Genomic DNA, 72,089 nt, shown 5'->3' on the forward strand with positions numbered 1-72,089 from the left:
GTGTTCTGTTGTAAGAAACTCTAGGGATTCTAAGTGATAAACCCTACTCCCTAATAGAGATCTAACCCTTTGGTCCAGGCGAAAGACCCCTAGTCACAATTAAGTCGCAGCACTAAGGATTACTTCAACGCTTCACTCTGTTGCTCGCGCAACTAAGCCCCAGCGGAGTTCCTCTCTTAGCACTTCACTCTATTATGACCGCAAAGAACCCTTGGAACATGGAGGTAGGATAAATCACACCGAAGGGGAAAGGGGACGTTTCGCTACCTCTCGACTCACCCTTTTGACCCTCTCCAATCTCGCTTTGTCTAATCCTCATGGTGTGTCACTCACTCACAAGGATTACCAATATAGACTCTCAACCCTAGTGTCACTCTAAAGGAGAAATCATTCAATAAACATTCAAGATTGGAACTCAATTAAAGACATCAATTAAAGAAACATAATAAAAGGTCAATGAAACAATAACATCCTAGGATTTACAAGTCCAAGTACCCTCTAGGGGTTTAGCTCTCTATGGAGCAATATACAATCAGTAATGAAATCGAAAGTAAAAACATGCAATCCATAAGTAAAACCCACTCGGTATTCATGTCGATGGTCTTGTAGAGTAGCCTCATCCTCTTTAAAGGTTCCTTTGTCAAGCCTAGGGCACATATCGCCATATCAGTGCCTACGAAAGCTCCCCCAATAACTCTTTTCCAAAGAAATGCGGTGTCGATGGCAGTAGAACCACTCCAAAAACCTTTCCAAAGCCCCTCTAAACCATAGCTACCAACCTCTCCAAAGTTGGGGAAAAGATGGAGAAAAGATGGAAAGAAAGATTTCCCAATCGGTACAAGTTACGACTTTATATAGGGATGGAATTAGGAATCCACAATGGCGTGTGGAATTTCCACATGCCCATGTGAATCTGTAGGAATCTGATTTTTTGTGGCTTGTGAACAGTAACTTTTATTGTAAATTACTATAGTGATTTGCTACAAGAACTGCTACAATACTCTGCTAAAAACACTCCCGAATCCACACTTTTAATCGAGGCAACATAAACGGGCACAAGTCTATGCCGTAGATCACGTTTCTTCTTCAAGAAGGGATAACATTGACGAAGATCTTTCTATCATTGCACAAGTCGATCGGAATACGCAAATGTGACTACCTTTGTGCCCCTTGAAACCATGTAATTGCTTGAGCACATGGAGGTTGGTACACATTCACGTATCTTCGAGCATAACTTGTGTCTTCACATTTGTTCACTCCAAGATTCCATCAACAAAGTACAATCGTAATCTACTTTGGCTTCCTTCTCTATATTTGGCTCCACAACCCTACATGCACATAATTAACACAAATACAATATATTAGTGCTAAAATCTGATAAAAGTAATGCTCATCATAAGAAAAGAATACTTCGTATTACTAACACACAAACACTTATCAGGCGGCCATATTTCTATAGACTTGAGTAGATGGAGATGAGTTTTATCATTAATATAGTAGATTTTGGTGATTTTCTCAAGAAGGATTCATCATTCATTGATAGTGGAAAGCGTATGAAGAGATTTTGGGTTCCCTTGAAGACCTTGGGATCTTCTCAACCTCAACTATCGGTGACCTATTGGAGTGAGTTATTTTAGGAATCCTTTTACTATTATTTTTCTTTGGATTGTTATTGTTCATTGATTGATACTTGTATACCCATTAGAGGATCCCAATTTGAGGGGAATGACATGCTAATGTACCTCAGCTTTTACTTGTGAATTCTTTATTGGCATTAATATATTCTTTCTAGTTGTCTTGGATTCATTTTCATGATTGTTTTGATGTTATTTTGTTGATGTTATAAGGAAGAGATTCCCCATACAATAGAACACCCATGCCTTGTTAGATTTATGTATGTACTAAGAGATTAGGAATAGCTAGGTTTTTGGATTACTGTTTGATTAGACTTGCAAGAATGTGCAAGTCTATCGACAAAGTGGAAGGGCACAAAAGGCGATCCACAAACTCATGTTCCAGCTTGTGCAGATTTTTTGAGAGCCTCATTTGACATGACCTAGCACATGGGTATATGCCCAACCGTGTGGCCTCAATGGAAGAGAAGATATTCGGGATCACTATAGCAAAGTATTGTTCATGGTACTGTAGATTCTACTGTTCACAAGTAGAGAAATTCAGAAAACCTGAGAAACCACACACCCGTGTGGATATTCCACATTGGTATGTGAAATCCCAATTTTAGCATTATAAATATCCGCCTCGAAGAGTTATTTGGGAGTAATTTTCCTATCTTTTGGACAGAGCTTGGCTAGGGTTTGGAGGAGGTTTTCGGTAGGTTTTGGAGCGTTTGTACTGGGTTCGACAATGATTTTATTTGAAGGAGAGTTATTGGGGAGCTTTCGGCGACATTATTTTGGCGAGGTATGCCCTAGGCTTGACGGAGGAGTCCTTGTTGAAGGAGAAGCGGCTCTTGGAGAATATAATCATGGACAACAAGGGGTTAATCTTATGAATAGTTTGCTTTCTCCTTTGATTTATTCTTTGATCTTGTATTGCTCCATGGAGAGCTAAACCCCTAGTGGGTGCTTAAAATTGTAAACCCTAGGATAATCTTGTTTCATTGACATTTATTATGTTTCTTTTAATTGAGTTTTTAATTGAGTTTCAATCTTGAATGTTTATAGTTTGATTTTTCATTAGAGTGACACTAGGGTTGAGAATCTATCTGGGCACCCTTTTGATGATTGTCCATCACCATTAGGGTTTGACTTAGCAAGATTAAAGAGGGTTAGGAGGGTGAGTTGGGAGGTAGCAGAGCGTCCCCTTTCCCTTCCGATGTGATTTATCCTACCTTCACATTCCAAGAGTTCTTTGCAATCACAATAGAGTGAAGTGTTGATAGATCTCCTCCGTTGGCGCTTAATTGTGCAAGCACAATAGAGTGAAGTGTTGAGAGATCCCTTCCACTGGGGCTTAGTTGTGATTAGGGGTCTTTTACATGGAGCAAAGGGTTAGATCTAGATTTGGAAATAGGGTTTATCACTCAAAGTCCTAAGAACCCCAAGCAGTCCCACGCAGTGTGAGGTGTTGAGAGTATTCCTTTCCGCCGGGGCATAGATAGAGGGCTAGTCACACTTTACCTTAGATTTGGGACTCTGTGCTTTTGGATTTCCATGATTCTTTGAAACTTAATTAGGGAAGCATAATATTAGTCTTGCACTTGAAACAATAATCTTAGGAGAGCACTGTTCAAGTACCTTGCTTTATCATTGATTGTTTCTTTCTCTTTACCTTTAGCTTATTTTCTTGCTATTTTATTTCATTAACATCTCAAACACAATCATCAATTGATTATCTCCTTAGCTAATTGGCAATACTACTTGTTTCCAGATTCTATTCCTTGTGGATTCAACTACTCAACCTTTGGGTACTTTATTTCTTCGACACCACCGCACTTACGGTACATAAGCTGGGTGTGTCAATTGTATTTTCTTAACTAGTTTGTAGGAATAGATTTAAGAACCAACATAGAAGTCAGACAATTGATTAAGTGAAAAGAAAGTAATAGAAGCCTCTCGTCATTCCCTGAGCAATACTTCCCTCAGATGCGCACCCATGAGGTATTACTTGAGGACCCATGCACTTATGGTACATACACATGTAAAAACATGCATCAAGTGTCGATATAGGTTTTGAATGGTTTACAATTGTAAGAAATAAGGCAAATAAATGATTTTTTTGAAATATAAAAAAATCACTCTAACTATCGTGACATACAATTTTGTCTCCTTAAACAAAAATGGCTTACAAACATATGGTCATGCATTTTAAGACACACGACCATGTTCCATCTTAGGATAGGATGTATGACCATGTGTTTGTGATGCATGGCCATGGTTTGTCTCTAGCTAAAGCATGTGACTATACATCTATGATGCATAGTTATATCTTGGAAAAATAGTTCACGACCGTGCATATGTGAGACACAACCATTGTTAGGATTATGCCTTTGAATACCAATGAGGATACTTGTATTAGGGCATTTTATTTGTATTATACATTCTTATTATTATTAAATAGGCATTTATTTTGATGTTCATATAAATCTTATGATGGAATTATAATTAGTTTTGAATATCATAGTCCATGCATATTAAGTTAAACCTTTTACTCTTTGTGGGATAAAGAGGAGAGCATTAGAAGGGTTTGGTACTTATACACTTTAATAGTTCACAAATCAGAGAATCTTTAATTGGGCATTAAAGGTTCTTAAGGATTTGTATGACATATACTTTGACAAAGAGTGCTAGTTGAACACTATGTAATAGTGGTGGTAGCATATGTCATAAATGCATCACTGGGATTGGTGTATTCAAACATGACTCGCAGCAATCCAATCACATGGGTTTTACTCTTTAATAGTCAATGATTGGGATTGTTGGTTATGATCATATGAGTGGACCTTAGACCTAAGGTATCATGATTACAATGTACTTATGACGTCTAGTCTGTTACTAGAGTTATTAGGCTCAATTTACTCTTTGGTAGGGCTGACCTCGAAGTGCGATTATGTCGGGCAAGTAGTAGTTGTGAGTGATCACCAAGAAGGAATTCGTTCTCTCGGAAGTAAACGAGTTAGTATCCTATGCGATTATAAGTATGTGAGATTAGAAGACCTTGGCAAGGCAGTCAAACTAATCATGTAGGACACGAAGGATAGTTTGGTAACCTCACCCGATTATAGTTATTTGCATATGATCGAGTTCAATGAGTTTGACAATTACCATGGCTCTCACTCAGTTGGGATACAAGAACGAAAGGTTTATACACATATGGTAATCATAATCGGAAAGGTTCATAATGATCTACTCATTCTTGTTCAATTGGGTTATGACTTGGGGCCACGGGGCTAGCTAGGTGTCACCCATGTCCTTTGGTATCCTCCCATTGCCAGTCAGAATGAACCTAGGGAGTCATGCTGAAAGGGATAAAGAATTAGTCTCGTTTTTTAGTGCAGTGGTAAAATTGCCAATTTACAATTTTATTTAATGAGATAAGTGAAATTGTAAATTGGTCTAGGGTTTTGTATTAAGTTTAAATTTTGATTTAAATTCGATGGAGTCGAATAAATAATCTAAATTATAAGGACTCAAAGAAAAAAGAAGTTTTAGTCAAATTAGGACTCATATTTCTAATAGAACTTCTATGGTAATGTTTATCACATTATGAAGGTTAATATTTTGAATAGGACCTCATAATTGAATGATATTTATCATATTATGAAGGTTCATATTTCGAATAGAACTCATAATTGAATAATGTTTATCATGTTTTATGAAGTTTCTATAAAAATGACTCCTCTCTAACCATAGACTATCTCAATTGATTCTAGTGAAAAAATCCCCAAGTTCTCTCTTCCTCTCTAACCCTAGCCGCTATTTGGAGAAGAAGAGGAGATTGTCTCTTAATTCTTGGGTGTGATCTAGAGGAGTGGGACTTTCGTTCGGCACTAGGAGATCTACGACAATCCGAGAGATAAATTCGGAGCATCAAAGAAAAGAAAATCATTAAGAGGTAATTTTCTAGGCCTTTTAATTAAATTACGGTGTTCATTAAAACAATTAGAATATATTGCAAATATATTGTTGCTTCCGCATGCCTTTTTGATGTTAGTTGATTTTTGCAATATTAACTAACAACCATATTTACTCTCGAGATAACACACATGGTTGAGCATTTAAGACACATGACTATGTCTGCTCTCGGGTGTTGGACACATGGCCATCATTCTGTGGCATACGACCATGTCTACCCTGTTGAGATAAACACAGTTCATTTCATTTTTTTTCAAAATCTTTCCTTTGTACTAACTTTCTTTACTAAAAAAATTACTACTTCAACATGAAAATAGTCCCAGACTTTAAGTTTGTAGCTATTCTAAGTTGAAATAAAATCAAATACAATTAAACACCAAAAGAATAGATGCACAATAGGAAAACAACAAATTGAGAAAATGAACCTAACATGAACCATTCTGACAAAGGCCCTTTAATGCTCAAATGAACCACTAAAGTACAGTTTGATATGAAGACCATTTAGATTGACCATTTCACTACTTTTAAGGTTTTTCTAAGTCAATGGTGATGGTCTTAATGCGTGTCATTAGAAATCAAGCACACCGCTTCTTGGCCGCAAGTGCACAGGTCATCAAGTAATAATTGTCTCATGTAAGGGTGAGAGAGTCATATTCCCTAGGGTTCCAATAGCTATATTAATTCTTGTTCTTCTTCTTCTTCTTCTTCTTCTTCTTTGAATACACTATCTAATCTATCAAACAGTTGTGATTGTTTGAATACAAAATAAGAAAATGGAAAAACAAGGTAAAGGTCACCATGCAACACATAACGAAAACAAATACCAATGAGAGGGAAGGCCTTGGGCAAGGATCCCCTTGGGAGAAGAACATTTATTGATGAATTTGGGAATTAAAATATGATGTTGGCTTAGGCTTTGGTCAGATATACTCTAAGTTCGACTACCAAATAACCTCTATAGTGTAACCCTAATCCCATACAGGTTCCTTCATCCGGAAGATACCCCTATGATGTCATTAGGTGCAAGGAGTCTTGGCTAGAGTAGTCCTAATGCTTTCTAAGCGAGACCTAAACCCTAATGGCCACTTGGGCTACCAACACCCGAAGCCTTCATGTATGCCGATACATTGAATTTCCCTTCAATCTTTGTGTGACCTAATGTATGCAAGAATACTGCTCTACAAGCATCATTCAAAAATAAAAACCTACAAAATCCATCCATTGTAGGTTGATAATGAAAATAATAGATTGAAACCAAAGTAAAGCATGTCAACAATCAATTAAAAATTAAATATCATCCACACAAGTTTTCTCCCAAGGTTCCCTAGAGGCCAATGGCCTTGGGAGTTTAGTTTGACATCAAAAGAGAAGAAAACAAGGGATACAAATCAACAATGTAAAGGTTCATTGCAAACTCCCTATTCCATCAACTAATGGTGGTGATGAGACTTCACTAGATTTGCCGTCGATTTCTTGATGTTCCCTTTGTGTTCAAACTTCTTATCCTTTCGATTCTAGCTTTAATAAACCTTGTCCAAGAGAATTACGAACTCGGAGCCCTTGGAGACACATGGCATGGAGGCCTCATAGAGCGTTGAAAAATGAGCTCAAAAACCGAGTCGGGTCCTCTTGAGCTATGTGTGGGCGCTTTGCGACCACACGGCTATTTGATGTCGCGCGTGGGTGCCGTGCGCCCATGGCCTCCCGAGTTGGTGTAGGCAGCATGCATGTAGGTCATGTCCCTCCCGGGTGGCCAATTTGGGCCAACAAGGGGTCTGAGCGCCTCCTTCTTCGTCGCTTGTTGTTGGGGCTCTTGTATGATACGTTTGGGCTTCAACTAAGATGGAAATGCTACCCAAAACACCCTCAAATGATTCCTCAATATTCAAATGCTTTTTGTATCTCCTGAAACAAATTTAATACAAAAATGACATAAATGAGCGCCGGTGTTATAAAATTTTCATGAAAATAAATAAAATATGTGATGAAAATATGATGTATTTAGACACTTATCAAATGACTCCATATGGAAAAACTTAACTTACTGATAAGTGCTTGAGTGAACATATTTCTTTATATGTTTTGCATGCATTGAACATCATTTTTATCATGTTTTCTTGTCTCATAAATTGTATTTGGTGTTCCTTTATGCAAATACGGTTGTGAAGGACTTTAGAGAAGAAAATGAAGCAAAGATAGGTTATGAATGCACATTTTGGGAGCCTTTTGTGCATCATGAGGATCAAGACACAAATAGGGCTCATACACATGAGGTTGTGTGCTAACTTCCAAGAGAATTCAAGCTAGATTGTGAGCTGGAATGGCATAAAGGTAGTCACACCCTCATGTCCCTATTTGTGTGAACACACTGTATCAAATGACTATAGCAGTTTGTAGCAAAATACTGTTTACGCGAACGGGTGAAAATTCCACCCGGTAGTGTGGGCAATTCTACAGCCCACACGGGAGCGTGGAGGCTCATACGGTCAAGTGGGGACACATGATAACCTGATTTCAGGTTATAAATAGCCAATTTGCCCTATTCTTTGGATATCTTTTGTATGGCTTGGCACACCCTTGCGAGTGCGTACCGCAAGTGCAAAGGTTATCGAAGTATCCACAGGGAATAGTGCTCAGAAACACAAGTATTGCTATGTAACTATAGTGAAGATGATTTAAGAGTGGTATGAATAATATTAATGCAAATAGAAATAAAGTAAAAAAGAAAGAGACGCAATAGAATAATAGGAGAAGTAAACGATAGAAAATGGGGCACCTGGACATTGCTCACCCTAGGACTATTGTTTAAAGTGCAAGACCAATCATTATGTCTCCTAACTGATGTCTAATGAGTCTTGAAAATCTCAATGGCACCACCCTTTGCGTGTTAACCGCAAGTGCACGGGTTTCTCGAAGTAATAATACCACAATGAGAGGGTAGTCCAATCCTCAGGGAATAGTGCTTAGAAACACAAAGATTGCTATTTAAGTAGAATGAAAATGAGTCGATGGTGATGTGAAAACAAATCAATGCAAGTAAAGATAAGAAAAGAAGAAGGAGGTGCAAATTAAAGATAGGAGAGGCAATTTATGATAAATGGGGCACCCGGACATTGCTCACCCAAGGACTATTGCTTCAAGTATAAAACCAATCATTATACTTCCTAACTGATGTCTAAAGAGTCATGGAGATCTTTAAACACACAGTCCCAGAACTTAAGGTTAACCATGGCTAATCATGCACTCTGCCACGATGGAGAAATCTCTCAGTTTCGATACCTCACACTGTGCTAGGTTGCTTTAGGCTCTAGGAATTCCAAGTGATAAACTCTATTCCCTAATATAGATCTAACCCTTTGGTTTAGGCGAAAGACCCCTAGTCACAATTAAGCCCCAGATACTAAGGATTACTTCAACGCTTCACTATGTTGCTTACACAACTAAGCCCCAGCGGAGTTCGTCTCTTAGCACTTCACTCTATTATGACCGCAAAGAACTCTTGGAACATGGAGGTAGGTTAAATCACACCGGAGGGGAAAGGGGATGTTCCGCTACCTCTCGACTTACCCTCTCAACCCTCTCCAATCTAGCATTATCTAACCCTTATGGTGTATCACTCATCCACAAAGATTACCAAGATGGATTCTCAACCCTAGTGTCACTCTAAGGGAAAATCAACTCAATAAGCATTCAATTTTGGAACTCGATTAAAACATCAATTAAAGAAAGCATAATAAAAGGTCAAACAAATAATATTATCCTAGGGTTTACAAGTCCAAGTACCCACTAAGGGTTTAGCTCTCCATGGAGCAAAATACAATCAACAATGAAGTCAAAAGTAAAGTGATATAATCCATGAATAAAACCCCCTTGGTGTTCATATCGGTGGTCTTTAATAGTTGCCGGGTCTTCTTCAAAGGTCCCCTTGTCAAGCTTAGGGCACACCTCACCGGATCCGTGCTGACGAAATCTCCCCCAATAACTCTTTTCCAAAGAAAACGAGGTGTCGAAGGCTATGAACCTCTCCAAAAGCCTAGCCAAAGCCTCTCCAACTCCTAGCCGCAGGCGCCTCTAAAGGTTTAGAAAGATAGGCTAAAATATGGGAAAAAGATTCTGAAATTAGAATGAAATCGTGACTTAAATAGGGCTAGAATCGGGAATCCACATGGCCATGTGGAATTTCCACACGGTCGAGTGAATTTTCAGAAATTCGGTTTTCAGCGGCCTATGAACAGTAATTACTACAGTAAATTATTACATTGATTTGCTATAGTAACCTGCCAAAAACACTACCAAATCCACACTCTTTATCGAGGCAACATAAATGGGCACACGTCTATTCCGTAGATCGCATTGCATCTTCAAATAAAGCATATTTGACGGGAATCTTAATGGCCTTGCACAAGTCGGAACATATAAGTGTGACTACCTTTGTGCCTCTCCAATTTTCATATTCCATCAAGCATAATGGAAATTGAGCTTCACACACTCAAGTCAACCCTAACGTATACTCCTCAAAGCTCTAAGTAAGAGGGACTTATTTATGTACTAAAAAGAAAAGATATGGTAGTAGCTTCAGACATCCTCTAAGGTAGCCCTTTCCTAAGCGGCCGCTAAGGTGGCTTTCACACTTCGAGGTGGTAGTTCTTTCTACCGGGATAGTAGCTTTCACTCATCCTATGAGATAGCTCTTTTTCCTACTAGGGAAGTACTCGACTTATGAGAGTTGCTTCATACTTCATAGGTGGTAGCTCTTTCCACCCCAATGCACAAACAAACAAACATATCTATTTTTTTTTCTTTTCTTTTCATCCATTCAACTATTTTTTAAGGAGATTAAAACAAGAAACAAACTAAAATAGTCCTTGATTGCTTCCTCGCAAGTATACAGGATCGCCAACTAATACCTTGGGGAAAAGCGCAAGGATAGTATTCCACGGGGCTAAGGAGCTCCTATTACTCCTCCATCACTTACTATCCAACCTCACCACTTAAACATGATAAACTACTCTGACACATGCAAGAAGATAAACAAATATAAGTATAAGAATCACAGAGCAAGACAAGTGATTACAAGAGCAACAATGAGATATAGAGGCCTATGGATGAGAATCCTCTTGAGGGGTCATCATGATATAAGGATTCACGATAATAGCATAGCTAGGATGATTTAGACTGAGGGATCTTAAGATTAGACCAATCCCAATTTCTCGGCAATTGGACACTAATCCCACTACTGAATGTTGATAGGAATCTCTCTCTAACCAACATCCATATGATTGCATTAAGTACAAGGAGATCCCAAAATAAGGACATACTTACCCTAAGTCTACCCTTAAGATTCGAGAGGGCTACCGAGCATACAATTTCTCATGTATGTCAATACAAGCAAATCCCTTTTTAGTTCATTAAGGGATCTAATACACACGAGTAGGTCACATCTACATATGCAGTTCAATAAAGAACTATGGATCTCTCCATTTAGTAGTTCTAGGTATGAAGAAAAATGAACTAAAACCATAAATCAACACAATGCATTTCAATTAAAGACAAAGCATCCAAAATACATGATGAACCCCCCAAGGTTCACCTACATCCAGTGGCCTTTGGGGTCTAATGTGCCATCATGCAAACAAGCATAACAAAGTCAAGAAAAGCAAGAAACAAATTCATAAATGACACTCCCTAATCCAAATGATGAAGAAGAAAAGCAAGGTCAGCCAAATGACGCTTCCTCTAGCTAAATGAATGCCGAATGACCCTTGGTTCCTCCTTCCTTGGTGATAAATCTCTCCCCTTGAAGACCAAGCTCTTGGTCATCTCTTTAGCCTAGAGGATATTCCTCTTCAAGATGTCTTCGTTCTCCTCTATCCTCTCACAACTAATGGCTGCCAAGAAGTTCCTCTTTCATGCCCTAGAATGTGGTTTTATAGCCCCCATGTATCCTGGCCATATAGGGGTCAAAAAGAGGCAACAAACTCTCCAAAACGAGCCACCTGGTGTCTATCCTGGGTCATTCCCGGGGTCAATGAGGCCCTCATTGAGGTTGTAAATGAGGCCCTCATTGAGGCTGTAAATGAGGCCCTCATTGAGGCTGTATGGTTTAAGCCAAACCCTTCCTTCTCTTGCTACAATATCAATCATGGGGTCAATCCCGGGCTGCATTGAGTCCGTATGGCCTAAAACAATTTCTGGCTTAAAATTCTCCAAGTGCAATAGTGACAACTACAATGATTTTGTTACAGTAATACTACTACAGTACTTCCGCTACAGCAATCTGCAACAGTACCACAACCTGGTTTTCTTCTCTTTTTTGCCCAAATCGTATCTTCGTGCCCTCCATGGCTTCTCCATCCCCTGTGAAGCAAATAATAGTCTATTAAGCATAAAACGGGCATCGATTCTTATGAAAATACATGCTAGATGAATAAAATACATATACTAAAATACGTACATTTAGACACTTATCATCCCTTACATGTCGAACTTGAGTTTCCACAAGGTTTAATGAGTGAGAAGTGCAACAAAGTGTCAATCGGGTAAATATTCCTAAAAATTCAAGTAAACTAGAGCATGAAAATATTTAATATTAAAAATTCCCCTAAACTTAAGAATACAAGCATTGCAACTAAGTTGAACTGTCATTGGCTACATGAGTATGAACAATGAAGCAAAAGCATAGAACATGTGTAATGTGAACTCCCCCTACACTTAAGATGTACATTGCCCTCAATGTACTCATGCAAGCACAATAAAACATATAACAATCAAAAACATGTGGGTAGAAGGGTAACTGAAACAATACTCCCCTGAACTCCTAATAACACATTTGATAGAGCTATATTCATTGAGAGTTGAGTTCCAATGGGTTGTGGAGCACACACGGCCATGTGAACGTCACGTTGACCGTGCCAATGACTAATCCTCAATTTCAAGACTCACAAGACCATTTGCATGTATACACAAGGGGGTTCAGTGAAGCTCAACAAAAACAAAATAACTCGAGTATATAAAGGTATGACATGAAATACAACTCAAATCAACTAAAAATAAAAGCTAAACTCAGAAGGAAGATCCTTTTTGAGTAGTATACGTCTAAAATATAATGCTAAAATAAAGATACAGAAAACAAATAAAATAAAGACGCCTCAAGCGTCGGTGTCATGCTTAGTAGGCTCTGTTGCTGCTACTAGTGGTAAAACAACTGCGGGTGGATCAATTTGTGCCGGTGGTGGTGTCATCTGAATACTCTGAACTGAATAGTATCGATGCTGGAAAAACTGCTATATGGTCTATCAAATTCAAATGATGCCAATACCTCTAGAGTAAGCATATGAATAGCTGGCTCTCGTATAGATAGTAATCTCCTCCTGGTACCCATGGATAGGAGCTCCTCTACCTCGTCTGCCATATCATCTCCTAGTTGTAACTCCCTGAGTGCGCTCAAGTCCTGAAACTGCGTCTGACTGAACTTATGCTTTGACGGTCACTCAAATCCAGCCTGGTCCTCAGGAATCGCAAACTCTAACTGTCCTAGCTCAGGAGAAGACTCGCATGGATGCTTTTTGGCTACTTTCTTTGTTCTAGGGGCCATATCTATAAGAATTGAAAAAGAATCGATTAAATAAACTCAAGAAATCAATACTGCAGAAATCAACACGGTCGTGTGGAAATTCCACACGCCCGTGTGGATTTTCAGGGCGTGAAAGCCAAACAGGCCACTATGCAAAAATCCCAAAAATATATCACAAATTCATTCTAAAATCAATCTAAAACATGCACCAACCATTTAAACATGAAATCAAAGCAACAATCACCAGTTTACATAAAATAAATCAAGATTGGAGACGAAAAAGGGAAAGAGGGCTTACAGATGAAATGGAAGTGAAAAATCTTGAATATGGCCGGAAAGGACCCTAAATCCTCTATATATAGATGGAAAACGGTCTGGAAAGTGAGAAAAAGCAATTGTTCCAGTGTTTTGGAGTTATAGATTGAAGAGGCGTAAGTAGATTTTAAAGGAAAGTTAGGCCCCTTGGCGTTCTGTATATCCACACGGTCATGTGGAAATTACCCACGCCCATGTGACTCCATAGGAGAGCTCACGGGGGCAGACACACCCCCTGTGTGCTCTCGGGATAGCTTCTAACTATCTTTGAATGCAACCACATGGGCGTGTGGAAATTCCCCATGCACGTGTGATAAGTGCTCGTGCGATATGAATGCGAAGCGTTCATTCCTTATGTTGAGCATTACTTTTCTCAGGTTTTTACATTAATATGTGTGTTTTTATGTTAGTTTTATGCAGGGTAGGGTTGTGAGGTCGAGTATAAAAGGAAATAGGCCAATGTGGATCATAATGCACCTATTTTGGAGGAGATCTTGCAAAGGTTCAAACGCGAAGACATAGGGTCGGTGTGAGATGCTAGAGTGTGTCCTAAATTCCTCGTATTCGGGTCGAGAACATTCATTTGAGGCAAAGGCAATTAGACTGGAACATTCTATTTATGCATACAAGAACAAGAGATCCAAATTTAACGTGCACATCATTGAAGAGTAAGTGACCGCGACGTAAACGTGTTCGCTTATGTTACCCCAATGAAAGTATATGGAATTTTATATTTCCGCATAGTACCAGAAAGCAAGTCCACTGGAAAATCACAAACAGAATCCGCCACGGGTGGAAATTTCTGTCCACGCTCGTGTGGAATTCCACAGGGCGTGTGACACCGCTACATGCCCGTGCAGCTCAACCGATTCCAGCCCTATTTAAAGCCGATTTCTCGATTTTGCAGATTCTTTCTCCATCTCCCCAACTTGTGAGACTTCGGCTAGGCTCGAGGGTATTGGCCACAAGCTATGAGTGAAGTTCTGCTTTGATCGAGTGCTGCATCCCTACACCGGACGAAGGACCTTGGACAACGAGTAGAGGACTCCTCCAAAAGACCATCGACAAATCCATCGAGGGGCTTTATGGATTCATTGCTTTTACATTTGATTTCTTTGATTGTATTAAGCCCATGGAGAGTTAAACCCCGGTGGTACTTGGATGATTGCAAACCCCAGGATGTATCCGTTTTATTGAACTTTTGTATTATGCTTTAATAAATTGATGTTTATTGTGAGTTCCAACCTTTGAATGCTTGATTGTATGGAATATTTCCCAGAGTAACCTAGGGTTGAGAGTTCATCGTAACCAGAAAGAGTGGACACACACCATGAGCGTTAGACAAAGCTAGGTTGGAGAGGGCTGAGAGGGTGAGCTTTAGAGGTACAGAAGCGTCCCTTTCCTCCGGCGTGATAGATTCACCATGTTCCTTGGAGAGTTCTTTGCGTCATAACAGAGCAGTGGTCTATGGGACGAAACTGGGGCCTAGTTGCGCGTGCAATGGAGTGAAGCGTTGAGAGGATCTTAGTATCTAGGGCTTAATTGTGGGTAGGAACCTTCCGGCTGGACCAGAGGTTTAGGTCTATATTTAGGAAGAGATTTATCACTTGGAATCCCTAGGGCTCATTGCAACTCTATGCGAGTGCGAGGTGTTGAGATTGTTCGATTTCTCCTCCGGGACATGTATAGAGTTAGGCATAGTTGAACTTAGATTTGGGACTATGTATGTAAGGATTTCCACGACTCACCATTGCATTGATTAGGAAGCATAATAGAGAGTTCTTGCACTTGAAGGGATTATCCTAGGTGAAGCATTATCCGAGTACCCCATCTTTATCGATTGCCTTACCCTCTTCTTACTTTTGCTCTTTCACTTGTTGATTTTATTGTTGAGAATTGAATCAATTTCACACCTATCACAATTTATCTTCCACATAGCTAAGAATCAAATTAAGTATTTTCACTCCCTACTCCCTGTGGATTCGACCCCGCTCACCCGGGATTATTACTTCGACAAGCCCGTGCACTTGCGGGATATAAGCAAGGGGAACTTGTCAAGTTTTTGTTGCCGTTGTCGGGGAGTAGGCGTTTAGAGATACTTTGCACTTTATTTTCTTAGCTATTTACCCTTCATTCTATTTCATATCTTCTTATTCTATCATCATTCTGATTTTTCTTTTTTTCTTTACTTTTTGGTGCAGCTCCGGGTTATGACCCGAGGAATCCATCAATATGATTGAAGGAGACCTTGAGCTTGAACGCATACACTTGAAGGAAAGGGAAAGAACACTCATGCGAGAATAGCCTAATCCAGCTGATTTGGAAGTAGAAGGATCGACAACATGGCGAACAAAATGAGCAACAACGGACACTATCCGATTATGCCGGACCTTCGGTGTTGGGGACACAATCGAGTATTATCGTCCCCCAATTACAGCTCAGAATTTCAAGCTAAAGCCGGCATTCATCCATATGCTGCAGCAGTCCGCACAATTCAACGGTTTGGCCGATGATGATCCAAATAGTCACATAGAGAGCTTCCTCGAGGGTGTGTGACATGCTCGAAGATAAATGGTGTGACGGATGATGCCATCAAATTGAGAGCCTTCCCATTTTTCCTTAAAGGGGAAAGCAAAGCGCTGGCTACACTCATTACCTAGGGCATCAATCACTATATGGGAGGAGATGGTAGAAGCTTTTTCTAGCCCGTTATTTCCCTCTCGGAAAAATTAGCAAAGCTTAGGAATGAGATCTCATCCTTTATGCGAGTTGGAATTGGAGTCTCTATTTGAGACATGGGAAAGGTTCAAGGAACTCCCTGCATGAAGTGTCCGTAACACGGATTCCCGGAGTGGATGATTGTTCAAACCTTCTACAATGGTTTTGAACCCGAGTACAAGGCAACTCTTGGATGCGGTGGCGAGGGAGGTACCTTAGGTAGCAAGACCCCGACGAGGCTCGTCAATTGATTGAGGAAATGAGGTTAAATAGCTACCAGTGGAACTCTAGAGAGAAGAAAAAGGTGGCCGGTCTCCATGAAATTGATGCGGTAACTTCATTGGCGGCCCAAGTGGAGAGTTTGAGTAAGAAGCTAGATCTTATAGCTTTGAATAGAGTGGCGGCCGTGACCAATTGTACCGGTTGTGGTGGAGGACATGCTCCTTCCGATTGCCCAATCGTCATAGGTGATGTTTCTTCAGTTGAGAATGTTGATTTTGTAGGTAACGGAATGAGACCTCAAGGGAATCCATACAGCAACACCTACAATTCAGGTTGGAAGAATCATCCCAACTTTTCATGGAGTAATCAAGGACCACAGAAGACCATGGGGCCATCGGGGTTCCAACAACAACAACAAGCCCCTCAAGTGGAAAAAGCAATTTCAGGGTTTGGAAACCCGAATGACGGGATTTGGAGAAGCACTTGGCTAGATTTGTTCAATCGGCAAATACATGGTTTGAATCAGTCGAGGCTACACTTCGCAATCACACTGCCTCCTTGCACAACCTTGAAAATCAAGTCGGGCAAATTGCGAAATCTCTTTCCGAAGGGCCACATGGAAGTTTACCAAGCAACATGGAAACCAACCCGAGAGAACATGTGAAGGCGATCGCTTTGAGAAGCGATCGTGAGGTTGAAGGGCGGCTTCCGAGTGAAAAGCCGAAAGAACACGCACCCGAGGTCATAGAGGTTGAGAAGGAGCAAAACAAAGAGAAAGAGGTGGCACCCCCATCTTTCAAGCCAAGAATCCCTTTATCCCTCTAGATTGAAGAATGACCAAGGGGATGACCCAGAGTATAAGAAGTTCTGAGTTTGTTCAAGCAACTCCACATCAACATTCCTTTTGTTGAGGCTTTGGCTCAAATGCCTAAGTATGCGAAGTTCCTGAAAGACCTATTGACCAACAAGAGAAAATTGGAGGAGAGTGCTTCAGTGGTGCTTGATACTTCATGCTCGGCGGTGTTACAAAAGAACATGCCGAACAAGAAGAAAGACCCGGGAAGCTTCATTATTCCGTGTAACATCGGCAACTTAGGTGAGGAAATGGCATTGGCGGATTCAGGGGCAAGTATCAACGTCATGCCATATACTTTCTTCCAAAAGCTAGGCTAGAGTGAGCCTAGGCCTACTCGGATGACTTTACAATTGGCGGACCGAACGGTACGACATCCAAGAGGCATCATTGAAGACGTACTTATCAAGGTGGACAAGTATATTTTTCCGGTTGACTTTGTAGTGCTAGATATTGATGAGGATGCAGATGTACCCTTGATACTTAGGAGACCGTTCTTGCGGACTTCCAAAGCATTGATTGACATGGACGGCGGAGAGCTCACATTGAGAGTCAGAGATGATAAGTTCACCTACCGCCTTGCTGAAGCCATGCGGCATTCTCTCGATTTTGATGACACTTTGTATTTTCTAGACACTACTGATGAGATTATTGATGAATATATACAGGAAATGTTCAACCTGGATCCGTATGAAGGTTTGTTCGACTAAGAGGAGAGCAATGAAGAAGTACTAATGCTTGGGTCGACCGGAGAGGAAACATCTACCCCGGGAATCTTGAAGAAGGTGCTCCGGAAAATGAAGAGGGCTCGAAGACGCCACCGAAAACACCCCAAGACTGTTGGAGATGTACATGAGCCAAGGGAGTTGGACGAACAATTGCTAGGTGGTCCGAAGCCCGATACTACACCCTCTACCCTCAAGAGACTTTGCTCATCATGCTTTCAAGTTATGGGTAAGAGGGCAACCTTCATTCATGAATCCCCGTGAGGTAAGAAAGATACGTCAAGCTTAGTGATGTTAAACAAGCGCTTCATGGGAGGCAACCCAAGTGTTTACTGTTTTCGTACTTTTAGTTTAGTTTGTTTGCATGAATAAATTGTTAAGTGTTGGTGTTTCAATTTTTGAGTGCTTGTGCTGCGATTTTATTGTGGGTTTTTAAAAGAATTCATTGTATGTTTTGTTGAGAATTGGCGAAGTTTGGTCGTTTGAGTTCTATTTTGTGTTTTTATCTGGTATATCTTACACGATAGGGCAGGCTCTGAGTGTGCAAACATGTTCAGACTAGTTCTGTAGAGCCTGCAAGTTTTTCTAAGTCATCCAGAGAAAACACACAGGCGTGTGGAAATTCCACACGCCCGTGGGTGTGTACTGTGAACTCTTCCAGAGAGGGCACAGGGGTGTCGCTGCCCCGTGGATGACCATGATCGACGCACGCCCTGCGGGTAATTTCACACGCGGCGTGTGCCTTCCGCAGAGTTGGGCAGATTTTTCCCAGAATACAGAGTGGGCCGTGGACTCGCCCCTGTGGGCGACCTTGTGAACCACGCACGGGAGTCGGTAATTTCCGCATGCCCGTGCGAAACTCTGCAGGTTGCTCCCTCCATCCCGAGAAAACACAGGGGCGTGCATCTTCCCCTCGTGAGTTGAGGTTTCGTGAATGCCCACGCCTGGGGGGAATTTCCGCACGGGCGTGTGGGCGACTTTGATATTTTTTTCTCGGATAACCGTGGGAAGCTACGGGGCGCGCGCCTTCCCCGTGAGTCCGGGCGACGGGCGTGGGTATTTTCCGCATGCCCGTGGGAGATCGTTTTAAGTCAATGAGAGTTTTTTCTGAGAGCGCACAGGGCCGTGCATACGCCCCTGTGGAGCTTTTGAAGTGAGGCACACGGGTGTGGGGAATTTCAACACGCCCTGCAGTGGATGCACGGAACGTCAAAAAGTCGCGAGTTCCGCTTTAAAAAGGGGATGATTTCTCTCCTTCTTCACGACTCCTTTTTCCCTTGAAAAACACTCTCACAACATTCTCCCGAGTCCATTGCGCCCAGTTTGGTGGGATTTTTAGCGAGTTTTTCCGGCCGGCTCTCTATTTTCTCATTTCTCTTCGTCGGTAAATTCAGTTTCTCCATCTTCTTCGTCAATTCACGATTTCTATTGATTAATCTAGTCAACAATGCTTCGTTTCTTCAATTATAACAATGATTTACATTTAAAATGATGTTAGAGATATTATAGATGTGTATATTTAGAATGTTGATACCTGGCCGTGCGTTTCTCACGCCCCGTGAATCCATACGGGCGTGCAGAAATTCCACACGACCGTGTGGATTTCTGCAGTATTGTTTTATCAACTTGTTTGACTAATTTGGTTTAAATTTGGCAGATCATGGCACCTAGGACAAAGAAGCAAACTGATAAGAGGCCACGTGAGTCATCCTCTGAGCCCGAGGGCATGCGATTTTCTATTCCCGAACATCAGGCCCATTATGAGCGCTTATCGAGACTCCGCTTCGGACAGACTCGATTCCTGGACACGACTATATTACGAGATCTTCAGCAGGAAGATGAGTTCACTAAGGAGATTGAGGAACTTGTTTCAGAGGGGGGTTAGCTACAGTTGTTGACAATTAGAGAGCCAGCTATCCGAGAGTTTGCACTAGAGGTGCTCTCCTCGTTTGAGTCTGATAGAGCGTATGCGAGCTTCAATAGTTTGGGCACCATTCAGTTCAGAGTGTTTGGACACCACCATAGTTTGAGCATTACGCAGTTCTCCATACTACTTGGCTTATACGAGGAGGCATTCACAGATTCTGAGGAGTACGCACAGTTACCTACTGATTATCCTGGAACCTTGACCCCACAGAGAGCTTACAGAATGCTATGCCGTCGAGTGGTCGATGACGAGCCCCGGGGTTTCCAAGGCCACGTGACTTTCCCGGCCAGCCTACAGATACTTGCACGTAATCATGAGTAGGTCGGTGAATGGCCGTGGTGATAGTACTGGTGTCTTGAGCCGCCAGGAGTTGCTGTACTTGTACTCGATGGTAGAGCGCGTCATGATCTGACTTTGGGGCACATCTTGGCTGATTACATCAGGCATCAGGGATAGTACACTAGACTGGGAGCGATCTTCTCAGGTCCTTACATTACGAGATTAGTGTTGGGCATGGGTCTCTTGGATTCGATTCGTGGGGCCGAGAAGATGAGTGTACCCGCTCCCCTAGGTCTAGAGACGATGCGGTTGATGGGCATGGTCCGCAGGGTTCGAACAGGGGTTTTTGTGTTAGTTTTACCAACCCCAAAGATAGCTGAGGATGAGGGTGATGACGCCGGAGCATCTCAGCCCGCCCCCGAGCCTCAGCCCGCATCGATGGACACCGAGGCACCTCCAGCGGCCAAGGAACCACCTCCAGTGCGTATGTTTTCACCTTCTCGAGCCAATGATCGCTTTGAGAGGCTCGAGAATGCTATAGGAGTGGTCCGAGCCGAGGTTGTTGAGATTAGGGCTACGTAGGCCACTCAGTACACAGAGTTCATGGCGCGTTTTGACATATTACAGCAGATCCTAGAGCGAGACGTTGCCTCATCATTCATCCTGCAGCCGAGGACTCTTCAAGCACCGCCAGTACCTTCAGCATCTCCATCCTCGACCCCAGCACCAGAGGACCCACTATATGCTTCCACTTCAGCAGCAGCAGCGGAGACCAAGAGCGACTTCGACACTTGACCTTTCTTTTACTTTCATGCATTTTACTTTATCTTATTTTCTTGTTTTTTTTAGACTTGTTCACTCAGAAAGGATTTTTCCTTCTGAGTTTGTGTTATTTTGCATTATCGAGTTGTATTCATTGCTTCATTTTTATACACTCGAGTTATTTTTGTTTTTCTTGAGCTTCACTGAATCCCCTCGTCTGTGCATGCAGATGGTCTTGTCTTCTTGGAAATTGAGACTTAGTCAGGAGTGCGGCCAAGGTGCTTTGGCACTTGGCCGTGCGAGCTTCACAACCCGTTGGAACACTACCCCCAATGAATTAGCTTCATCAAACGCAACACTAGGAGTCAGGGGAGTATTGTTTTGATTGCTTCTCCCACATCTATTTTTGAATGATATATTTTGAGTGAGCTTGCATGTGTACATTGAGGACAATGTACAACTTAAGTGTGGGGGGGAGTTTCATAATGCGCACATCTTTTCTATTGTTCTTGATTGATATATGCTCACATAGCCAATGGCGGTTCACCGTAGTTGCAATGATTGTATTCTTAAGTCTAGGAGAATTGTTAACATTGAATATTTTCATACCCTAGTTCTTGCTTGAATTTTTAGGAATTTTTGCCGATTTACACTTAGTGCACTACTCACTCTTTGAACTCTATTGGTTGAATATCTTGATGTCAAAGGGACTAGTTATAGTTGTTTCTTGTGTTAAATTCAAAAACAAAAAAAAATGAAAAGAAAGAACAAAATAGTTTTATTGTTTAGTTGTGCTATTGGGTGGAAAGAGCTACCACCTATGAAGTATGAAGCTACTCTCATAAGTCGGATACTAGTTATGCCCTAATGAAAGAAAGAGCTATCTCATGGGATGAGTGAAAGCTACCACCCCGGTAGAAAGAGCTACCACCTCGAAAGTGTGAAAGCCACCTTAGCGGCCGCTTGGGAAAGGGCTACCTTAGAGGATGTGTGAAGCTACTACCGTTTTTGAAATATTCGTTGTTTTGTTGTTGTAGATAAATAAGTCCCTTGTACTTAGAACTTTGAGGAGTATACCTTGGGTTGTTTTGAGTGAGTTCACACACATACATGAAATTCGGGTTTGTTGTCCTTTTTGATTCAAGTTTTTAGCTAGAGCATTGATTTTTCGTATTTAGTGTTGAAATTTTCCTTACTTGTAGAATACTTTCGTTGTATACCTTGGTGAACCTAAGGCCAAGCACTTTCAATATTTTCTTCATCAATGCATAGAATGTTTTAATGTTTGCTTGAGGACAAGCAAAAGCTTAAGTGTGGGGGAGTTTGATAAGTGCTTGTGCGATATGAATGCGAAGCGTTCATTCCTTATGTTGAGCATTACTTTTCTCAGGTTTTTACATTAATATGTGTTTTTTTATTTTACTTTTTATGCGGGGTAGGGTTGTGAGGCCGAGTATGAAGGAAATAGGCCAATGTGGATCATAATGCACCTATTTTTGGAGGAGATCTTGCTAAGGTTCAAACACGAAGACATAGGTCAGGTGTGAGATGCTAGAGTGTGTGCCAACCTCCTCATATTCGAATAAGCACATTCATTTGGAGGGGCACAAAGGCAGTCACACTCGAACATTCTGATTTATGCATATAAGAACAAGAGATCCAGTAACGTGCACATCATTGAAGAGGTAAGTGATTCACGACGTAAACGTGTGCCCGTTTGCGTTACCCCAATGAAATATGGAATTCGGGAGTATTTCCGGCATAGTACTGTAGCAGCCCGGCCGAGAAATCTGAGAAATAGAGAATCCACACGGGCGTGTGGAAATTATCCACGCCCGTGTGGAAATTCCACAGGGGCGTGTGACATCATACACGCTCGTGCAGTCGCCCAATTCCAGCCCTATTTAAAGCCGATTTCAGCCCCGATTTTGGTATTCTTTTTCTCCATCTTTTTCCCCAACTTGTGAGAGGACTTGGCTAGGGTTTCGAGGGGTATTGGCCAAGGTTTTGGAGAAGTTCTACTGCTCCGACATCGTGATTCCATTAGGAAGAAGGTTGGTAGGAGAGCTTCGATCGAGGCGTATCCTATACCGGATGAAGGAATCTTTGGACGACGAGTAGAGGACTCTCCACAAGACCATCGACACAACCATCGAGGGTGTTTCTTTATGGATTCATTGCTTTTAAATTCGATTTCTTTGATTGTATTAATCTCCATGGAGAGCTAAACCCCTAGTGGGTACTTGGATGATTGTGAACCCTAGGATGTATTCGTTTCATTGAACTTCTTTATTATGATTTCAATAAATTGATGTTTATTGTGAGTTCCAACCTTGAATGCTTGATTGTATGAACATTTCCCCTAGAGTGACAATAGGGTTGAGAGTTCTTGTTGGTAACCTTGTGAGTGAGTGACACACCATGAGCGTTAGACAAAGCTAGGTTGGAGAGGGTTGAGAAGGTGAGTCAAGAGGTACAGGAGCGTCCCCTTTCCCCTCCGACGTGATAGATTCTACCTCCGTTCCTTGAGTTCTTTGCGGCCATAATAGAGTGAGTGGTCTAAGGGATGAACCTCCGCTGGGGCCTAGTTGCGCGTGCAATGGAGTGAAGCGTTGAGAGGATCTTAGTATCTAGGGCTTAATTGTGGCTAGGGACCTTTCGCCTGGACCATAGGGTTAGGTCTATATTTAGGAAGAGATTTATCACTTGAAATCCCTAGATCTCATTGCAAATCTATGCGAGTGCGAGGTGTTGAGATTGTTCGATTTCTCCTCCGGGACATGTATAGAGTTAGGCATAGTTGACCTTAGATTTGGGACTATGTATGTAAGGATTTCCACGACTCACCATTGCATTGATTAGGAAGTATAATAGAGAGTTCTTGCACTTGAAGCAATTATCCTAGGTGAAGCATTATCCGAATACCCCATCTTTATCGATTGCCTTACCCTCTTCTTACTTTTGCTCTTTCACTTGTTGATTTTATTGTTGAGAATTGAATCAATTCCACACCTATCACAATTGATCTTCCACATAGCTAAGAATCAAATTAAGTATTTTCACTCCCTACTCCCTGTGGATTCGACCCCGCTCACCCGGGATTATTACTTCGACAAGCCTGTGCACTTGCTGGATATAAGCAAGGGGAACTTGTCAACGTGTGTCTGACTCACACGGGCATCCACACGTCCTTGTGTGTTCTCTGTCCAACCGAGAAATTGACTATATGTTCCACACGCCCTTGTGGAAATTCAACACTTGCGTGTGGATGCTCACAGGGGTTCTCACAGAGGCACTCACATGCCCCTGTATGCCCTCAAGATGGAGGAGAAGTCTCTGCAAAGTTTCACACGCCCGTGTGGAAATTACCCACGGGCGTGTGACCATCGCAAGGCCGTTTAGAGGGGCATCCACACGCCCCTGTGTCCTCTAGGGATGAGCTCTGAACTGAAACACATGCCGTGTGAAATTTCCACACCACCGTGTGTCTTCTCTGGATGACTTAGAAAAATTATAGACTCTACAGAAAATTTTTTGCACACTCATATGCACATAAAGCCTGCATAGACTATGAAAAACTGACCAGAGAAACATGGGAAATTCGCTCAAATGACCAAGAAACTTCACCAATCACAATTAAGTACTCTAAAAACACCAACAATTCACGAGTAAAACATAGTAATAGCATCTAAAAGATCAAGACACCAACACTGAAGCTCTTATTCATGCAAGTACCAAACTAAAACCTAGAAAAATAGTAAAGACCTGGGTTGCCTCCCAAGAAGCGCTTGTTTAACATCACTAAGCTTGACGTACCTCTTCTTACCTCACGGGGGCTCATAGATGAAAGTTGCCCTCTTACCTACAACCTGAAAGCATGATGCGCATAGTTATTTCAAGATAGAGAGAGTGAGTTATCGAGCTTGTTACCACACAAGGATACGTCACCCTTACTCCATGCTTGCATATCCCCATTAGCCTTCAGGTGCTTCTTGTGATGTCTCCTTGCTCGCTTCATCTTTTGGATCATCTTCTTCATGATCCCCGTGGTAGGTTACACCTTATTGATAAGTGCTAGTGTATTAGTAATACGAAGTATTATTTTTTCTTACAATGAGCATTATTTTTCTTAAATTTTATCGCTCATACATATGTATTTGTGTTACTTTTGTGCATGCAGGGTTATGGAGACAATAATGGAAGAAAGAAACCAAAGTAGATTGTGGATAAACTTTGTTGATGAAATCTTGGAGTGAAAAAACGTGAAGACACAAGTTGTGCCCAAAGACACATGACTGTGTTCCAACTTCCATGGTGTTCAAGCAAATACATGGTTTAGAGGGGCAGAAAGCCAGTCATATTCGTGTGTTCTGACTTGTGCAATGCAAGCAAGATCTTAATTAATGTGACTTTTATAGAAGACACAACACGATCTACTGCATGAATGTGTGCCCATTCATGTTGCCTCGATGAAAACTGTGGATTCGGGAGCATTTTCGGTGAAATATTGTAGTAGTTTACTACAGCAAAATACTGTAGTAATTCACTATAGAAGTTATTATTCACATGGGCATGTAGAAATTCCACACGCCCGTCCAATTCCAACCCTATTTAAGTCGTGATTTAAGCCATTTTGGGGGATCTTCTTTTCATCTTTTGGCCCATCTTTTCTCATCTTTGGAGGTGCTCGTGGCTAAGGTTTGGAAAGGCTTTGGCAAGGGTTTTGGAGTAGTTCTATGAACTTCAAAATCGTGTTCCTTCGGAAGATAGTTATTGGGGGAGCTTTCGTCAGCATCGATTTGGCAAGGTGTGCCCTTGGCTTGACGAGAGAACCTTTGGAGAAGATGGGGCTACTCCACAAGACCATCGACACGAATACCAAGGGGGGTTAACTTATGAATTGCATATTTTACTTTCGATTTCATTATTTATTCTATCTTGCTCCATAGAGAGCTGAACCCCTAGTAGGTACTTGGACTTGTAAACCCTAGGATGATATTGTTTCTTTGACCTTTCTATTATTTTTCTTTAATTGATGTCTTTAATTAAGTTCCAATCTTGAATAATTGTTTAATGAATTTTACATTAGAGTGACACTAGGGTTGAGAGTCTACATTGGCAATCCTTGTGACTGAATAACACACCATGAGGGTTAGACAAAGCAAGATTGGAGAGGGTCAAAAGGGTGAGTCGAGAGGTAGCAGAACGTCCCCTTTCCCCTCTTGTGTGATTTATACTACCTCCATGTTCCAAGAGTTCTTTGTGGTCACAATAGAGTGAAGTGCTAAGAGACAAACTCCGCTATGGCTTAGTTGTGCAAGCAACAAAGTGAAGCATTGAAGTAATCCTTAGTATCGGGGGCTTAATTGTGACTAGGGGTCTTCCGCTTGGACCAAATGGTTAAATCTATATTAGGGAATATGGTTTATCACTTGGAGTTTCTAGAGCTTTTAGCAACCTTGTACAGTGTGAGGCATTGAGACTGAACGATTTATCCATCAGGGCATGGTGTAGGGTTAGTCACGGTTGACCTTTGGTTTGGGACGGTGTGTTTTAGGATTTCCATTACTCATTAAGCATTGGTTGAGAGATATAATGGTCGGTCTTACACTTGAAACACTAGTCCTAGGGTGAGCAATGTCTGGGTGGCCCACTTTCTGTCGATTGCCTCTCCTATCATTTACTTGTGCCTCCTTCTTCTTTACTTGTTTCTATATGCATTGATTTTGTTCATGGCACTATCAATTCATCTTCATTTTAGTTAAATAGCAATCTTTGTACTTCTGGTCACTATTTCCTGTGGATACGACTACCCACTCACTAGGATATTATTACTTCGACAAACCCGTGCACCTGCGGTACACACGAAAAGGATGTGTCACTTATCTTCTAGACCAAGTGTCAACACTTCTTCATTCTCCACCTCTCGATCTAGCAACCACTCATAGGTGTTCGGACACTTTATTTTTTGTATGTATTCATCAATTAGCTCATCAGTGGTGTCAAAAAAATACAGGATGTCATCAAAGTCAAGAGAATGTGCATGGCTTCGACGAGGCGGTATGTCATCTTGTCATTACCAACTCACAATGTCAACTCTCCACCGTCCATATTAATAAGAGCCTTGGAAGTGTGCAAGAATGGCATCCCAAGTATCAATGGAACCTCGGCATCCTCATCAACATCTAACACCACAAAGTCCACAGGAAATATGTACTTATCAACTTTCACAAGTACATCTTTAATGATGCCCCTCGGATGTCTAATTGTTCGATCGACCAATTGAAGTGTCATCTGGGTGGGCCTAGGCTCTCCCAATCCTAGCTTTTGAAAGAATGAATAAGGCCCTGAATCTACCAATGCATTTTCTTTACCCAAATCACCAACGTTGCATGGAATGATTCCGGGGTCTTTCTTCTTGTTCGCATATTCCTTTGTAAGACAGCCGAACAAGTAGCATCCAGGATTACAGATGCATTCTCCTCCAATTTCCTCTTTTTGGTTAAGATGTCCTTGAGGAACTTTGCATATCGAGGCATATGAGACAATGCCTCCCTAAATGGGATGTTGATGTGCAACATGCTTGAATAAAATCAAGAACTTATTGTATTGCTCATCATTTTGGTCATTCTTCAATCTTAAACGATAAGAGATTCTTGGCTTGTAAGGTGGGGGTGCCACCACCTTCTCTTTGGCTCTCTCCTCAACGTCCAAGACCATGGGTGACTCAACATTGATCTTCTTACTAGGGAGTCTGCCTTCAACTTCACGACCACTTCTCAAAGTGATCGCCTTCACATGTTCTCTAGGATTAGTCTCCGTATTACTAGGCAAACTCCCTTAAGGAATTTCCGAGATTGACTTTGCAATTTGTCCCACTTGATTCCCCCAAGTTATGCAATGATGTGGTGTGGTTACAAAGTGTGGCTTTAACTGATTGAAATCTTGTATCCGATGATGAAATGAACTTGGTTAAAGATTTCTCTAAGTCGGTTATCCAATTTTCCAACCCTGAAACTCTATTCTCCATGTTTGGGGCTTGTCGTGGTCGGTGTTAGAAACCCAGTGGTGCTATAGTCTTCTGTTGCCCTTGATTACTCTAAGAAAGGTTTAGGTGGCTCCTCCATCCTGGATTGTAGGTATTGCTATATGGATTTCCTTGACCACTCATCGCATTACCTATAAAATCAACCTGTTCCACGGAAGTAGTACCACCAATCGAAATAGGGAAATCAGACGGCGCATGTCCTCTCCCTCACCCAGTGTAACTCATCGTGGTAGCTACTCTAATAGGAGTTAGAGTGTCTAACTTCTTGCTCAATCACTCAACCTGGACCGCCAATGAGGTGACTGCATCGATCTCATGAAGTTTGGCTACCTTATTTCTATCCCGTGTGTTCCACTAATAACTACTCATAGCAATTTCTTCGATGAGATGTCGGGCTTCTTCAGGGATCTTACTTCCTAAGGTACCTCCTGCTGCAGCATCAAGTAACTACTTCGTGCTTGGGTTCAAACCACTGTAGAAAGTTTGAATAATGATCCACTCGGGGAGCCCATGTTGAGGATATTTCTTGATAAGTGCTTGTGTGTTAAGAATGTGAAGTGTTCTTTCCTTACAATGAGCATTACTTTTATCTAGTTTAAGCGCTAATACATGTGTATTTGTGTTCTTTTGTGCATGTAGAGTTGTCAAGCTAAGTATTAAGAAAATAAGCCAAAAGTAGATCGTGAGAGCACTATTTGATAGAATCTTGGAAGGAACAAATGCAAAGATGCAAGTGGAGCTCTAAGATACGGGAATGTGTGCTAACCTCCATGTATTCAAGGCATTATAATGAGTTGGAGGGGCACGAAGGCAGTCAAATTTACATATCCTGACTTGTGCATTGATGGCAAGATCTTTACTAATGAGGCTTTTGATTGAAGAGTTGTGATCTACAGCATAAACCTATGCCCATTTATGTTGTCTAGATGAAAAGTGTGGAATTGGGAGTGTTTCGGAGGAGTACTGTAGCAGGTAGCGCAACAAATCACCATAGCAAGATACTCTAGCAGTTACTGTTCACAACCGGCTAAAAATCAGATTTCCAGAGAATCCATATAGGCGTGTGGAAATTATCCATGCACGTGTGGAAAGTCCATAGGGCTTGTGGATGTCGGATTCCGGCCCTATTTAAGCCGTGATTCAGCCTGATTTTGGGGATCTTCTTTCCCCCTTCTCTCCAACTTTTCTCCGTCTCTTGAGAGACCATTGGCTAGGGTTTTGAGAGGTTTTTGGCATGTCTTTGGAGTGGTTCTCCAGATTTGACACTGTACTTCGCTTGGAAGAAGGTTATTAGGGGAGCTTTCGTCGACACCGATCCAGCGAGGTGTGCCCTAGGCCGGACAAGGGGACCTTTGGATAAGGCGAGGCTACTTCACAAGACCATCAACATGAATACCGAGGGGGTTTTCCTATAGATTTCTTATCTTTACTTTTGATTTCATTGTTGATTGTATTATGTTGCATGGAGAGTTAAAGCCCCTAGTGGGCACTTGGATTTTGAAAACCCTAGGATGTTATTGTTTCTTTGACTTTCCATTGTGCTTTCCTTAATTGATGCTTTTATTTGAGGTCCAATTTTTAATTCTTGTTGAATGATTTCTTTGTTAGAGTGACACTAGAGTTGAGAGTCAATATTGGTAATCTTTGTGGATGGGTGACACACCATGAGGGTTAGATAAAGCTAGATTGCAAAGGTTGAGAGGGTGAGTCGAGAAGCAGCGGAGCATTCCCTTTCCCGTCCGGTGTGATTTATCCTATCTCCATTTCCTAGATTTCTTTATGGTTACAATAGAGTGAAGTGCTAAGGGATGAACTCCGCTGGGGCTTAGTTGTGTGAGCAACAGAGTGAAGCGTTGAAGTGACCTTAGTATCTGGGGCTTAGTTGGGCGAGCAACAGAGTGAAGCGTTGAAGTGACCTTAGTATCTGGGGCATAATTACAATTAGGGGTATTTCGCCTGGACCAAAGGGTTAGATCTACACATAGGAATAAGGTTTATCACTTTGAATCCCTAGAACTCCATGCAACTTTATGCAGTGTGAGGTGTTGAGACTGAGCGTTTCCTCCACCGGGACATAGTGTAGAGTTAATCACGGTTGACCTTAGGTTTGGGACCGCGTACTTTAGGATTTCCACGACTCATTGAGCATTAATTATGAAGTATAATGGTAGGTCTTGCACTTGAAGCATAAGCCTTAGGGGGAGCATTGTCATAGTACCCCATTTCTATCGATTGCCTTAGCTCTCACTTACTTGTGCCTCTCATTCTTGTTACTTTTATTTCTGTTTACATCACATATTATCAACACAATTATTATTCATCTTCACTTGGTTAAGTAGTAATTTAGATATTTTTATTCCCTACTCCTTATGGATATGATATTCCACTCACTTGGTCGAGAGGAGAAGGTACCATCTTCTTCAGGGATCGTGAAGAAGATGATTCGGAAGATGAAGCAAGCAATGAGATTCTTAGATGCCTTTGCTGTGATTTTATCATAGACATTATGGTGTTATCATGTGCTTAATCGTGTGTGGCGAAGAATCTTGGTCGTTTGAGCGTGTTTTTCACATTTTCTTTTATTAAAATTGCATTGTTAGGCAGGCTCTGAGTGTATTTTTGTTTTCAAAAATTTTCTGTAGAGGCTGCAAAGTTTTCTAAGTGTCAAGAGAAAACATACGCCTGTGTAGAATTTTCGCACGGGCGTGCGTTTTCGTTCAAAACTCATCTAGAGATGGCACAGGGGCGTGGCCTCGCCCCTGTGAGCGACCTTATGATAGTCGCACGCCCGTGGGTAATTCCGCACTAGCGTGTGTCTTCCTGCAAAAACTTAGAGAATTTTCCAGAGAAGACACAGGGGCGTGGACTTGCCCCTGTGGATGACCTAGTAACAAACACACGGGCGTGGGTAATATCCACACGCCCATACGGATCTCTGCAAAAGAGCTCTTCTCCATCCCGGGAATACACAAGGGCGTGTGTGCGCCCCTTTGAACTGGCCCTGTGAGGTTCCACGCCCATGTGGAATTTTTGCACGAGCGTGGGAAATACTTACAGAATTCTTCTCGGATGGACAGAGAAACCAGAGGGACATGGAGATGCCTCTGTGGGTCGAGCGCATGGGCGTGGGTAATTTCTGCACACCCGTGTGGATGCATTCAGAGGCAATGAGTGTTCTCCTGAGAATACACAGGGGCGTGCGTCTGCTCCTGTGGAGCTCTCTTGTGGAGTCAGACGGGCGTGGGTAATTTCCACACGCCCGTGTGAATGTACAGAAATGCAAGAGCTACAGGTTTTCATTAAAAACCTTTTCGCTCTTCTTCATTCTCACACTCCCAATCACTCAAAGAACACTCCTAACCCTTCTCCCGACCTGGCACCATTGATTGAGAGAAATTTGCTTAAGTTTTCCCGCCGAATCCAAAGTTTCTAACTTCATCTCATCGGTAACCCTTAATTCTCTCTTTTCTTCATCATACTTGATATTAATCAATTAAAATGGTGAATGTTACTTTGTTCCTACAATTAGACGACAATTGTATGTTTAGAAAGAGTTTTTGAGTAATTTTGAGATGTATTTTTGATGTTTTAGCATTCAACCATGCGGTTTTCACACCCCGTGGATCCACACGGGCGTGTGGAATTTTCTAGAATTAATTTTTGAATGCTTTTGATCAATTTATGTTTTAATTTTGCAGATATGGCCCCCAAATCGAAGAAGCATGATGGCAAGCACCCCTGAGAGTCATCGCCTGAGGCCGAACGTATGGATTTCGTGATTCCTGAGCACCAGGCTCACTTTGAGAGGTTGTCAAAGTTACGATTTTGACAGTCGTGTTTTCCTAACATAGACACTTTGAGAGAGATCCAGACAGCAGGAGATATGGTGGAGGAGATAAAGGATATGCTTGTGTTTGGAAGTTTGGGCCGTTTATTGTCAATTAGAGAGCCTGCCATCTGCACAATGACACTCGAGGTTTTAGTATCATTCGAGTTTGATCGCTCGTATTCTAGTTTTAACAGTATAGGAACTATACAGTTTTGTGCCCTCGGACAATACCATAGCTTGAGTGTGACTCAGTTTTCGATATGGATGGGGCTATATGATGCGGCATACAGAGAGACTGAGGAGTATGAGCAGTTGCCCATGGATTATCCTGGGTGTTTGATGCCGCAGCGCGCATACAGTGCGTTGTGTAGACAGGGGCAGTATGAGCCAAGGGTTTCAAAGGCCACCTGCCTCTCCCAGCTGAGTTACAGATACATTCACACCATTCTGAGCAGGTTAGTGAATGGACTTGGTGATAGTATTGGTCTTCTGAGCCGACAGTAGCTGCTATACCTATACTCTATGGTACAGAGCACACCGCTACACTTGGGACACATCCTGGCAGAGTATATACGACATCAGGGGCAGTATGCTAGGATCGGTGCCCTCTTCTTTGGTCCCTATATGATGAGGTTAGTCGTCGGTATGGGCTTACTTGATGCGATGCGAGGGGACGAGAAGGTGACTGTGCCTGATCTCCTGGTCATAGAGACTATGAGATTTATGGGATAATTCGTTGGTGTCAGCCGGGAGTGTATGCGTTGATTATACCTACACTAGAGACAATAGGGGGCAGAGATGACATAGTGGAGGTTCCTCAGGGCGATCTTGGGCCGCAGCCAGAGCACACAGAAACTGAGGAGACACCTGTCGCACAGGATCCGCCCTAGTGCTCATGTTTTCTCCATCTCGAGCCTATGATCATTTTGAGAGCCTCGAGAGTGCAGTAGCTGTACTCCGAACTGAGATTGCTGAGGTTCGCGTGACATAGGTCATGTAGCACACTGAGTTCATGGCGCATTTTGACATTTTACAGCAATTGCTAGAGCGAGATACGAGATCACCATTTGTTCTGCGACGCCGGACCTCTCCGGCTCCTCCAGCATGACCATCACCAGATCCACCACACTTTTTGATTATGTACCACCAGTAGCAGCAGCAGAGCCGACAGCCGATGACACCGACGCTTGACGTGTCTTTCTTTCTTTCTTTCTTGTTATTTCATTTTGTATTGTTGTTAGACTTGCACTACTCATAAAGGATTCTCTTTCTGAGTATGTCTTTTATTTTGTTTTCTTGTCTCGAGTTGTATTCATTGCCTTATCTTTTATATACTCGAACTGTTTTTGTTTTTATTGAGCTTTACTGAACCCCCTTATGTATGTGTACAGATGGTCTTGTCAGTATAGGAATTGAGAACTAGTTATGGACACAGCCAATGTGGGTCGTGTGTGCTTCACAACCCGTTCGAACTTTACTTCCAAGGATTTAGCTCCATCAAATGCAACACTAGGAGTTAGGGGAGTATTTTTTTGATTACCCACTCCCACATACTTTTCTTGATTTCTAAACTTTCTATGGAGATTGCATGTGTATATTGAGGGCAATGTACATCTTAAGTGTGGGGGGGAGTTCACATTACACAAGTCCTTTACATAAATTTTGATTGACATACATGCTCACATAGCCAATGGCAGTTCACCTTAGTTGCAATGTTTGTATTCTTGATAATAGGAGAAGTTTTAACATTGAATGTTTTCATGCTCTAGTTTGGTCTTGAATTTCTAGGAATTTTTGCCCGATTAATACTTGTTGCACCACCCGCTCATGAAACTGTTTTGGAAACTCAAGTTCGATGTTTAAGGGACTAATTAGTTTTGTTTCTAGTTCTATTTTCTAAAAACAATTTGGAAAAGAGAAAATAAAGAAGTTTTAGTTGTGCATTTGGGGTGGAAAGAGCTACCACGTATGAAGTATGAAGCTACTCTCATAAGTCGAATACTAGTTATGCCTTAATGAGAGAAAGAACTATCTCATGGGATGACTGAAAGCTACTGCCCCGGTAGAAAGAGCTACACCTCGAAAGTGTGAAAGCCACCTTAGCGGCCGCTTCGGAAAGGGCTACCTTAGAGGATGTGTGGAGCTACTACCATCTGTTTGGTTTGTTTTGGTTTGTAGTTAAATAAGATCCATATAATTAGAACTTTGAGTTGAATTGAACGAGTTTACACACACTTACACGATTTTGGGTTGTTGTCCTTTTTCATTCAAGTTTTTAGCTAGAGCATTGATTTTTCGTATTTAGTGTTAAAATTTCCCTTACTTGTAGAATGCTCTCCTTGCATGCTTTGGTGAACCTAAGGCAGAGCACTTTCAATCTTTCCTTCTTCTACACTTCAATGTTTTATTTCTTTGCTTGAGGACAAGCAAAAGCTTAAGTGTGGGGGAGTTTGATAAGTGCTTGTGTGTTAAGAATGCGAAGTGTTCTTTCCTTACAATGAGTTTTACTTTTATCAGGTTTAAGTGCTAATACATGTGTATTTGTGTTTTTTTGCGCATGTTGGGTTGTGAAGCTAAGTATTAAGAAAAGAAACCAAAAGTAGATCGTAAACACACTATTTGATGGAATCTTGGAAGGAACAAACGTGAATATGCAAGTGGAGCTCTAAGATACGGGAATGTGTGACAACCTCAATGTATTGGGGGACGAAGGCAGTCACATTTGTGTATCTTGACTTGTGCATTGATAGAAAGATTTCCACTAACAAGGATTTGGATTGAAGAAGAGTTGCGATCTACGGCATAAACGTGTGCCCATTTATGTTGCCTCGATGAAAAGTGTGGAATTGGAAGTGTTTCGGCTGGCCAAAAATCAGATTTCCAGAGAATTCACATGGGTGTGTGGAAATTATCCACACCAATGTGGAAAATCCACAGGGGCGTGTGGATGACCGATTCCAGCCCTACTTAAGCCGTGATTCAGCCTGATTCTGGGGATCTTCTTTCCCCCTTCTCTCCAACTTTTCTCTATCTCTCGAGAGGCCATCGGCAAGGGTTTTGAGAGGCTTTTGGCACATCTTTGGAGTGGTTCTCCGGACTCGACACCACACTTGGCTTGGAAGAAGGTTATTGTGGGAGCTTTCGTCGGCACCGATCCGGCGAGGTGTGCCTTAGACCGGACAAAGGGACCTTTGGAGAAGACGAGGCTACTCCACAAGACCATCCACAGGAATATCGAGGTGGTTTTCCTATGGATTGCTTATCTTTACTTTCGATTTATTGTTGATTGTATTGTACTGAATGGAGAGATAAACCACCTAGTGGGTACTTGGATTTTGTAAACCCTAGGATGTTATTGTTTCTTTGACTTTTCATTGTGCTTTCCTTAATTGATGCTTTTATTTGAGTTCTAATCTTGAATTCTTGTTGAATGATTTCTCCCTAAGAGTGACACTAGGGTTGAGAGTCAATATTGGTAATCTTTGTGGATGGGTGACACGCCATGAGGGTTAGAAAAAACTAGATTGGAGAGGGTTGAGAGGGTGAGTCAAGAGGTAGCGGAGCGAAGTGTCTCCTTTCCCCTCCGGTGTGATTTATCCTACCTCCATTTCCTAGAGTTCTTTGCGGTTACAATAGAGTGAAGTGCTAGGAGATGAACTCCGCTAGGGCTTAGTTGCGCAAGCAACAGAGTGAAGCATTAAAGTGAGCTTAGTATCTGGGGCTTAATTGTAATTAGGGGACTTTCGTCTGGACTAAAGTGTTAGATCTACACATAGGAATAAGGTTTTTCACTTGGAATCCCTAGAACTCCATGAAACTTTGTTCATTGTGAGTTGTTGAGACTGAGCGATTTCTCTAATGGGACACAGTGTAGGGTTAGTCAAGGTTGACCTTAGGTTAGGGACCGTGTGATTTAGGATTTCTACAACTCATTAAGCATTAATTAGGAAGTATAATGGTAGGTCTTGATCTTGAAGCATAAGTCTTAGAGGGAGCATTATCCGAGTACCCCATTTCTATCAATTGCCTTGCCTCTCACTTAATTGTGCCTCTCATTCTTGTTACTTTTATTTCTATTTACATCACATCTTATCAACACAATTATTATTCATCTTCACTTGGTTAAGTAGCAATTTAGGTATTTTTATTCCCTACTCTCAGTGGATACGATACCCCACTCACCTCGGATTTATTACTTCGATAAACCCGCACACTTGCGGGTCACACGCCAAGGGCGTTGTCATTTTTGTAGGAGCTCCTTGAGCCTATCCCATGTCTCAAAAAGAGACTCCAATTCCATTTGCACAAAACAAGATATTTCATTCCTGATCTTTATAGTTTTTTCATGAGGGAAATATCGGCCAAGAAAAACTTCTACCATCTCTTCTCATGTAGTGATCAATGGCCTAGGTAGTGAATGTAGCCATTACTTTGCCCTTCCTTTTAAGGAAAATGGGAAGGCCCTAAACTTGATGGCATTATCCGCAACACCATTAATTTTGAGCATATCGCACACTTCCAAGAAGTTCTCAATGTGATTGTTTGGATTCTCATCAGCCAAACCATTAAACTGTGCTGATTCCTGTAACATCTGGATGAAGCCCGGCTTAAGCTCAAAATTCTGAGCCGTAATTGGTAGCCGCAAAATGCTGGATTACGCGCCAAGAACTATGGGTCTGGCATAATCTGAGAGTGTCCTCTACTGCTCATTCTGTTCTGCCATATTATGAGACCCTTCACTTCTATCTAAGCTTGATTATACTATTCTTACAAAGGTTTTTTTCCCCTTCTATGAATATTCCTTCCAATGTCTGGATCACCTTCAACCAATGTCGAAGGGTTTCCTTGGGTCATAACCTGGAACTGCAACTAAAGAAAGAAAAACAAATCAGAACGATGGAAGAATAAGAAAGTGTGAAATAGAACAAGTGATGAATAGCTAAAATAGCAAAGTACAAAATGCTTCCAAAATGCCTATTCCACGGCAATAGTGCCAAAACATTGACACAGCCCTTGCGAGTGCGTACCGCAAGTGCACGAGTTGTCGAAGTAATAAAGTACCCTGGTGAGTGGGTAGTCATATCCACAGGGAACAGTGCTTAGCAACACAAGTATTGCTATTTAAATATAGTGAAGATGATTTAAGAGTGGTGTGAATAATATTAATGCAAATAGAAATAAAGTAAAGAAGAAACAGATGCAATAGAATAATAGGAGAGGCAATCAATAGAAAATGGGGCACCCGGACATTGCTCACCCTAGGACCACTGTTTCAAGTGCAAAAAAATAATTATGTCTCCTAACTGAAGTCTATTGATTCATGGAAATCATAAGACACACGATCCCAAACATAAGGTCAACCGTGACTAACCCTCACACTATGCCCCGGTGGAAAGGGATACTCTCAATGCCTCACACTGTGTGGGGTTGCATGAAGATTTGGGGACTCCAAGTGATAAATCCTATTTTCTAATATAGATCTAACCCTTTGGTCCAGGCGAAATATCCCTAGTCATAATTATGCCCTAATATTAAGGATTACTTCAATACTTCACTCAGTTGCTCGTGCAAATAAGCCCCAGTGGAGTTTGTCTCTTAGCACTTCACTCTATTATAACCGCAAAGAACTCTTGGAACGTGGAGGTAGGATAAATCTCATTGGAAGGGAAAGGGGACATTTCGCTACCTCTCGACTCACCGTCTCGACCCTCTCCAACCTTGCTTTGTCTAACCCTCATGGTGTGTTACTCATCCACAATGATTACCAAGAAAGATTCTCAACCCTAGTGTTACTCTAAGGGAAAATCAATTCAACAAGAATCCGAAGTTTGAACTCAATTAAAACCATCAATTAAAGAAACATAATGAAAGATCAATGAAACAAAATCATCTTAGGGTTTACAAGTCCAAGCACCCACTATTGGTTTGGCTCTCCATGGAGCAAGATATAATCAATAATGAAATTGAATGTAAAAACATGCAATCCATAAGTAAAACATTAAATTCTGTATCGATGGTCATGTGGAGTTGCCTCATCTTCTCCAAGGGCTCCCTAGTGAAGCCTAGGGCGCAGTTTGCCGAATCGATGTCGATGAAAGCTCCCCCAATAACTTTTTTTCCAAAGGGACACGGTGTCGAAGGTTGTAGAACCACTCCAAAGACCTAGCCAAAGGCTATCCAAACCCTAGCCGCGAGCGTCTCCATAGATGGTGAAAAGTTAAGAAAAGGATTGGAAAAAGGATCCCAAAAATGTCTAAAATTGCGGCTTAAATAGTGCCGGAATCGGGCATCCACATGTGGGTGTGGAAATTCCACACTCAAGTGTGAATTTCCAGGACACTCATTTTTTGCAAGCAATGAACAGTAACTACTATAGTGATTTAACACATCCATGCGGTAGATCGCTTCGTGTCTTCAACTAAGCCACATTGACAAAGATCTTGCTAATTATGCACAAGTTGGAAAACATGAGTGTGACTACCTTTGTGCCCCTCCAAATTGTATATTCGCTCTAGCACAATGAAGGTTATCACACTCTCACATGTTTTTGCTCACAAATTGTGTCTTCACGTTTTTTCACTCCAAGACTTCATCAACAAATGCATCCATGATCTACTTTTGGTTCATTTTTTCCACAATTGCCTTCACAACCCTTCATGAAAAAAAGAACACAAATACACATGAATAAGAGATAAAATCTTAGAAAAGTAATGCTCAATATAAGAAAAGAACACTTCGTATTACTAATACACAAGCACTTATCATGGCTCTTGAGATGTGAGGTGGCTAGGATTTAGAGAGGAAGTCTTTGCAGCTTAGGAGGCATTTCTTCACCAACTTTGATCGATTCTTCCTCCATCATAGCATCAAGGAAGCCACCGGCAACACTAGCTTCAGAGTAGTATCCATCAAGACTTTGAAGCTCTTCATCAAGGCTATTAGTTCAGATATAGGGGAGGGCTTATTTCAATGGCTTTTATATACTTTCATTCATTGATGATTTGTTTTTTATATTGCTCCATAGTGAGCTAAATCTCTAGAAGGTATTTGGGCTTGTGAACCCTAGGATTCTAATCTTGTGTGAATTTACTTTGTGTTTCTATTTACTCCAAGTTTGGTTGAGTTTCAATATTGTTTTCCTAATGCTTGCTTGCAATATTGATCTAATGGTTGTTTGGTTTGCATGATTTGTTCACCTTGGTGGGAGAGAGGTCTCCATTAGGGTTAGAACCTCAAGATTAAAGAAGGTTGAGAGGGTGATCCATGAGATAGCGGAGCGCCCATTTCCCCTCTGATTGGTGTATTCTATCTCCATATTCCCTAAGCTCTAAGAAACCATATATGATGTGAGGTGCTGAGATTGAGATAGTTCTCCACCGGGACCTCGTAGGGGGTTAGGAACCTTTCACCTAGAGGTAGGGATAGGTTTATTCTTAGGAATCGGATATGCCCTTTGGAATCCCTAAAGTGCTATGCAGTCAAATGTGGTATGAGGTGTTGAGACTAAGAGATTTCTCCACCAGGATCTTGTAAGGGACTAGTATTGGTGATCAGGAGATAAGATCCGATTATCTTTTGATTTCCATGACTTAACCTACTTTCTAGAAACACTTTGCACACTTGATACCTAATACCTAAATCCTAGTGGGAGAATTGCCTGAAGACCCCACTTTTACTGATTAAGATCACCATGCCAGCAAGATAAGTGTCACTAACCATGTATGACCTTGTCTAGTTTGATTTCCATTTCTCCTAAAAAGGATTTAGTTGACTATTATAAAGCAATACCTTTTGATTGGTAATAACATATATTTGATTGATTATCCTATCATGCCATCACTCCGTCTTCTCTTTATGTAGCCTCGAACTCATATAAGCTTTATGACACAATTTATTAAGCTCATTAGGTTATAAAAGATGCTTCCTACTTCTGTTTTTCAAATTAAAATTCATAACTGCCCAATATCTTTTATGTTCTAATATGACAAGTAAAGGGCATGTTTCCCAAAAAAACTAGCCTATATGGAGATTAATGCATTCTCCGCAAGTCCATGGATCGCACATTAGTAATATAGTGGTACCCTGTCAAGGATAGGGTTGTTGAACCATAGGGACTGGGCTAAAAATACTCACTGAACATTGATCTCTAGTGAAGAATAGAATGGTGATAAGATTACTTTAAACTAAAAGGGTAAATAAAGAGATAAAAGAAAAGAAAAGAAGAAAGATGAAGATAAAGGCAATTGGATTTAGTGTCAACAGTAAGAGAACAATGCCCGGGATGTTTCCTAAGCACTTAGCGATACTCACTCGCTCTCAAGATTTACCAGGTACATTCTCAGGCATTAGTGTGTGCTCAAAAACAATATTACAACGATGGCTCTCAAATATGTCAAGTTTTGCAAAGATAACTATGGATTCAAGCTTACCAAGTTATGCCATTCCCTAGAGTAATAATAGCTATGACAATCCACCATCATGTTTTGCAATACAAGATTTAACATAAGAACCAAAAGAACTTCGTAAATCATAAAGAGTACAAGTGTATAAAGTATACAAAGTGACAAACTTCTCAAGCCAGGGCACCGTGGCCAGCTAGCCAATCATGGGTGGGTACAACATGGAGGAGATAATACTAGATCTAAAGAAAGAAGACATGACCTCCTTCTCTTTGAGATTTGAATCCAATGTCGAGCTCCATGTTCTTGCATGACTTCCCTTGTGCCTCCAACTCGCACCTTAAAGCTTTAGGAAGTGTGGAAAAGCATGATCTTTGTTCTCATCATTGTCCTCCCGGTGGAGAAGTAGATCCCCGAACAAAAGATAGAGAGGAAACCCTAAAAACTGGAGTTAAAAAAGAGGATTCCGGCTCGACACGGCCTGCGCATGAGCATGTCCAGACCGTGTCATGTCGAGGGAAAACCGAGTGAAATTAAGGGTTTCTGCCTGGAAGATTCAGTGGAAGGGACACGTGCAATCATGTTGCATGATTATGTCAAGAGCACCCAGCCCGTGTCACTTGTTATTCAATAAAATCACCTTTGGCCTGTGACACACCCTTTGCATGTGACTCACAAGTGCACGGGTTTGTCGAAGTAATAAATCTTAGGTGAGTGGATATCGTATCTACAAGGAGTAGGGAATAAAAACACCAAGATTGCTACTTAACCAAGAGAAGATGAAACAATGGTTGTGTTGATAAGATGTAATGTAGACAAAAATAAAAGAAATAAGAAAGAGAGGTATAAATAAGTGAGAAGAAAGGTAATCGATATGAAGTGGGGTACTCGGATATTTTCCCGCCTAGGATTACCACTTCAAGTGCAAAACCAACTATTATGCTTCCTAACTAATGCTAAATGAATCATGGACATCCTAAGATACACAGTCCCAAACCGAAGGTCACCCGTGACTAACTCTACACTATGCCACGGCGGAGAAATTGATCAGTCTCAACACCTCACACTGTTCAAAGTTACAAGACACTCTAGGGATTCCAAGTGAAAAACCCTATTCCTATATATAGACCTAATCCTTTGGTCCAGGCGAAAGGCCCCTAGTCACAATTAAGCCCCATGACAAGATCCCCTTGCGTATATCCCGCAAGTGCACGGGTTTGTCAAAGTAATAATCCCGGGTGAGCGGGTATCTAATCCACAGGGAGTAGGGAGTAAAGACACTTAATTCAATTCTTAGCTATGTGGAATATCAACAATGATAAGTATGATAATGATTCAATTCTCAACAATTAAATGCAACAAGTAAGAGAACAAAAGTAAGGAGGAGGTAAGGCAATCGATAAAGATGGGGTACTCGGATGATGCTTCACCTAGGATAATCGCTTCAAGTGCAAGAACTCTCTATTATGCTTCCTAATCAATGCAATGGTGAGTCGTGGAAATCCTTACATACATAGTCCCAAATCTAAGGTCAACTATGCCTAACTCTATTCATGTCCCGGAGGAGAGATTAAATAACCTCTCAACCTCGCACTTTCGAATAAAGTTGCAATGAGCTCTAGGGATTCCGGTGATAAATCTCTTCCTAATTATAAACCTAACCCCTTTGGTCGAGCGGAAGGTCCCTAACCACAATTAAGCCCTAGATACTAAGATCCCCTCAACGCTTCACTCCGTTGCACGCGCAACTAAGCCCTAGTGGAGATTCATCCCTTAGACCATTCACTCTATTATGGCCTCAAAGAACTCGAGGAACGGAGGCAGAATCTATCACGTCGGAGGGGAAAGGGGACGCTCCTGTACCTCTCGACTCACCTTCTCGACCCTTTCCAATCTAGCTTTGTCTAACAATCGTGGTGTGTCACTCACTCACAAGGATTACCAATGTGAACTCTTAACCCTAGTGTCACTCTAATGGAGAAATCATTCAACAAGCATTCAAGATTGGAACTGAATTATAACATCAATTACGGAAAGCATAATAAAAGGTTAATGAAATAAATACATCCTAGGGTTTACAAATCGAAGTACCCAGTAGGGGTTTAGCTCTCCATGGAGCAAGATATAATCAATAGTAAAATCGGAAGTAAAAACGAGTAGTCCATAGGGAAACCCCCTCGGTAGTCGTATCGATGGTCTTGTAGAGTAGCCTCGTCCTCTCCAAAGGTCCTCGTCAAGCCTATGGCACACCTCGCTAGATTAGTGCCGACGAAAGCTTCCCCAATATCTATCTTCAAAGAAAAACGCGGTGTTGAAGCCGTAGAACCACTCCAAAAGCCCTGCCAATACCTATCTAAACACTAGCCGCAAGCCTCTTAAGAGTTGGAGAAAAGATGGAAAAAAAGGATCCTTAAATCGGGCTGAATTACGGCTTTAAATAGGCTAGAATCGGGCATTGACACGGCCCTATGGATTTTCACACACGCCCCTATAGAATTTCTACATGCCCCTGTGAAAATTCCACACGAGCGCGTGGATTCTTTGGAATTCTGATTTCCTACAGGGTGTGAACAGTAACTACTATAGTTATTGCTACACTGATTTGAAACATTAACTTGCTACAGTCTGGCCAAAAACATTCCCGATTCACACTTTTCATCAAGGTCACATAAACGGGCACAAGTTTATGCTGTAGATCGCGTCATTTCTTCAATAAAAGGCCTCATTGGTGAAGATCTTGATATCATTGTACAAGTCGGGATACGCAAATGTGACTGTCTTCGTGCCCCCTCCAACTCATTGTAATTGCTTGAATACATGGAGGTTGGCACACATTCTCACATCTTTGAGCCCAACTTGCGCCTTCGCATTTATCCCTTCCAAGATTTCATCAAATAGTGCATTCACGATCTACATTAGCTTCTTTCTTACATATTTTACTCTACAACCATACATGCACCAAAGTAACACAAATACACATGTATTAGCGCTAAAACCTGATAAAAGTAATGCTCAACACAAGAAAAGAATATTTCATATTACTAATACACAATCACTTATTAGCCTGGGTATTTCAGAAGCAATGACACGATCGAGTCCGACCGTGTCAGCCTTGGAAGCACCCTTCTACACATTCTTCTTGCTGGATCAACAAAAGGCCGAGATCTTCAATGGGTGCGACACAAGTGTGTCCACTCCGTGTCCAGCTTGAGTAGTTGAACTCTTCTTGAATATTTTCTTGTTTCTTCCCAATTTCACTCCGAATTGTATTGAGTCCCCTATTCTTGCACATATAGCAAAATACCCATAATAGCACTTCTCCTGTATAAAGGTAAACTAGAGAACAAGTAAAATGATAGATTTAGGGCATGAAAATATGTATCCAAAGTGCACTCATCAAATATCCCCATACTTGAGTTGTTGCTTGTCCTTAAGAAACCACCAAACACTCGATAATAAAATAGATGAGTGCAATGCTTCCAATCTCAAAAGGAAAGGTGATGAAGGTTTTAAACATAGGGGAATCACAGGTGTTCATAAAAACATAAATTCATAAGAACACCTATAATCTCACTTCCGAAACCTAGTGCGTGTGCATTTGAAAACCCTAACTTATGTTCTGCACAGTCAACAAAATTTGCAAATGAAACTAAATTCAATGGGTAGTAGCTTCAATGTAAATAAATAATGCAATGAAATGAAGAAAATGGTAGGGGGAAAAAGGTAAAGCGACTGTCCTGAATGGAGAAATGAGTTGTGTCTTTGACATGTGTTATCCCCCAAAAGTCAAGCACGGAGAGTGATGGTGCTGCTCTCGCGTGTTGCTAACTTCAAGCAACCACACAATCCCTGAGATACAACATGGAACACAAGGGAAGCATACATCAGTAGTAAAACAAAAATGTAATAACTATAAAAGTAAACAAACCAAAATGTTAGTATAGCAAGGAACACCCCTTGCTAAATGAACTACAAAGCAACACAAAGAAGGGAAAAACAACAGCAGATACAAAAGGAACAAAGAAAAAAAGGACACTGGATTAGAGTCCATCGTCCGAGGGCTGATCATTAGATGATGGAGTGAAAGAAGATTCACAATGGTCTACAATACGCTGTAAACTCTGTCCTAGCCAAGAAAGACACAAATGACAAGTCAAGGTAGGGGGAGTAGTGGAAGCGGCTGAAAACGAGGAGGAAGGAGTAACTATAGTGGAAACAGCAGCGTCACAGAGATGCGACGGTGAATAAAATCCCATAGAACGTAAACTTCTGAGGGAAATAGGTTTGTAGCCCCCAATAGTTGGCATGTGGTCCATGTCACCAAGAAGTCCCATTCCCTAAGTCAGTCGGGTGATGTATGGTTCCAAACAGATTGAGTGTCCCCTAGTGTCAGTAGCCTGATGATGGAAGGAATTAGCGATGAAAAATCCCAAATGGTATGGAGTCTGATCAACCATGCTAAGTAAGTATTTAAACTCGGAGAAGATGAAAAAATTCATACCACGAATTCATCCAAGAATAGTGCCACTCAATTCTGTGTGAATAACTCATAGTGCATGTGACTTAAGAGTTGAAGAAGAAGTGAGGCTCGACCTAAACATAACCCCAAAGTCACTCAACCTCCTCCATCTAGCGGTCTGCACCTCACTTAGAGGTGGTGAAGAAATAAGGTTATGATATTCTTCAGTTACAGTGTACTAAGGTGTATAAAGACCCATGAGCAGCGCCAAATCTATATAGGTGAGGTGGTACTCATGTTCCCGAAGTTGGAATCAAATGGTCATTGGGTCATCCCAATATTGTAACCAATTCAATGTTTAAAAGAAACAAGGAACTCATGCGTGAGATCATGATAAGTTGGCTCATTGATGGACAACAACTTGTACCAAGCACATATATCCAATTACTACTCGATCTCAGCCTTCATATGTGAGTAGAAAGCCGAGCATAACGTTCTTGATGAAGTGGAGAGGAAAATGTGGGCCGGCAAACAATTTCAGTAGATAGGTTGATGGTGATCAGCCCCGTTGATGACCCTGCAATTGCACTCTTCCGCTTTCTCAGTATTGTCTACACAAAATTAGCAAAAGAATTTAGACCAATACAAGCAAAATCAGGTTGGACACAATCGTTCTAAGAACAAGATGACCGTGTCCACATGAGATGACATGATTGTGTCATATGGAGTAACACAATCATGCCATCATCGATCATCCACCCCGAAGAATCTAAGATGCTCGCACACCATGAAATGAAACACTCGTTAAACCAAACGTGAAATAGAAGACACAAAGGGACACCCTGGCCCACAAATCCCAAGCTAACTCTGGAGACTAGGTAAACTTGACATGTTCAAGAATAAAAGATGAAATATTACCGGCATATGGGAAAAGATGAAATGAGAATAGTGGATAACACTGAGGATTTGTTGCAATGAAGACTGTAAAAGACCCCCTCCCCCCCCTTTTCTTTTTCTCTTTACAGGGTTGAAGAAGGCTTGAACGACATGATAAATGGATAAGAATAGATGTGAAGATCAAGAGGAAAAAAAAAACATACATTGGGACTCAATTGGTCAAAAACAACTAGGGAGGGCACAATCGTGTTACTGAGCATGGTGGACGTGTCACGCCTAGACGCGATCGTGCCAAGCTTGTATCCACCGGAAAAATCTCAAAAATGGTAGCCAGTGAAATTCAGTAGCACACCGACGGGTGTTCCTTGCCCGTGTTGTGCCTGAAACTGGCCACAACAAAGGCCCTTCCTCCTTATAATAAAGGTGAAAATACAAGATTGCAACGAGAATAACTATTGGTAAATGTGGTGAATAAGAGGAATTCTAGAAGAAAAAAAGAAGATGAAAAAGAAACCCATTAAGATGACCACAAGTGAAGAGAAAAACCAAAAACGAACAAACCACTACAAAACACACAACTAGGGTTGCCTCCCAAGGAGCGCTTGTTTAACGTCACTAGCTTGACTTACCTGCAGTGTGTTTAAAGAGGTTTGAGTAGCTGATAAGTGCTTGTGTAATAGTAATACAAAGTATTTTTTTTCTTACACTGAGCATTGCTTTTCTCAGGTTTTATCGCTTATGCATGTGTATTTGTGTTCTTCTGCGCATGTAGGGTTGTGGAGACAAGAATGAAAGAAAGAAACCAAAAGTAGATCATGGATGCAATTTATTGATGAAATCTTGGAGTGAACAAATGTGAAAACACAAGTTGTGCTCAAAGACATATGAGTGTGTGCCAACCTCCATTGTACTCGAGTGAACATGCAAATTAGAGGGGCACAAAGGCAGTCACGCTCATATTTTCTGACTTGTGCAACACTAGTAAGATCTTCATCAAATGTGATTTTATTGAAGATGCAACGTGATCTACCACATGGATGTCTGCCCATCATGTGGCCTCTATGAAAAGTGTGGATTCGGGAGCATTTTGGCGAAGTACTGTAGAAATTTACTATAGAAAAAGTACTTTAGCAAATCACTATAGTAGATACTGTTCACAGCGCACTGAAAATTCAATTCCGGGAGATTGACACGGGTGTGTGGATATTCCATATGCCTATGTGGATGCCCGATTCCAGTCCTATTTAAGTGGTGACTTGAGGTGTTTTGAATAATATTTTTCCAATCTTTTTACCATCCTTTCCCCGACATTGGAGGCACTCACGGCAAAGATTTGGAGAGGCTTTGGCAAGGTTTTTGGAGTGGTTCTACAGTCTGTAACATTGTGTTCCTTAGGAAGATAGTTATTGGGGGAGCTTTTGTCGGTATCGATTCTATGAGGTGTGCCCTAGGCTTGACAAGGGAACCTTTGGATAAGACAAGGCTACTCCACATGACCATCGATACGGACTACAAGCGGGTATTACTTATGGATTGCATGTTTTTACTTTCGATTTCATTATTGATTGTATCTTGCTCCATCAAGAGGTAAACCCCTAGTGGGTGCTTGGACTTTTGAACCCTAGGATGATTCTGTTTCATTGACTTTTCATTATGTTTTCTTTAATTGATGTTCTAATTGAGATCCAATCTTGAATGCTTGTTGAAGTGATTTTTCCTTAGAGTGGCACTAGGGTTGAGAATCCATCTTGGTAATCCTTGTGGATGAGTGACACACCATGAGGGTTAAACAAAGCTAGATTAGAGAGGGTTGAGAGGGTGAGTCGAGAGGCAGTGGAACATCCCCTATCCCTTCTCGTGTGATTTATCTTACCTCCGTGTTCTAAGAGTTCTTTGCGGTCACAATAGAGTGAAGTGCTAAGAGAGGAACTCCACTGGGGCTTAGTTGTGCAAGCAATAGAGTAAAGCATTGAAGTAATCCTTAGTGTTGGGGCTTAATTATGACTAGGGGTCTTTCACCTAGAACAAAGGGTTAGATCTCGATTAGGGAATATGGTTTATCGCTTATAGTCCCTAGAGCTGTATGCAACCTTGCACAGTGTAGGGTTAGTCACGGTTGACCTTAGGTTTGGGACTGTGTGTTTAAGGATTTCCATGACTCATTAAACATTAGTTAGGAGATATAATGATCGGTCTTGCACTGAAGCGATAGTCCTTGGGTGAGCAATATCCGGGTGCCCCATTTTCTATCGATTGGCTCTACTATCATTTTTTTGCATCTCCTTCTTATTCTTTTTATTTCTATTTGCATCGATATTGTTCACACATTTTGAATCATCTTCACCATAGTTAAATAGCAATTCTTGTGTTTCTAATCACTATTCCTTTTGGATACGACTACCCACTCACCAGGATACTTTATTACTTCGACAACCCGTGCACTTATGGTACACACACTCAAGGGATGTGTCAACAACGAGTATGCTGTACCGGGCCCATATAGAATATTTTCATCTCTAATAGTGTAATTCCTCAAACGATGTCCATTAACCTTGAAAGTTTCCTTCTTCAGATTTGAGATCTCTACCCCACCATGGGGAAACTACTTATCATCTTTGATTCGCTGATCGTGAATTCATCAGATTTTCTCTTGATATAGCCATGAATTCTCATAAGAATTGTGTCGATCTTCTTCCAGCTCAATCAGTTGAAACTTCTGTTTTTCTGTGCGTCATCTAAATTTAAATTTAAGAACTTAATTTCCCAGTATGACTTATGCTCCAGTTTAACCGGTAGATAGCACGTCTTTCCATAGGCCTGTCGATACGGTGTGTGTCCCATAGAGGTTTTATATGCCATTTGGTAGGCCCAAAGTGCATCATCCAGCCATTCCGACTAATTGCGTCTGTTATAATGTTCAGTCTTCTCCAGTATCCTTTTTAATTCACGATTGGTGACCTCAACCTGACCATTAGTTTGATGGTGGTATGCAGTAGTAATCCGATGATGTACACCAAATTTTTTCATCACTTTTTCAAACTGGGCTTTTGCGAAATGGGTCCCTCTGTCACTTATGATAGCTCTGGGTGCACCGAATTGGGAAAACAATTTTTTCAAAAATTTCACTACCACCCAAGTATTGTTTAATGGAAGTGCCTGTGCTTCTGCCCACTTGGAAACATAATCGACTGCCACCAATACAAATCAATTTCCATTTGAGTTAGGAAAGGGTCCCCAAAAATCAATCCCCCAAACATCAAATACCTCACACTGCTGAATAGGGGTTTGTTTTATTTCATCAAACTTAGATAAATTCCCGCTCCGTTGACATTGATCATAGGTTCTGACGAAATTCTGGGCATCAGCAAAGAGAGTTGGTCAGAAAAACTTGGCTTCCAAAACTTTTCCAGCTGACAACACCCTTTGTGTGTGTACCATAAGTGTACGGGTTATCGAAGTAATAAAAGTACCCTGGTGAGTGGGTAGTCGTATCTGCAGGGAATCATGATTAGAAACACAAGATTTGCTATTTAACTATGGTAAAGATGGATCAATAGAGGTGCGAACAATATCAATGTGAAAAAGAAAAGAAATAAAGAAAGCAAGAAAGAGAGACACAATAAAATGAGAGGAGAGGCAATCGATAGAAGGTGGGGCACCCAGACGTTGCTCACCCTAGGATTATTGCTTCAAGTGCAAGACTAACCATTATGTCTCCCAACAGATGTCTAATGAGTCATGAAAACCCTTAAACACATGGTTCCAAAAATAAGGTCAACCATGACTAAACCTACATTATGCCCCAGAGGAGAAATAGCTCAGTCTCAACATCTCACACTATGTAAGGTTGCTTAAAACTCTAGGGACTCCAAGTGATAAACCCTCTTTCCTAATCTAGATCTAACCTTTTGGTCCAGGTGAAAGACCCTTAGTCACAATTAATCCCCAACACTAAGGATTACTTCAGCACTTCACTCTGTCGCTTGCACAACTAAGCTCCAACGGAGTTTCTCTCTTAGCACTTCACTCTATTATAACCGCAAAGAACTTTTGTAACATGGTGGTAGGATAAATCACACCAGAAAGGAAAGGGGACATTCTGCTACCTCTCGATTCACCCTCTCAACCGTCTCCAACCTAGGTTTGTCTAACCCTCACAGTGTGTCACTCATCTACGACGATTACCAAGAAAGATTCTCAACCCTAGTGTTACTCTAAGGGAAAATCAACTCAACAAGTATTCAAGATTGGAACTCAATTAGAACATCAATTAAAGAAATATAATGAAAGGTCAATAAAACAAAAGCATTCTAGGGTTTGCAAGTCCGAGCACCCACTAGGGGTTTAGCTCTCTATTGACCAAGATACAATCAATAATGAAATCGAATGTAAAAACATGCAATCCATAAGTAAAACCCCTTGGTGTCCGTGTTGATGGTCTAGTGAAGTAGCCTCATCTTCTTTAAAGGTTGCCTCGTCAAGCCTATGGCACACCTCGCCGAATCGATACCAACGAAAGCTTCCCCAATAACTATCTTCTGATGGAATGCGGTTTTGAAGGCCGTAGAACCATTCTAAAAGCCTTGCCAAAGCCTCTCCAAACCCAAGCCGTGAGAACCTCCAAACATGGGGAAGAGATGGGAAAAAGATTGGAAAAAAGATCCCCAAGTCGTCATAAGTCACAGTCTTAAATAGGATGGAATCAGGCATCCACACAGACTTGTGAAATTTCCACAAGCCCATGTGAATATCTAGAACTTCAATTTTCTGTGAGCTATGAACAGTAACTGCTGCAGTGATTTTGTACTGTAAATTACTACAGTGCTTCGCCAAAATGTTCCCAAATCCACACTCTTCATTGAGGCCACATGAATGGGCACGCATCCATGTGGTAGATCGTGTTGTATCTTCAATAATGTCACATTGATAGAGATCTTGCTAGCCTTGCACAAGTTGGAACACATGAATGTGATTGCCTTTGTGCCTCTCTAAACCATGTGTTTGTTTGAGCACGATATAGGTTGTCACACAATCACGTGTCTTTGAGCACAACTAGTGTCTTCACGTTTGTTCACCCCAAGATTTCGTCAACAAAGTGCACCCACGATCTACTTTTGGCTCCTATCTTCCACTATTGTCTCCACAACCCTATTTGTACAAAAGAACATAAATACACATGTATAAGCGATAAAATCTGAGAAAAGTAATGCTCAATGTAAGAAAAGAATACTTCCTATTACTAATACACAAGCACTTATCAAACTCTCCCACACTTAAGCTTTTGCTTGTCCTCAAGCAAAAATAAAACATTAAAGCATAAAAAATGGAAATCTTGAAAGTACTAGGCCTTAGGTTGACCAAAGCATGCAAGGGAAGCATTCTACAAGTAAGAAAAACTTTTACACCGAATAAAAAAAAATCAATGCTCTAGCTAAAAACTCGAATAGAAAAGGACAACAAACCCGAAATCGTGTAAGTGTGTGTGAACTCACTCAAGTCAACCCAACGTGTACTCCTCAAAGGTCTAAGTATAAGGACTTATTTATGTACAAAAAGAAAGGGGAAGGTAGTAGCTTCACACATCCTCTAAGGTAGCCCTTTCCGAAGCGGCGGGTATGGTGGCTTTCACACTTTCAAGGTGGTAGCTCTTTCTACCGGGGTAGTAGCTTTCACTCATCAAATGAGATAGCTCTTTCTCTCATTAGGGCATAACTAGTATCTGACCTATGAGAGTAGCTTCATTCTTTATAGGTGGTAGATCTTTCCACCCCGAATGAACAAACGAACAAAACTATATATATATATATATATTTGAAATTAAGACAAGAAATAACTAAACTAGTCCCTTAAACATCAAACTTGAGTTTCTACAAAGTTTAATGAATGAGTAGTGCAACAAGTGTCAATCGGGCAAAAATTCCTAAAAATTCAAGTAAAAACTAGAGCATGAGAACATTCAATGTTAAAGATTCTCCTAAACTTAAGAATACAACCGTTGCAACTAAGGTGAACCGCCATTGGCTAAATGAGCATGCACAATCAACACATAAGTATAGAACATGTGAAATGTGAATTCCCCCCCCACACACACACACACACACTTAAGATGTACATACATTGCCCTTAATGTACGCATGCAAGCACAATAAAATATAAAGCAATGAAAAACATATTTGGAAGTGGGCAATTGAAATAATACTCCCCTGAACTCCTAATGGTATATTTGATAGAGCTAATTTCCTTGAGAGTTGAGTTCCAATGGCTGTGGAGCACATACAGCCATGTGAATATCACATTGACCGTGTCCATGACTATTCCTCAAATTCCATACTCACAAGACCATCTGCACGTATGCACAAGGGGGTTCAGTGAAGCTCAACAAAAACAAAATAACTCGAGTATATAAAGATAAAGCAATGAAATACAACTCGAAACTGAAAATAAAAGATAAACTCAGAAGGAAGATCCTTTCCGAGTAGTACAAGTCCAAATAAGATGCAAAAATAAAATACAAAAAACAAGTAAAGTAAAAGACGCCTCAAGCGTCGCTGTCAGGCTCAGTTAGCTCTACTGCTATTGGTGGTGGTGAGGATACTACTGGTGGATCAACTAGTGCTGGTGATGCTGGTGGAGTCGGTGGAGCCCGGGGTCTAATATTAAATGACGAGGTCACGTTTCTCTTAAGTAAATGCTATAGGATACGAAGACGTGCCATCACCTCAGCATGGTTCGTGGCCTATGTCACGTGAACCTCAGCAATCTCAGTTCATAGCACCCCCACTGCACTCTCGAGCCTCTTGAAACGACCATGGGCTTGGGAAGAAGATAGAATATGCACTAGAGATGGCTCCTGTGGGTGGGAGGTGTGTCGGTCTCCCTCTGCTCCTCCTGTGGCTCGGGAACAGGCTTAGACTACTCAACAGCTTCATCACGCACTTCAGCTATCTCAAGAGCAGGCATAACCAATATATACACTCCCGTCTTGTGTCTGCACACCATCCCCATTAGTCTCATTGTGTCTAAGCCCAGGGGGAGGAAATGATCATCTTCTCAGCCCCACGAATAGCGTCCAACAGACCCATGCCCACGAGGAGTCTTCTAATGTATGGTCTTGAGAAAATCACCCCCACTCTGACATACTGGCCCTTGTGGCGCAAATACTCTGCTAATATATACCCAAGTGAATTAGCTGATGTTGTACCATCGAATACAGATACAAAAGCTCCTGCCAGCCCAGGACTTTGGTACTGTCGCCATGGCCTGAGTCCTGAGCCGTGGTGACAGTACCACTCACCAGGGTACTTTTATTACTTCGACAACCCGTGCACTTGTCGTACACATACAAAGGGCATTGTTAAAGTTTTTGGCGTGGTTACCTGGGAAAATATAGGAAAAGGGTTGGAAAAAGGATCCCCAAATCATCATAAGTCGCGGCTTTACATAGGCTGAAATCGGGCATCCAAACGGGAGTGTGGAATTTCAACACGCCCGTGTGAATTTCTGGAACTTTAGTTTTATGTGAGCTATGAACAGTAACTGCTACAATATTTTACTATAGTGATTTGTTAAAGTAACTGCTATAGTACTTCACCAAAATGTTCCCGAATCCACACTCTTCATCGAGACCACATGAACGGGAACACATCCATGCGGTAGATCACATTGCATCTTCAATAATATCACATTGACAGAGATCTTGATAGCCTTGCACAAGTCAGGACACGTGAATGTCACTGCCTTTATGCCCCTCTAAACCATGTGTTTGCTTGAGCATGATAGAGGTTGGCACACAATCACATATCTTTGAGCACAACTTGTGTCTTCGAGTTTGTTCACTCCAAGATTTTGTCAACAAAGTGCATCCACGATCTACTTTTGGTTCCTTTCTTCCACTATTGTCTCCACAACCCTATATGCACAAAAGAATACAAATACACATGTATCAGTGATAAAATCAAAGAAAAGTAATACTCAATGTAAGAAAAAAATACTTCGTATTACTAATGCACATGCACTTATCACCAGCCGAGAGACTTACGCTAAAGTGGCAACCCATAGGTCCACCATGGCAATGCCGCAAAATTTCCTAGCCCTCAGCACGTGACACACAACGCCGCATCACTAAGTCAGCACAGAACTTGTACAAGAAATGGTCCTCCCAAAAAAAGTATTTAGTGTCCTATAGCAATTTCTTCTTTTGCTGATAAGAAAAATTGGAAGGAATGAATCGTCCAACCAAGTAGTTTGCAAGATCAGCATACCAGGGGTGATCTGAAACCTGAGCAACTTCTGAGTGGATCACAAGTAGATGTTCATCTGGAAAATCATCTCTGATGTTTCTCCAATATTCATCATTAACTTCAGTATAAGAAAAATGCGAAAGGTGATCCGCCACCACATTCTCAGACCCTTTCCTGTCCCGAATCTCTATGTCAAACTCTTGCAACCGGAGAATCCATCTGATCAGTCTTGGTGAGAAGGTACCTGATTGCACATTGATCGGCATATTCAATGACTTTAAAAAAGACCATGTATGATCTGAATTTGTCAAAGGCATAGATGATAGCAAGTAGTTCCTTTTCTATGGTGTTATAATTTCCTCGGGTTGACATCAATGTCTTGCTTGCATAATAAATTGGGTGAAATTGCTTGCCATATTGCTGTCCCAGCTAGGCTCCCACTGCCTAGTCATTGGCATCACACATGAGTTCAAAAGGCCTATCCCAATCAGGGGCATTACAATTGGTGCATTGATAAGTTTTTTTCCTTCAGGGTTTGGTAGGCAAGCAAGAATCTTGATAAAAATCAAACAGTGTGTCCTTTTCCAAAATCTTTGTCAAGGGTTTTGATATTTTTAAGAAATCATGAATGAATCTCCGATAAAATCCCACATGACATAGGAGGCTCGGACATCCTTGGGAGATTTAGGTGGAGGAAGTTTTCCAATAATGTCAAGTTTGGCCTTATCTACCTCAATCCCTTCATGAGTGATTTTGTGCCCCAAGACAATTCCTTCCCTCACCTTGAAGTGACATTTCTCCCAGTTTAATACCAAATTGGTTTCCTTATACCAAGCAAGGACATGCATCAAGTTCTCTAAACACCCATCAAAAGAGTCCTCGAAAACTGAAAAGTCATCCAAAAATACTTCCATAAAGTCTTCAAAGAATTCATCAAAAATTGACATCATATACCTCTGGAATGTTGCGGGAGCATTGCATAAGCCAAATGGCATCCTTCTGTAAGCAAAAGTACCAAAGGGGCAAGTAAAAGTAGTTTTCTCTTGATCTTTAGGGGCGACTGGAATCTGAAGGTAACTGAACATTCCATCAAGAAAGCAATAATATTCGTGTCCAGCTAACCGTTCCAACATCTGATCAATAAAAGGTAAAGGGAAATGATCCTTGCAGGTTGTATCATTCAACTTTTGATAATCAAGGTAAACACGCCATCCTGTGACTATACGAGTGGGTATCAACTCATTGTGGTCATTTGTAATGATTGTCATCCCACCTTTCTTCGATACGACTTGAGTGGGGCTCACCCAAGGACTGTCTAAAATTGGATACATTATTCTGGCGTCTAAGAGTTTCTTCACTTCCTTTTTTACCACCTTCATCATGTTCAGATTTAATCTCCTTTGAGATTGGATCTTGGGCTTGACATTGTCTTCCATCAAGATTTTATGTGTACAAAAAGAAGGATTAATCCCCTTTAGATTCGAAAGGCTCCAAGTAATCGCCCCCCTGTGTGCTTGTAAGGTATCTACCAATCTCACCTTCTGAGATGTATCAAGTGTAGAAGAGATGATAATGGGTAAAAATGGGTCCGCGTTTAAGAATGCGTATTCTAGGTGAGCGGGGAGTTCCTTAAGCTCTATCCCTGCATTTGGTTGTACTGCTAGTTCACCGACTATGTCTTCTGTGATAATAGCACACATATCCTGGTTGTAAGAATTTGCTGAAGGGCTATCTTCATAATCAGCCTCGTCATTTATGAACATTGCAAACTGTGGGTTATTTTCGAATTTGATTGATGTGGGCAAATGCTGAATAACATCCCTCATGCAACTGATCTCAGTACGCACGAACTTGCACCATTGTGCTGTCCACTCACAAAAATTCAAAATCATTTCAGACAACTCATGCCGCACACTAGGTGGATTAAGGAATCCAACCGTAACACTGGCATCTTGATATTTTCTCAAAGCATTTAAAAGGTTCTCCATCATGACTAGCTGTAAAAATTGAAATATATACAAAAAGATTAGCCTCAGCAAGGGAAAATTAAAGTACAAATCAATCAAAAAGGCTATAACTAACACCCCGAAACTAAAATGGTATGAAAGGTAATTACAAATATACACACGAGAAACAAAACTAGAAACAACAAATTATAAGCTTTCTTAATAGTTGCCAGTCCCCTATAACGGCGCCAAAAACTTGATGCGCTCTCCTGCAAGTGCATGGGTCACACACTAGTAATATAGTGGTATCCTGTCAGGGGTAGGGTTGTCAAATCACAGGGACTGGACTAAAAATACTCACTCAACACTGATCTCTAGTGAAGAATAGAATGGTGATAAGATTACTTTAAACTAAAAGGGTGAATAAAGAGATAAAATAAAAGAAAAGAAGAAAGATGAAGATAAAGGCAATTGGATTGAGTGTCAATAGTAAGAGAAGAATGCCTCAGGATGTTTCCTAAGCACTTAGCGATGCTCACTCGCTCTGAAGGTTTACCAGGTACATTCTCATGCTCTAGTGTGAGCTCAAAAGCAATATTGCAACTAAGGCTCTCAAATACGTCAAGTTTTGCAAAGATAACTATGGATTCAAGCTCACCAATTTATGCCATTCCCTAGAGCAATCACAGTTGTGACAATCCACCATCGAGTTTTATCTAAGTAGATCCCCGAAAAAAAGATATAGAGGAAACCCTAAAAACCAGAGTTAAAAGAGAGGATTCTGGCCTGAAACGGTCTGGGCACGAGCGTGTCTAGACCATGCCATGTTGAAGGAAAGCTGAGTGAAATTGAGTGTCTCTGCCTGGAAGATTCCAGTGGAAGGGACATGGACGTGCCTGGACCATGCAATGATGTGGCACGATCATGTCAGGAGTACCAAGCACGTGTCACCTATTCTTAATAAAATCACTTTTGGCCTAGGGTTTTTCGAAGCGAGGACATGATCGTTTCCTGACCGTGTCAGCCTTGGAAGCACCCTTCTACACATACTTCTTGCTGGATCAACAAAAGGCCGAGATCATCAGTGGGTGTGACACGAGTGTGTCCAGCTTGAGTACTTCAACTCTTCTTGAATAGTTTCTTGTTTTCTTCCCTAATTTCACTCCAAATTGTATTGAGCCCCTATTCCTTCATGTATAGCAAAAATACCCATAATAGCACTACTCGTGTATAAAAGTAAACTTGAGAACAAGTAAAATGATAGATTTAGGGCATGAAAATATGTATAAAAAGTGCACTCATTAGAGATATTCCTATTTTAGTCTTAAATTTAGTTTTATGTACCCATAATGCATTGTCTAATTTCATTGCATAATCTGTTTGAGAACTACTCATATTTTTTTTTGCCAAACTTCTTCTAAGTTCTCTATTTTGACACCTTCACTTGACAACAAGTTTGAGCATGATAAGCTATAGAAATTTTATATGTTACTCTATATTTCTTCAACAAAGTGATGATTACAAAAAAATGTCTACCACCATCACTAATAATGGCCCTAGGAGTTCTTATATGAATGAATATATATATTTTTTTAAGAAAATTTAGAGCAACTTTAGAATTATTTGTCTTTGTGGTTATAGCCTCTACCCATTTTATAAGATAACTGATTGTCACAAGGATATATTCATTCCTCAATGATGATTGATAAATGTCTAAATGTACATAATTAATACATATTTGTACGCATGGTTATTGTATTTTATTGATGAATTAAGTCCCTTTTATAGTTTAATTGGTTCTTTTGTGTTTCAAGCTGATACGTCCGAATATGCGTGTGAACCGCAAGTGCACGGGTGTCGAAGTAATAAAATACCCAGTGAGTCGGGTAGTCGAATCCACAAGGAACAGGGCTACTAGTACTAACTTCTTCTCTGCTTTCTAGCCTAATAATAAATGGAAAGGTGTGGTGATCTAATGTGCGAAGAAATGAATACCGGAGATGAATATGCAAGGGTGAAATGGATGGAGATCTCAATCAGTAAAACTGGGGTATTCGGGCAATGCTCCCCCTAAGATTCAGGTATTAGGTACTGAATAAACAAAGTGTTTCTATGATGAGTAAGTTAAGTAGTGGAAATCCAAATATAATCAGATCTGGCCTCTCGATGGCCGATACTAGTCCCCTACGAGGTCACAGTGGAGAAATTGCTCAATCTCAACACCTCACACCACATATGACCGCAAAGCACTCTAGGGATTCCAAGAGGTGTATCCGATTCCTAAAGATTGATCCAACCCTAATTCCCGGCAAAAGGATCCTAACCCCCTACAAGGTCCCGGCGGAGAAATCTCTCAATCTCATGCCTCACGCAAAATATGGTTGCATAGAGCTTAGGGAACAGAGATAGGTTCACCGGTGGCTTCCTTGATGCTATGACGGAGGAGGAATCGATCAAAGTTGGTGACGAAGTTTCTCCAAAGCCGCAAAGACCTCCTCTCCAAACCCTAGCCGTTTCACCCCTCAAGAGCCGCACAAAAGATGAGAAAGAATAGGGCAAAACGGCTATTTATAGGCCTTAGACCGCGTCTGTCACGTGCCTCCACGCGCCCATGTGGATTTTCCACGCGCCGCGTGGGCTGCAGGAATTTCCACGCAGGGGCGTAAACAGTAATTTTGCTGCAGTACTATTACATTAAAATTGCTGCATTGTCCTGGCACACGTCCATGTGGTAGGCTATAAAACTTTTCTTCATCGACGTATCTTTGAGAGGTCTTGCAATCTTCACAAAGAGAAGGAACATGAAGATGTGGCTGCCTTTGTGCCCTTCCAACTAGTAAATTGACTTGAATCTTCTTGGAAGTTGGCACACATCTCCACGTTTATGAAATCCTCTCGTGTCTTGGTCCTTGAATTGAACAAGAACTCCCAACATTGTGTCTTTATAGCCTATCTTTGCTTTCTGTTTACTCTTCAAGGCATTCACAACCTATATGCTTAAAAGAACACCAAATACACAATATGACACATAAACCATGGTAAAAATGATGCTCAATGCACATAAAACATATATAAAAATATGTCTATTCAAGCACTTATCACAAGCATAAAAGAAGCCTAGGTGGGGTTGATGAGGCAAGTCAAGAAGAAATCAACGTCAAAATTGGCATTTTAGAGCCCCGGCACTGTAGCATCAATGTAGCAGCCTGAAGCATGAAGATTGAATGAGAAAGATAAGCCTGGGATTCCTTATGGGCAACCTCATGGCCGTGAAGACGTCCGCAAGCCAATTGGAAGAAAATAGTACTATAACAGTTTACTGTAGGAGTTACTATAGTAACTAAAAATTTCGGCTAGTTTTCAGAGAATCCTCACAGCCCATATACTGACTATGAACCAGCCCGCAAGCCATCCCAAGATCAGCATTTAAAGAGCTCTTTAGGGTATTTTGAGCAGAGTGAGGAGATAATCTTCTTGGAACTCACAACCACCATCTTTGATCTGAGGTAGAAGGAAGTCTTGGAGGGCATTTTCTAATGAGGATTCATTGAGGAGAGTGTGATTTTGGGTGAGATCCATCCTTAGGGTCTTGTTTGTTGGAGGTTGAAGACAAGGGAAGCCACCCCTTGAGTGGCGTCTTTGGGAGCTTCTTATAGAGGGGGTCAAGGCTTCATTTAGCCTCTGACCATTGAAGGGAGTTCTTTCATGCTTTGTTTAGTTGTTTTCATGGACATTGTTGTGTATTTTGTGAGTATGAGCAACTAAACCACCAAGGTCACTGGATGTAGGTGAACCTTGGGGGTTAACTTGTGTTGTTTGGATGCTTTGACTCATTTATTGCACTTTGGCTTATTTGTGATCCTTGTTTAGTGTATTTTATTGTATTAGTATGCATGAGAATTCTGTGTATCAATTTCTAGGTTATACTAGGTTGCATGACCATTGCCCTAGTATTAAAATCACCAAGCTTGAAGGGATACGTGTAAGAATACACCGTGACCATCGGGTATTTGTATCCCTCCAATTTTAGGGTTGTTCCTAGTTTGTGTTTCAACCCTAACTTGAGAAAGCCATTACCCTCATTCCAATAATAGGAGAATTTGGGTGGAAGAGATTCTATATCCAATATATGTACCAGATTAGGGGACAATTTCCGTGACCATCGGGTTGACCTACATTAGGGTTTTCTTGGTCCAACTTGCCAATTTCTTAATAGTTGTAGCATCTTGCACACTTTAGTAGCCCCCGAGTGAATCCACATCTGTGACCACTTCCTTGCCTTGATTTCTCCCCATGTATTGCCTTCATTATAGACATTTTAGTTGAACTTAATTTGTTTCTTTATAGCTTCATTGTCACATTCTGAATTGTAGGTTAAACAACATTGCAGAGAGGAAGTAAGAGTAGATTCTCGGGCCCTTGGGAATATGACCCTCTCATGTTCACACGAGAGATATTATAAGACCACCCATGCACTTGCAGGATTGTGACCAATGATGGAAATAGTCCTATGAAATCAATAACCCAACATTAAAGAGTTCACATTAGAAAATATTTTTCAAAGGCATTTCATATCCTTTTGAAATATTATTTACCCTGGATTCATGTTTGGGCCTATCCTAGTGTAATAACTTGGTCTGTGTTCTCTCTAGTTGTTCTTTCAATTCCAAGTGAATTTGGAAGAATATAAAACTTTTAGATCTTTGAAAATGAATGTTGCCTTGCCTCTATACAATCTAAAAATTGTGAGTTATAGTTATTTCTCTATAGCTACATAATTAGCTCAGTCTGCATAATGCTCTTGGCATTATTTACTATGTTTCAAACCATTCTTCGTGGAACAACTTCTCACTTTTTCCCTAAATTATATAAAAACACATCAAAAGCATTCTTCCTCTAATAATATGAAATTTGGGCTAAATACAAGTCTTTAGCTCGGAAAGGTAATAAAATAACCAAAAAATACTAGGAAAAACACTATAATTCCCTCAATCATCACCAATCACTAGTTAAGAAAAAACTTGAGATAATATCCAAAGATGAGTGAGCATTGTTACATTGGAATCCTTTATATTTGATTGTGCTTATTGAAGTTAGTGGCATTTAACATCACAAAGGAGAAAATTACCACATGATTGATGGGAACTCTTACAAAGTTATATGTTAACCACCATATAACTACAATATAAGTTTTTTTTTCTTTCTTAAAAACTTATTCAATATGAGATTATCTACAATAATATTGGTTCTTCATTATCTGAATGATATCAGTTCACTTAGGATTTAACTAAAGTCAATGAAAATTACTTTTGATGAGAACACAAGGGCTCTTATTTTCTGTGTTCTTTACTTGACAGTTAGGTGACCTAGTTATGAATATTAACAATGTGGCTAGTGGATATCTTAAATTTGATAATGTGGTAAGCTATATCATGAATAATTGGATGATGAGAATAAGCATGATTGATAATTCTAGTAGTTCAAGTTTATCTATTAAAAGGGATATGCAATAAGAAAATGATATAAGTCTAAAAAGGGTAATTTGCCAGACTGTCCCTCCTTTTTTGATAGCTTACTTTTCCATCCATGCAGCCCACTCCATTAGTTTATTCTATCTTGTAACATATACCTCCTACTTAAAATATATAGCTTTAGTTTAGCATTGTGTGTTTTCGTGTAACTACATAAATATTCACTTAATATATAGCACCTTTTCATTTAATATTTGACCTTTCCATTTAATATCTAACATTTCCATTTAATATTATGTGTTTCTACTTAAAAACTGAGAGGTATTCCAATCAACATCAGTTACTTTTATGACAAAAGGACATAAAAGTATGATGCCAGAAAAAAGAGGGACCTTTCTGTGAATACTCAAACTCATAAGTCTTTTTTGTGAATAACCAAACTTCAGAGGGACTACTTGTTTATTATCTATATTATAAATCATGGTTATGAGAAAATACTTTCTTTAGAGAAACAAAAACAAAGGAGAAGATGGTATTTATGATGTTAATAGAAGAATGAATACGATGATCAATGTTTTTCTTTTTGACTAAAATAAGGTTTGATATGTGGTTTCTTGAATCCGGAGTTTCTTTTAATTATATTTCTCATAAAGATTGGTTCTACACCTATGTCCAAGAGGATTTTAGGTATGTTACTATCTGTAATGGACAAATCTATAAGATTTTTGGAAAAGGAATAATCTGTTAAAATTATCTAATGGTGATAATTTTCTTTTGCAAAGTGATAAACATATATATACTAGATAAAAAAAAATCTTATATCGATTAGTAAATTAGATAGTGATTGTGTCATTCTAGAACAATTTATAGAATGTTGCCCAAATAACAATGATTGTGGCGAAAAGTGAGAGAATGTGTACAAAAGGCCAAAGAAATACAAATCCTTCAAAGACAAGTGTAGCATGGGCAAGAGTGAGGGAGAAAACCATCTATGTAAGCAATGGAGATCAACTACCAAAAAGAACAAGGGTGTAGATTAGCCACCAATGAAGTGTTTCTTTTGTAAGGGGTCAAATTTCATAAGGGAGTGCCTAAAGAAAAGCATGTTTGTTGCTTTAGTAGAGCAAAAGGATCAAATTGAGGTATAATAAGAAGAAGGAAGAAAGGGATCCTTACAAATCTTAGATGCCATTAAAGGCAAGTTGAATGGACAGAAGGCTAAGCACAAGGGATATTTGTTTGTTGAAGCCAAAGTGAAAAAACAAGTAGCAAAAGGCCTTAATTGGTATCAAAGCTACCAACTCCTTCTTAGAGGTGAAAGAAGCGAAAAGATTAGGCATATTTCATAAGAAAGAGCTAGGTTGGTTGAAAGCTGTAAATTCAAAGACACAGTCAATCTTATAAAGATAGGTCTAAGAGAATCAAGGTACAAATTTATTTTCTCGGTCATCCCAATGGATAACTATCCAATTCTACTTCGAATAGACTTTATGGATAACGTGAAGATTTTGATGATCTCCTTTGCCAACATGATGAGCTTCATGAGTGGGATTAAAGATGCAAATGTACGTGTCAATCAAGTAATAATAGTGTGCATAAAAGCAAGGTTAAACCCACAAGGAAAATGAGTACTAGCTACTAACTCTTTTCCTAATATCTAGCCAATCAAAACAATTCAGCTTTTTAACAAGGAAAAAACAAGACTTTGAATTTACTTCTAAGATCACAAACAAGTATTAAGAAGAAAAATCAATTTTATGAAAATGGTGCTTGGAATAAGATTTCCTTTGTTTGTTAAGTGTGAAAGACTTCTTATTTAAAGATTCTTGAATCTAATTCTTCTTTATAATTGGAATGTGGAGATTCCTTGCTTAAACTAGCCCTTATCTCTAAATAACTAGTTCCTAAATGTGGTGGGGAAGGTATTTCACCCATTCCTCTCGATGAATGCATTATGTTTTGTGATCCTCACTATTAGGTCATTGTAATTTGGAGGGTTCTTATCATTCTAACTTTGGTAAATGAGTGCAAACTCTTTTAGTTAAGGACAGTGACACACTAGGGATCTTGCTAGCTAAGTGTTTGATCAATCATAGGTTCTAGTTTACTTTGCTCGAGCTCTTTCTAATTAAGCTTATGGTCATAAATTCAGGATCTTACTAACTAAATTCATGGATCAAGAATTACAACAATTAAATCTTAATATCCATTTCAATTTGATCAATAGTAAAGAAGTCAGAAATTCAAATACAACTAAAGTTCATCGAGTTTAAGCACCAAGAAGCTTGATGCAGAGATGATTTGATGACTCAAATTTCCTAGAAGCTAAATCTCCTTCTCTAATTTGTCCGTTAAACTATTCTTCTCAATGAATTGAGGATCCAATACTCCAATGGATGTTCCATGAAAGCCATGAGAGATCTTTGAGTTCATATCTAGGACGCTTCAATCAAACTCCAACACAACAAGCCCCAGTTTTAACTCTTAAATAGTTATTTATAACGTCTTTATGGTACTAACCATGGCCACTAAACACAAAGGCCTTTAGTGGGTGTTTTAGGTGTGGTTAAAATTCCTTAAATAGCATCTTCAAGCATAAACAGGGCCTGGAATCTCGTGCCCAAAGAACCAAGCATGACCAAGTTTTCTTGGAACACGATCCCACAAGAAAAGTCACAAGCATGTTTCCTATCATTGTTTGCACTCTAAATTCAAAAAGTTTATAAGAAGTCATGTTTAAGAACACAACTATGTTCCTTGGGTCTATTTAGTTCATTTACTTCATTTTTTTCCCAATTATCCCAAAACTCACTCAATTTTCTTCGTTTTGTTCTAGCCCTAATAAAAGGAACACAAACTTGTAAAATAACAAGATTAAGCATCAAAACCTAGCAAAATGCTCATGGATCAAACAAAATTTTATGCAAAAAATTATGAAAATATTGAATTATTAAGCACTTATCACAACAAAATATGTATTGTAGGAGAAGAAAGTCTAAGCATGGTAGCTTTGTTGAGAAAAATAGATATTCAAGGCAAGCAACTCTCAACTATAAAACATAATGAGGGTTTTAGAAAATTTGTTTCAAAAATTCTGAAACAAAAAGCAAATCATATCATGTAGTACAAATATTTGTCAAAAAAATGAAAACCAGTTCAACAAAATACAATTTAATAATAGTTAATAATATATGTCACCCAATTAATATGCCCAAAACAAAATATCAGAGATCATTTGTTTCAAACTTGGTGACCCGAGTCATATTTTAATAGCTTATTTGTTTACCCTTGATGACCCGAGCCATATTATCAGAAACTATTATTTTTTCACCGACAACATGGCTTGAAACCATAATCCTTAATTAGAGTTTAATGTCAACATGGTCAATGGTTACACCCCAATGACACTGGTCGGTCCCTAATTAATTGGAGACTAAACGTATTTATGTTAGAAAAATTTAAATGTCCAAAAGTCTAACAAAATATCATAAGCACAGAGTAGAGCTTTTCAGAAAAATCTGTTTGAGCAAAAATACCAATATTCGCATGATCCCATTTTATAGTAAAAATAATCCAGTTATTTGAAAATAATTAAGAAACCTAATATTTCAAAGATTAACAAATATAGTCAAATGTGAGAGTTTACATTTTAATGAAAGATTAATAATTCAAAAAGTTTAACAAATATATAATAACTAAAAAAATTGACCAAAAGAATTAAATATTTTTGCAAGGAAATTTTAGAAATAATGTATTTAAATAAATAAATGAATAACTTCATAATTCTCGGGAATCAAAAATTTTATATATACACATATACAAATTTATATGTGGTGTTACCTATTTATGCCCAGAAAGTCCAAATCCCACACTGAATCAAGTTCTTGAGAATATTTGTTTCAAATATTCAGAACCAAAAGAAAATGATATCATACAGTACAAGTATTTGACAAAATATAAATTATAAAATTGAAATGGTTTAACAAAATAGAATTTAATAATAGTCAATAATATATGTGTTGTAATTAATATGGTCAAAACAAAATATCAAAGGTCATTTGTTTAAACTCAATGACCCAAGTCAGATTTGCAGATCTCATTTGTTTACACTCAATGACCCGAGCCAGATTATCAGAAACTGCTATTCTTTCACCGACTACATTGTGCAAAACTATAGTCCCTAATCATAGTTTCATGTCGATATGATTAGTGTTTAACCTTAATGACAGGGTTTGTACCTAGTTAATTGGAGACTAAACATATTTATGTCAATATATCTTTAATGTCCAAAAGTTTAAAAAAAATATCAAAATTACAAAGCAAAGTTTTTCAGAATAATTTGTTGAGCAAAAATACCAAAATTTGCATGGTCCCATTTTATTGTAAAGTAATCCAATTTTCCAAAATAATTAACAAAATTAATATACCAAAGAATAACAAATATAGTCAAAATGTTAGAGTTAACATTTTAATTAATTAATAATAATTCAAAAAATTTAATAAATATAATACAACAAAAAATGTGGAAAAACAAACAAGCAATTAAATATTATGTAAGCAAATTTTGAGAATAAAGTATTTCAATAAATAAATAAATAATTTTAAATTTTTTGGTAATAAAAAATTTAATATATATGCATATACAGATTTTTCTTTGGTGTTACCTATTTATAGCAAAAAATTCCAAATCCCACATTGAATCAAGTTCCTCGCAATACCCTATATTTGAAACAAAATTTGAAGGACATCGAAAAATCCCCTAATAGCACAAGCACCATAAATTTGTTAAAAAACCAAATTCTATCTATCACGCATGCCATCCTAGAGATGCAAGTCCAAAGCATACTTAGACCTAACCGTAGGCTTGAAATCACATCCTGACCTCAAATATTATTGCTGACAACACATTATCAAAAGAAACATTTATAGGAGATTGAACATGTTGCAAAATAATTAAGATATCCAACAAATCAAACATTATAATTGTAACCAGTGACGAAATCTCCAGTTGATCATGAAGAAATTTGACTTTCAAAATTACTTAAATAACTTATTGATGGACACAAATTGAAGTGAAACAATTTAGAGAGCACAACATTAACCTAAACAACACACTAGCTCAAGCCAATACAACATCCTACAACCTAAATCTAGAGGTCACCATCATGACTAACACAAGAATTACCAGAATACACACACGCAAAAGGTGTGTCAAGCATAGACAGGGAAGCACGATCTTGCAAGGAGGCTAACAACCATTCTCAGCAGCAAGCAAGATCATGCTTGGTCCATGCTCGGCCTGGAATGTTTCAATAGATTAGAAACAAAGAAAATCACATCTTGAGCATTTGTGTGCTTTGCCCATGGTTAGCCTGAAACAAACCAAGATTCCCACTCCCCTGTTTTCCGCAAAATGACGCAAAGTAAGCAAAAAAAATTAATGTGACATGCCCAAAAGAATGTGCAACCATCGAACAAAAAAAATAATGAAAACCAATAAAAAAAACACAGTGAGACCAAAAATACAAATCCTTAGGTTGCCTCCCAAGAAGAACATGTTTAATGTCACAAGCTTGACGTACCTAATCCGCTCAATCAAGGAGGTTCATGAAATAAGAGTGCTCTAGATGTTGTGAATAAGGAAGGATCTTCCCTCAGTGCGTAGGGTTTCAACTGATGTCCATTCACCTTGAATGTCTCCTTAGTAGGATGAGAAATTTCAATTGTAGCATAAGGGAAAGTTTGAGTTCATGTTTACGGTCCTAACCAATGGGATTTAAGTTTCCCATGGAAGAGTTTTAATATTGAATTGATTAGTAGGATTTGTTCTCCAACCTGAAACTATTTCTTCCTCCTGATATGACTATCATGAAGATGCTTCATTCTTGTCTTGTATAGCAATGAATTCTCATAAACATTTTGTTGATGCTCCTCTAACTCATTCAGCTAAAATTTCCACTTTCGTTGTGTATCACCCATGTCGAAGTTTAAAGATTTGATAGCCCAATATGCCTGATGTTGTAACTCAACCAGTAAATGACAAGCTTTTCCATAGACTAGCCGATTAGGAGTATACCTAATGGATGTTTTATAAGCTGTTCAATAAGCCCAAAGAGCATCATCTAAACACTAAGACCAATCACGTCTATTGTGTTGCACGGTCTTTTCTAGGATCCTTTTCATTTGTCGGTTTTTGACTTCAACCTAACTACTTTTTTGAGGATGATAAGCTATGGCTATGGGATGATTCACGCTATATTTTTCATCACCTTCTCAAACTAAGTATTGCAAAAATGCATTCCCTACTCACTGATATTGCTCTTGGGGTGCCAAATCGCGAGAAGAGTTTTTTTAAAAATTTCACCACCACCCCTGCATCATTCATAGGAAGTGCCTGAGCTTTGATCCCATTTGGACACGTAGTCCACTACTATCAAGAAATACTTGTTCCCATTTGAACTAGGAAATGGTCCCCGTGAAGTCAATGCCCCAAACATAAAAAATCTCGCACTATTGAATATGGAATTGTTTAATTTCATCGAACTTAAAGAGATTCCCAAATCCTTTGACATTGGTCGCATGTAGATACAAATTTCCGAGCATCCATGAATAATGTTGGCCAAATTTTTTAGGCGTCCAGAACTTTCTCGGTTGTGTGATTAACACTGAAATGTCCTCTTATCACTCCTGAATGACACTATTCAAGAATTTCCCATCCTTCATTATGTAACACGCAATACCTCACTACCAAGTTGGCATAAAGCTTGCATAAGAAAGGATCTTCGCAAAAAATAGTGCTTTACATCGGACAAGAATTTCTTCAGCCGTTGATAGGAGAAATGGGTAGGAATAATTTGCCCCATGAGATAATTTGCAAAATCAACAAACTAAGGACGGTCTTGAATCCCAGCACATTTTTCACGTACCAAGTAAAAATGTTCCTCGAGGAAGGCATCATCAATTTCTCCATTACTGTTCCTCTCATCTTTAGTGTATTCAAGGCATGACAAGTGATCTGCTACAACATTTTTGGATCCTTTTTTATCTCAAATTTCCAAGTCAAATTTTTGTAAAAGAAAAATCCACCTGATCAAGCGGCATTTGGCATCAATTTTTGAAATGAGATACTTGAGTGTTGCATGATTGGTGTACTCCACGACCTTTGAAAATACTAAGGAAGAATAGAATTTATCGAATGCATAGATAATTGCCAATAGCTCTTTTTTCAGTGGTACAGTAATTTCCTTGAGCTAGATTTAGCCTCTTTCTTGCATAATAAATAGGGTGGAAATGCTTGTCATACCTCTGCCCCAACACTACTTCGACTGCCTAGTCACTTGCATCACATATGAGTTCAGAGGACCGACTCCAATCAGGTACCTTCATAATGGCATCCTGGGTTAAACTTTTCTTTTGTAAGTGAAAAGCCTTGAGACATTCCTGATCGAAGTTAAATGGTGTCTTTCTCAAATAATTTGGTCATGAATTTAGAGATTTTCAAAAAATCCTTCATAAACCGCTTGTAAAAACCAACATAACCGATAAAAACTTTGAATATCTTTTGTGGAAACTGGAGGGGAAAGCTTTTCAATTGTCTTGAGTTTAGCCTTGTCCACATCTATCCCATTGCTAGAGATTTTGTGTCCCAAGACTATCCCCTCTCGCACCATGAAAGTGCCATTTCTCCTAATTTAACACCAAAATTTGTTTCTTTGCATCCCGCAAGAACTCTCTCTAGATTATGCTGACATCCCTCAAAAGAATCTCCAAAAATAGAGAAATCATCCATAAAGACTTCCATAATGTCCTCAATGAAATCATCAAATATTGACATCATGCATCGTCGAAACGTTGCTGAAGCATGACATAATCCAAAGGGCATCCTCCTATAAGCAAATATGCTATACGGACAAGTGAAAGTGGTCTTTTCCTGATCTTCAGGTGATGTGGAAATATGCAAGTACCCCGACATTCAATCATGGAAATAGTAATACATGTGCTCCGACAACGGCTATAGCGTTTGATCAATGAAGGACAAGGGAAAATGATCCTTGCGTGTAGCATCATTTAGCTTCCGATAATCAATGCAAACACACCATCTCGTCACAATGCGTGTCAGAATCAAATTCATTGTGTTTATTTGACACCAAAGATAATCCCCCCTTCTTCTGTACCACATGAAAGGGCTAACCCAAGGACTATCTAAAATTGGATAAATTATCCCAGCATCCAAGATCTTTTTCACCTCTTTTTTTACCATCTCCAACATGTTTTGATTCAACCTTCTTTGGGGTTGCACTCTTGGTCTTATATTGTCTTCCATTAGAATTTTATGTGTACAAAAATGATTTATTAATTCCCTTGATGTCTGAAATTCTCTAAGCAAATTGTTTTTTTGTGTTCACATAACATGGTTGCTAGGCTTTCCTTTGGACCTGATTCTAGTGTTAACAATATGATAACTGGTAGTTTAGAGCCTTCTTCTAAGAACACATACTCTAAATGTGAAGTTAATTCCTTTAGTTCAACATCTAGGTGTTTAGAAGATGAAAAATTCAGGGCCATACTAACTTCTCTAACCTGACAGTCAATGTCTTTCTATTCAGCAAGCAATTGTGGTTCCATATACATATCGGTAGTTTTTCTGAGTTTTCTATGGTGTCACCTTCCCTATCAATCATGTGATTACCCCTGCTAATAGTGACTGCCATTACTTGCTCCACATTTAGTTCGTGCACCTAATCATCTCGTTAAATTTCCAATTATGTTCTCATGAATTGGTCCCAATGCATCATTTGATCATGGAAGTCACATATCACATCTTCCAATTAATACTCCTTTCTATAATAGTTGATGTCCTATTCCCAATGATAATTAGGGGAGTAACACCCCCTAAAAATGACAAGTAATTCCTCCATAAGGTTATCTGCTAAATAGATCTCTACACACTAGTATTACACGGGGAAGCTCTTGTAAAATGTATGACCTAACCTTTCCAAGAGAAAAGAGGAATAGATCAGTTCAAGATTAAGAAGTGAAATAAGAAAAGAAAGATGAAATGAATTATCAAATGAAAGAAAAGAGATATTCAAAAATATGAACAATATAAACAAAACTAGATCACTAGAATCCTAATTTTCCTAAAAGTTGCCAGTCCCAGGCAATGGTGTAAAAGCTTGATTCACTCTCCTCAAGTGTATGGATTGTAACAACTAATAAAGTGCTACCCCGTCAGGGGTAGGGTTTTCAAACCACAAGGACTAGACTTCTAGTTCTAATTGCTCCTATATTGTCTAGTAGGTCAAGAATTGGTTGGTAAGAAGAAACACTAACAAGAATAAAAAGATATAAAGTATGGAATTATTAGGCGGGCTAGGATTAAGTTTTCAACAATAAGAGAGCAATACCTGGGATAATCCCTATGTGTTTTAGTGTACTGACTTACTTCTAATATCTACTAGGTACATCCTAAGATCCTTGCGGGTGCTCTAAAGCAATGTTGCATCTACGACCATCAAATATGCCAAGTTTTGGAAGTGTAACTACGAGCTTCATACACGGCAAATTTTGCAATGACACAAAGCAATCACAACTACGTAATCCACTCATGCTAAGTTTTACACAAACAACTACACAAATCAAGCACAGCAAGTTATGCAAACACATAAATAAACATAAGAACACATCAAAACTCTGTAGACATTAAAAACAAGTAGTCAAAGTACACTAAGCAACATAGTTCAACATCCCGAGGCACTGTGGAATGGTTAGCCCCTCATGATTGCATACAAAATCTTCATGGATGAGCTAACTCTACTTCCCTTTTGCCTCTAACTCGACCTTGATCCCCTTAGTTGGTGTGGTGAAGCTTGATTATCAACCTCATCAGCGCTCTCCATGTAGAGAAGAAAACCTCTTAACCAAAGATCAATATGAAACCCTAGATCTGGGACTCAAAAAAGGATTTTTATGCTCAACACGGTCTAAGTGCGGTCATGCTTAGACTGTGCTCTTCTTGGGGCTTCTAAGCAAATCAACTAGGTATCATCAGAAGAAAATCACCGGGAGAGCATAGTCGTGCTCTGCTCGTGCTGATCTTAAGTATAAGTATTACTAAGTATACTTTTCTTACATTGAGAATCACTTTTATCAGATTGTATGGCTCATTCGTGTGTATTTGTGCTCTTTTATGCATTTAGGATTGTGGAGACAAGTTTGAAAGAAAGGAAGCAAAAATAGATCATGGACGTGATTTTTGAGGGATCTCTTACATTGAACAAGGATCAAGGCACAAGTTGTGATTACATACATGTGGGTGTGTGCCAACCTCCAAGAGTGTGCAAATGAATCTATAAATTGGAGGGGCACAAAAGGCAGTCATACTCATATGTTCCAACTTGTGTAATTTTGCCAAGAGCTTCGTTAATGTGTTTGAAAAGTGAAGATGCGACGTAATCTACCGCATGGATGTGTGTCCAACCTTGCGGCCTCAATGAATAAAATAAATTCGGGAGTACTTTGGCTAAAAACTACTATAGCAGTTACTATAGCAATTACTATAGTAGTTACTATTCACAGCATACAGAAAATGAAGAACCTGGAAATTCACACCCATGTGAGGAAATTACACATGGGCGTGTGAAACCCTGATTTCAGCCCTTTAAATACCGCTTTGAGATTTTTTTTTGGGAATAATTTTCCTATCTTTGGCCTATCTTTTGGGAAAAGTGTGGCTAGGGTTTTAGGAGGTTTTTGCTGTGATTTTGGAGCGTCTATATGGCATTCAAAATTGATTTCCTTTGGAGGATAGCCATTGGGGGAGCTTTCCTCGG

At 40.0% G+C, this 72,089-nt stretch overlaps 1 non-coding gene across 1 annotated transcript; it reads left to right on the top strand.

The window, feature by feature from the left end:
* Positions 1-36,070: 36,070 nt before the first annotated feature.
* On the top strand, positions 36,071-36,178 carry LOC120259701. Its single transcript, XR_005536257.1, has one exon. It is a non-coding gene; the product is annotated as a small nucleolar RNA R71 (small nucleolar RNA).
* Positions 36,179-72,089: the final 35,911 nt, after the last annotated feature.

This window comes from Dioscorea cayenensis, chromosome 4 (assembly GCF_009730915.1).
Source record: "Dioscorea cayenensis subsp. rotundata cultivar TDr96_F1 chromosome 4, TDr96_F1_v2_PseudoChromosome.rev07_lg8_w22 25.fasta, whole genome shotgun sequence".
Taxonomy (NCBI): Eukaryota; Viridiplantae; Streptophyta; class Magnoliopsida; order Dioscoreales; family Dioscoreaceae; genus Dioscorea; species Dioscorea cayenensis.